Below are 72,089 nucleotides of genomic sequence, written 5' to 3'. Positions count from 1 at the left end.
CATAGATATATAGGGTAGAGTGTTTCAGAGATTATCTGTAGCATGTCTCTGTCTAAATGTGGCTATAGTATAATATTTATTTATTTGTTTGTTTATTTATATTGTACTACTGTGCAAAATGTCCTCCATGCTTTCTAAACATAAAGGAGGACCATTCCCCACCCCAAAGGGCCTACAATGGAAAATAGACAAAACAACAAACAAAAGGTGAAGGGAAAAAATGTAGCCTACAGGCAAGTGGTTATGGTGATACATAGCAGACCTCTTGGAAGCCCCTGGACTTCCTTCTCTCCCTCCATTAAAATTATGTTTTAAGTGGTGACTTTGAGTGTTTCTCTTTTTTGCAGCGAGGAAGGTGTTTGCTTGGCGGTAAAGAGAGAATGAGATTGATAGAAAAGATAGTAAGGAAGGTAGGAGAGAGAGGAGTTTAGTGGGAAGGTCAGACATGTGATTGGAGAAGAGGTCATAGGACAAAAAACTTCAAGTGCAATGTCATTGATGAAGTCTGGAGGCCAAGTATTTGTCCCATGCTATTTTGGCAAGGCAGAAGCCTTTCACAGATGACTTATGATGAGGACCACTTGGGCTTTCAGGTTCCTCTTCACCTTTTGATCTCAGTGGTGGAGAGCATCTGCTTCAGATCTGCCCTTATGCAAAGAGTGCTATGGTATTCCACAGTAATGGTTCAAAATACTGCAACTTATGCTAGTGATACTACTGCAGTGACCTAAAGTAGTAATTGGGGTAGAAGAGTTCAGCATTTTTAAAGGTGTTAAGACTGGTCTTTTCCGCCTCTCTATTTCTCTTGGGGTGTAATTTAAAGTCCTAACTGTGCAATTCTTCACTTCAGAATCTCTGATCTTTCACCCCCTTTCTCTCTGACTCACTGGACCATCACTGAAATTAGCAATGGCTACATTTCTTTTTCTTTGTTTCACTCTGCACTTCCCCTTGATTGTCTCACTCTTAAAACAAAATGCTAAAAATAGCAAATTCTAAAACCTCTTGTGAGAGGTGTTTTTGATAGCCATAATTACGGGGCTAAAATAAGTGCTGCTAACAAAATGGTTAAACTGTCAAATGGCAAATTCAATTATAGCAAAACTGACTAGATAAATGCCCTTTTTCCTCAGAGTATTTTTAGTGTTCCTAAGAGAGAGTACTTACATGAATTTTCTTTGTGTTACTTTTATAATTCATGTGAAAACTAATATAAGGCATGGAGAAAATGGCCTTTATCTCACACTCAAATGCCTATCACATAGACATTGTAGAAAATAGAGAATATTTTGAATAGAATTTCCCTTGAAAGGAAAAAGTGGTTTGGTTTTTTGTGCTTTTCAAGCATATTTTCACAAGTGAAATTGCCAACTGGAAATGGATTTCACAAGCAAATGTGTGAAAAATTCCATGTCATCTCTGGTGCAGTCTCCACCAGTGATGGCAGCTTAGCCATCCTGTTTGTATGCTCCTTTCACCCCATTTTCACCAGCACTGATTCTAGTTTTTTTGTTATTTTCCCTCCAAAACACAGATATATTGTAGAAATGAAAAAGTTTGCAGAAAATGTCTATCTTCCTCTAAATGTTTGGGTATTTTATCTAAATATAAAAAAAAAAAAAAAAAAAAAAAAAAAAATTGGCTGAAATCCAAACTATTATGAGGAAAAATTCAATGAAACAAAAATAATTTTTTGAGGAAAAATGTTGACAAAACCAAAAAAGTTTCATTTTAGTCAAAATTCTTTTCCGGGGAAAAAAATCAACCAGCTCTAATTTCCATGCATATTTCTATGCTGCTCTTCCAATGTCTCCCTCAATGTAAATGCCTCTTTAGACTCCCTTTTCCATGATGCCCACAAACACTAATCTGAGTCAAATGCCTTCTTCACTCTAGCTGTTTTAAAAAAGGACAGTAATAAAATGGGAAGACAAGCATAGTCCTAATTTAACACCTGCTTATACTTCTCTCAGGCTGTTGAGTCCTGGATAATTTCCTGAGTTTCTTTGACTGGTTTGGTTCAAATGGAAATATTGAGTTTAGGTTTTGTCTGCAAACTGAAGAGCCTGATAGACGTTTCAATACAGGGCAAATGCAGGGAAAACACGGTGTATAAAACTTCTCTCTACGTTTTCACTAATAAAATCCCACACGTGCCTCCCACTCTCTGTGAAAATGATGACTATGCAGGGGAAAGTAGATGTGCAGAGAGAGGTACGAGAGGGCACTCTGCATTCGAGGGAAATTGGATTAGTCACCTCATCAATGACAGTGGTGAAATTCAGGCTGAAACAGATAAAAGCATAACGAGAATAAAGAGAAGCAGGGTTCTATAGTATGCTGAAGGAAGAAATGCTCTCAGTAGGCGGACCACTTCAAAAAGTGGGAGAGAGAGTTTGAACTCTAAAGATAAAATTAGCAATTAAAAGTATTCTCATCTAAAAAGAACTCAGTAAATAACATAAAATAGATGCTACCAAAAAGCCATGAGGGCATTTGGGAATTGAAATCCAAGGACAGTAGGTCAAATAAATACATGATCAAAATCAGTTACAATGGAACATAAATGTCCATGAGTTGTGCCTTTGCTTTAAAGTACAGATCTTAGGCTGTACTCATCCATTCCATGAAAAGCCTGGTTCAGAAGGTAGAGAATGTACTTGTTTTACTTGCAATGGTTAGAAAAATCTTATCATGGATTGATATTCAGCATGTCTACTGTGTAGCACCACCAAGAGCACTGTGACAAACTGCCTGAAGGCCATATTTTTAGGGAATGGCACAAAAATGATTGATGTGGTGATAGTACTCTGATTTAGCTATGCTGAGGGGACACCATTTGCAAGGGAATAAAGCAGGGCAAAACTTCTGTCATTTCCTTTTTGAGTATGTGTGTCCAACTGGCGGGGGCGGGGCTGCAGATCACAACACATCTTCCTAGCTTCATAGAGTTCAAGGCCAGAAGGGACCATTGTGATCAATCTTCTTGTACCAAATATTTTCCAGGTGCCTACATTTTCACAAATGTGTCATTATCCTGAAACCTGAAGCCGAATTGTAATGAAATTTCAAAGCTTTAGGACATTTTGGCTTAGTGTGAAAATTCCACAGAACTATACATGTAAAAAGAATTTCCCCCCACTGTCTATATACTAGCTAATTTATATGTGCAGTATTTCATCTTACCTGTGTTAGCTCTAAAAACAACTCCTCCTATGCAATGCATTATCTGCATCATATATATAATGAAATGATTTATTGGCTAAAACTTGACTCATTGTACAGCACTTAGGACTCTGGGCCAGATTCTCAACTGGTGTAAATCTATGGAGCTATGCCGATTTACACTAGCTGAAGATCTGGCCCTTTACTGTTTACCTAGAGCTAATCAATTTATTGTTAACTAGAGTTTCATAAAGCTTAACATCCTTAACACAACGTGGTTCAGTGACCTTTTCCTTTAGCTTTGATTTGTGTTAATTCCCACCTGCTACGTTTCACTTTCAGTGTCAGGTTAGAATGAACACAAACACTTGGTATGAAACTCAGTTAAAACTATTGCGTTTAACCCAATTTAGGGCTGGCCCAAGGACAGCCATGATTTCAACATAAACCATTACTGAGTCTTTCAAAAACATTTTGAGTTTGTAACAAAAAACAGGGAGGAAGCATTGTCTTGTGGTTAGGGCACAAGACTGAGAATCAGTAAATCTGGGTTCTGTTTCCCGTGCTGCCACAGATTTTCTGTCCTGTGTGACCTTAGGCAAGTCATTGAATCTTTCTGGCCTAAGGGACTATGTTATTTTGAAATGGCGTGATATGAGATGTTGTTATTAGATAAGTGTTGTTAACCAAAATTGTATGATGGGGCGTGTTGTTGGCTGAAGACCAAAATAACATATACTGTTGAATACACAGAGACACGGGGTGCATCTATACAGCAAAAAAAATCCCTGTGGCAATGAGTCTCAGAGGCTTAATCTACAGACTTTGGCTTGCACGGTCCACAACACCACTAAAAACAGAAATGTAGACATCCCACTTGGGCTGGAGCTCAGGCTGTGAGGCCTGGGGAGAGGGGTGGATTTCAGCGCTTGAGCTCCAGCCCAAGGAGGAACATCTACATGGCTATCTCAGAGCGATAGCGATAGCCCATGTCCGTAGCTCTGATACTCACTGTCTTGAGTGTTTTTCTGAAGTGTAGACATACCCCCAGAGGCTTGGATTTCTGGAAGGAAGCTCCACCCAGACTACTTGTTCAGAACTTTAGGGGGATTGACTTTGAATGAGTTGGCATCTGGCTGCAGAGGAGAGAGGGAGTAAGATCACAAAGGGAGTTAGGGAGCTAGACTGTGCTCAGGAAGGGAAGCACAGCTGGGCTCTTATAAAACTAGAGTTTCCATCTGTGAACGAGAAGTCGAAGGGTTACTGGACACTACTGTTTGGTTTACTCTGGTTAAATAAAAGTTTAGTGGTTTTTGAGACCCAGAAGTTGGCAGTGTAGTTGATCAGTGGTTCTCCCGCCCCCCCAAGAGATCTGCAGTGCCCTTGAAATAGAATGAACAGCAGCCAAGATCATCTGATATTCACAGAAAAGCACCAGAGAGGGAGATTAGAGGGGGAAAAGGGCTGTGCTAATGCCCCAGAGACACTGGTATTAAACTGGTGTGCCCAGGAAGGGCAGGTCATTACAACTGTAAAATAGAGATAATGGGTAAAAGTTTTCAAAAATGCCTAAGTGTTTTAGGACCCCAAGTCCCATTTTCAAGTGACTTTTGTCTAATTGAAGAAATTAGTTTTTTAAAGGTATTTAGGTGCCTAAATAGTAGGCATTAGTAGGAGCATTGCCAGCAGATTGAGGGAAGTGATTATTCCCCTCTGTTCAGCACTGGTGAGGCCACATCTGGAGTACTGCATCCAGTTTTGGGCCCCCCACTACAGAAAGCATGTGGACAAATTGGAGAGAGTCCCACAGAGGGCAACAAAAATGATCAGGGGGCTGGGGCACATAACTTACGAGGAGAGGCTGAGGGAACTGAACTTGTTTAGTCTGCAGAAGAGAAGAATGAGGGGGGATTTGATAGCAGCCTTCAACTACTTTAAGGGGGGTTCCAAAGAAGATGGAGCTTGGCTGTTCTCAGTGGTGGCAGATGATAGGACAAGGAGCAATGGTCTCAAGTTGCAGTGGGGGAGGTCTAGGTTGGATATTAAGAAAAACTATTTCACTAGGAGGGTGGTGAAGCACTGGAATGGGTTACTTAGGGAGATGGTGGAATCTCCATCCTTAGAGGTTTTTAAGGCCCGGTTTGACAAAGCCCTAGCTGGGATGATTTAGTTGGTGTTGGTCCCGCTTTGATCAGGGGGTTGGACTAGATGACCTCCTGAGGTCTCTTCCAACCCTAATCTTCTATGACTCTATGATTCTAAGGAAGCAAATAGGCACGATCATGAGAGTTAGGCACCTAGGTGCTTTTAAAAATCTTGTGAGGTACATATCTGTAGGCATGTAAATATCTTACAAGCTTGGCTCTCAGTGACTAAGTCATTTTTTAAAATGGGACTTAGGTGTGCCCTATGTTTCCCTGTACCCCTGCCTTTTGTGTGGGCACTCTAGCACCCCTCCCCCTATTGGTGGTTTGCCTCCAGCCCTTCTGATGTGGGGGCTGGCAGTTAACAGGCATTAGGCATGCGCTGAGCATACCTCCTGGATTGGGCCTCACTGGTGAGACAGGTGTTCCCCCATCTAGTTTGACAGTTCTGCTTTGTGACTTCCAAGGCTTCAGTTTGAGCTTGGGTCCAAGCAGGTTCTTAGATGTGGGGACACATCAGTGCTTAGGTAGCTTTGCAAATGCCAGCCTTAGGTGCCTAGATGAAATTTAGGTGCCTAGGGTACTTAGAATCCTACCTGATTAGGTGGTAGCTTCGAACATGTCAGTGGTCACTAAATGGTGGGCTTAGACACCTAAAGATGCATATGGGACCTAGGAATCTTTAGGGATCTGGGCCTAGGCTTCTATATCAGTTAGGCATTTTTGAATACTTACCTGGCTCACAAGAGTTTTCTGAGGATATATCTATTATTGTTTGTGAGAAGTTGAGATATTATGCCATAGAGATGAATGCAAGCAAATAAACCAAAATGAATTTTGAAAAGAGATGAGTTTCATGTAGCTTCAGGTTTTATAATGAAAGATTCTCATTGCTTCTTTTATTAAAGGGAACATCCAGGAGTGATGATTAAGTACCTCATTGTTTGTCTTCAGCACTCTGCAAACAATTTTTTTAATAATACAGAAGTGATTTTAGTCCATAGATCTCACAGCACTTGTGTAAAGTTTGGTATAATTATCTCTGCTCTTCAAATGGGGCAGTGAAGCCAAGACAGGTGTAGTGACTTGGTCAAGGGCACATAGGAAGTCAGTGGCAGAGTTGATAATAAAACCTGACCTCCAGACTCATTCCCTTTATGCTGTACCACACAGCTCTAGTCCACAATCAGCCTGATATGATATTAAGAAGACTTACTATGGTTTGGGAAACTTTCTTCAAAACTTCCCCAGGACCTAAGGATCATCACAAACCTCACCACATTCCACTCCAAGAGCCAGGCCCATTACATTGACCTTGTCTTCGCTAATATAAACAAATAGCAAAAGGCATATTGAGTTAATAAAACAAACAAACAAACAAACAAAGAAAACCCCTCCAAAATCAAGCAAAGAAACAAAGTTATCAAAACAAGACACACCAGTACACATACTTCGCCCTCTGGGGAGAAGATGAGAGACATATGACAGATGTGTGTCATGTTCATTACTGCCCTACTGGAAGGCTCGCCGATACTACGGTGAACCGTGAAGTATAAAAGCTTATGCAGAACAGAATAGAAAACAAAACTGAAGAACACATATAGACCACTCTCTCAATTACAATATCACATACAATTTACACACTGTCAGAGTATGTTCTGGAAAGTCTGAGGGTTAAGTTGGCCAAAAAATAAAACCACCTACTAATTAGAAGATGCCAAGTCATGATAGATAAGATCATTTGTCAGGCAAGTAAGAGTTCAGTGTCTCTCACTGGAAATGACTACATTTCCTCTGGCCTAGAGCTAAATATTCTCAGTTGTAAATACACAAATGTTTACAGGAGAGAAAGATACAGAAAAAGTTCTCTTTTCATCTCTAATACGTACAGCATAAAGCATAACAAATCTAATTATCAACAGCATTTAGAGTTAATGTGTCAGATTCTGACCTCAGTCACAACAATGTAAATCTGGCATATCTTCAGTGGATTGACTCCAGCGTAAATTCATAATCAGTCCCATAACGTTATTGTCAATGAATTCACTTAAGGGCTAATGAGGACATTATAGAAATTTACCCCCACCCTCTTTAGTTTTTTCTTGGCAGTGCACCTACTGGTGTAAATTTCTCTGTGAGCTGCATGAAAGCAAGTAATTGTCAATTGCTATTGGGTACAAGTCTTTAAAATGGGAAGTTACTAGAGTATAAAAAAATGTTGCATTCCATATTTTGTCTTTGTATTGATAAGCAGCTGATCTAGTCTTAGGAATCAGTTCTTGTGACTTAATTTTTAAAGGTTTTACTATTAATCTACAAAGTAATTTTCTAGACTGAGTCAGGACAACCTTTATTAGATGGAGAATATGCTGCTATCTGGAGGGAAAGTCAATGTAGATGTCTGTAGAGGTAATCAAATGCTATAAACAAGGAACTGTCCAAGACTATATAAGAAAGGCAAGGTGGGAGAGGCAATGTCTTTTACTGGACCAAGTTCTATTGGTGGAAGAGACAAGTTTTTGAGCTGCATGGAGCTCTTCTTCAGGGCTATTAGAGAATACTATATAGTAATTCAACAAAGGGGTAAAGGATTACATAGAAGTATTTGTGTTATGATTTTACAACATGTTTATATGTTACTAGTGAATTTTCCCAAACAGTAATAGTTTGCCCCACTCCCCATTTTTCAGAAAATCCAACTGCAAATAGTATAACAATACACATAGGGTCAATGTGTAAAAAGAAATCATACCTACAAAAATAGCATAGAATGATCCACCTGAGAGACTCTCTGGGACATGCTGCTGGTGCTGAAACCAGTTGTGGGGGAGGGGGAAGGGGCACTCAAGCTGGACCCTGATTTGTATAAAAGTGAGGTGGGGCTACTGGCAGAGGGTAATCTGTGAGGCCCAGCATCATCATCACACGTGTAGTCTATTGAGGACCATTGTGCCAGCCAAAGTGACCACAGTTAATGGTGTTGCACTAAGCATCTTATAGTGAAGTTCCTCCATGTGTCTCAATCCTGTGAATCCTCAAGTCTCTGGGGCAACCCTTCACTTGACGCCAGGTCGAGTCCAGACATACACCCCTTCCTGCATCAATGGAGACTTTGAGAGGCTGGTGTGTTTTTGTCCATTCTGGAGACGTGGCTGAAGAGCAGGCAACACTGCTTTTGAATATAATGAATGTTTGGAGGAAGGTCAGTTCTCTGAGAGATTATGACATTTTGCACAAAGTCAAACTGCTTTATGCTCAGGACTTGGCACTGACAGAGCATATGGAATGCCTCTAGCTGCTGCAGGTCTGCCTGCAAAACGATCCTGTTTCTGACCCATATAGCAATTCAGATCATAGATAGGTTTGATAGATCCTGAAACAGATGGTTTTGCAACCACAAGTGAGATAGGAACTTCCTGCAGATGGCAGTGAGACCGATTTGTTGAAGAATATCTGGTTTGGTTCACACATTCAAATTCCACGTGCAACCTAGGTAGATGAACTCATCAACACTCTCCATGATATTCAAGCTGACCTGCACCAGGGGTTCTGGTGGCCCAGCTTCGAGCTTCTGTGCCTTTGCCTTCTGCCCTGAGATGTTCCACATCATTCTTTAGCTTGTTCTTTCCCTTCTTCCCCTCACAGTTCAAAAGAGCCTGAATCTGTTGATCATTTGAACATCTTCAAAACCCACCTGTTTGATTAGGCATTGATGGAGGAGTAAGGCAGCTGTGGGTGGTATTTCTAACTGGTGAAACAATGTGGTGGGGAGTGGCAATTTTAAGCATATTGATCCGCTGATTAGCAGTTAGATGAGATATTGTTGGGTTGGGGAGGAAGATGTATTGCAACTTTACACTATTTTTGCTTTGTCATTCCAATGACATTGTGTTTTCCATTTTGCCTTTTGATGTAGAGTGGGGTTCTGTTCCTTTGATTTGTTTTTTAAGACAGAAATCCAATTAAATAAACTAAGAACTCAGCCTTTTTACATAGTTATGCCACTAACAAATGCACACATATATTGTTGTGTATGTACATACAATGCCAGGCATTATAATAAGCAGTTCTACAACATAATGTACTCATTTACAAAGACTACAAATTAGGCTCAGCATATTGATTCAAAAATATTTTCTTTATGGTTATACTTTTTATAACCAATGTCTATAAAACAATTGAACATAAATAGCACTTTATATTTTCAAAATGCTGCACAAAATGTTAACACAGTATACAGAATTTACCAATGTCATATCAGTAAAAGCAAATAAGCAGTTTTTCAGAGTTATACACAAATAAATAACCACACAATCAATACCAGTGTCAGAAATAATTTACACTAATGGCATCTTACAGACATACCCATTGTGTGTCCTCTGTTCGGAAGCAGAAGTAAATACGTATCAATTAAAAAATAATGCAAATATGAGATGAAGACACTAGGTGGGGAAAATGCTGTCCCCAGCACACAGGCTGGATAACTGGACTTTATTTTTGGGAAGATTCACAGAGGGCGTGACAGAAAAAAATTCTCTCTCCCAAGGGATAGAGTTTCAGTGTAGCCACTCCACAACTGGTACTGCAGCCTCCTCAGCCAGGGTTGCTGTGTGAGACAATGTTTGGTGGAGCCCTGTGGTAATCATTGCACCCTGACCTCACATGCCTCCCCATTCTTTCATACAGATGAAGATCTCACTAATCTCAATGGGCTTCACCAGTTATGCTGAGCCCAGCAACCTCCACGACCCAAGTGGAAGGTGAATCTGTCACTGAATAAACAGCTTCATCCACGGGATTCTTTCTCACCTATTCAAGGCAACACACACTATGGCATCACTCAGAGGGGAATCATTAGATTAAAAGAACTGGTGTATGTAAATAGAAATGAATGACCTTCACGTAATTATAGCAAGTTGAAAAGTAAGAGCATGTATTTTTGAGTTCAATAGTATCACACATAGTCACTTAATTAAATAGCAGAAATGATTTAACAGACTAATACACTAATGCAGATTCAATTGCTACAACATATTAATAATAATGACGGTATAACAGAGATTCACTAACAATGATAAGCGTATCTATTAGGGAATTCAATAATTGGAGTGTAAGCAGGGAAGAACAATATAGCATATTTTCATGTGGGACAAAGGGGCAAAATAATGTGGTATTAAGTTATAACAAAACCTATTTGTGTCAAAGTGGAATAGGATTTATATAAGAACAAAAGCAACCGTATAACAGTAAAGGCATAGTGGTTAGTAACTAAGCACTGCAGTGGACCCTCCTGTGGTAAAACACACAGGAAGGAAATGGATTGTCCAGGCCATAAGTTTCCTCTTTACTGTCCCCTCATAGCACAGGGGTTTGTGGGCCTGGATGAAGCAGATTATGTAGCCCTCTTTTCATGTAGAAGCAGAAGATGAGCAAGGAAGTATGGATCCAAGACTTCTACACTAGTTTGAGAGTCCCCTTCCCTTCAGGAATCATACTGCCATTGGTTTTATCCCCTGACAAGGCTGTAGAGTGGAAGGCAGAGAAGGGAGCTTACCACTACATAGTGCTCATTTTAAAAGCAGTATTGGCAACTATTGAGATGTTATCATGAATGTTGCAATATTTGGTGTTTTTCATAAAGTCCCAGCTCCTGAAGTCATGTGATTTTGTAAGAATGTGAATTTTTATTATTTCATTATATTTTATTTTTAAAGTAATTTTTCAGCCCTAAAACATGGTGAGGGAGAAAAGCTTGAAAACGTTAACTCTATATTCTCAAAAACATCAGCAAATAAAAAGAACCCATTCTTGTTGTTCCTGTTGTTTTTATTTATTTAAATCTCATCATTTTTAAGCCAATCTCATGATATTTGTAGGCCAGGCCTATAAGTTCTGAATGCTTCAGGTCGGCAATACAAAGAAGCCTGCAGGATCTTGTTGTGAGACCCTGCCATGGACAACAGCTGCTCTCTAACTCCAACCTAATATCCATGGCGCCCTAAGAACATTGAGTTAGCACGGAGGGCCCAAGCACTCCCCTGTAATTTCCTGAGGTTACCTCCTCCATTTTCTGACAAAGACTTCAGAAAAACTAAAGAAGAAAGATTGCCTCCAGGACTTCATCTCAGGTGTTGCATTGAGCAGACTGCATGTAGCAACAGGGTATTGGGGCGATCGAAGGAAGATATGTAGCTTAGTGTGAGTTTTATTGATCAAATCTGCACTATTCAGATAATCAACAAAACTCCAACTAAGTTATATGTCCTTCTTCCATTCAGATCTCCACACTCTCTTTAATGCAGCCCCCTTACACCTGGCTCTCCCCAGCAATCCCAATCTAACATGATTCTGTTCTCAATATATAGATAAGGGTCTGGCTCTGACTCATGGTTGGCTTCATGCACACACAAACCAACAAGCAATGATTTTGGTAGCAATTGGGAGTCAGTTTTCCAGATAGTTGTTTAAAAATGCCCAGCTCCCCAAATAGATTTCCCCTCCAATCTACACATGATCATCTGTGTCTGAATTTTACTTCATGTGTCCAAATTAAACTGTTAGTTCTTGAGGGCTTTCAGTATTCAGATAAATTCCAGCAGTAAACACAACAGTAACAATGAAAATGGTTAAAAAAAATCCTTTTGTTACCAAGAAATTGAAGGGGGAAAAATAGCTTTCTTGAGTCCACAAACATAGTGACTGAGTTAGCCAGCATTTGCTAACAATCCGTCGTTTACAGATGTACTGATAGATGCAAACATAAGGAATTCAAAGAAATGCTTGTGTTAATTTCTGCTTTACAAGAAACATGCAAATCCAAACACAACTGAATATGTGTTAAATGAAAAGGAAGTAGCAAATCAGTAACAACTAAGGAAATTTTATTTTCAAGCTTCTGCCAAAAATGGAGGGTTTTTGGTTTTTTGTGTGTTTAATGACACACTGAAAAGTAGTAGATATTGTCCTTTTAGTTTTGGAAAGTGATATTGGGGGGCCATATCCACAGCTGGTGTCAGTGAGTGTAGCTCTATTGTCTATGAGAATATATACCAGTTGAAGATTTGGTCCACAATTTCCATTACTACTTAAGCTAATCACTTTTAACATTTCAAGAAAAAAAAATGTTTTCAATTATCTGAGATTGATACATTTGAAAATCAACTCCTGAGAGTGCACATTAACTCATTTTTTCTTACTATCTATCATCACAGTTGTTGTTTATTATTTATATTACCAGGTCAACTAAAAATTGAAAGACCTAACTGGTGAGGTGGCTGCAGCCTTATCTTTAGAGGAGTTTACACATAAATAAAGTGAATCAAGTCCTTTAGATCAGAGAAAAATCCAAGATGGTACAGTAAACTGGAAGAGGTGACTTCATAGTCTTTCCATCATTCTGTGCTTATAGGAAATTAGAACAAATTTACATTTGAAAACAGTGGTTGGGTCTGATTTATTCACTCTTGTTACCTACACATTTTCATATTACCTTCTCAGATTTGATTTTTTAACATTCATTTTTCCACTTTAAGCAACAGAAAAATGCTCAAAAATATTTTAAATCCTTAATCAACTACAATTCTCAGCTTCTTGGCAGAGATAATGAAGTGCAATTGAATTTTCTTTGAACCTGCTACATACCAAAATGAAAACACTAAATGATTTCTAAAGTACCAAAAGAATGTTATTTTCTAGAGTTAACCCTCATAGGCAAAGATAAAATTACTTGATTTAAAATAGAAAAATACCATACAAGAATTGACTAGATAGAATATATCTAACAAAGTAACTCATTGAAGAGATTATGAAATAACAATTATTTAAAGCACTAGGTGGTAGGATTTTCAGGCTATACATTTGGAGTTATACACTGCCCACATATAGTAATCTCCAGCTGAACAGATACCTCAAGTAATGACTTCTGTGCATTCTAGTACACATCACTTAACATTAAAAACTGTATATAAAATCTTCCTGACAGGTAAATCAATGCAACCTAAAACCTGAAAGTGAATTGACCCTCAAAGAAGCATCTGTGCTCTAACCTCTTTTGCACCATATGTTTGTGCACTACAGGGAATCCACAATAGAGTTCATGGTTTTCTTGGAAATGAACTGTGAGCAAAGATTGTTCACAATACTGATTGTAATATTGTTACATGATTTTAAAGGATTTCTCATTCCTTGTGTTTAACGGGTCAGTTTGATGGGCTATAGTGTGTTTAGGATAAGTGAAGACACCATATTTCATTGTTCTAGTTGTCAATTTTTTTTTTAATTTAAAAAGCAACATTGAAATAAACCTCTGCAATTTCAAAATGGAATGTATGGGATTTTCAAAAGCATTCAGCATCAGTCAAACTCTCCTCCTGTTGAAGATAATGGTAAAACTCCCATTGAATTCCCTGCAAGATGAGATAGGTCAGCGCTGAGTGGTTTTGAAAACCCTAACCAATAAGCCTCTGTTGAAATGGATTGTCAATAAAACATCCTTCTTGTTGATCAGTTGACTTGTATGTCCCTTGTCACAACAGTATCTGAGCCTGGGCTAGGGTGTGCCTTGGGGAAGGAAGCCAGTGACATGCTTGATTTCCTGTGTTTTGTGCCCCTGTAGTAATAACACACCACAGTTCTTATAAAGAAACAGAGGGAAACAAACAGCATGTTAGCATTAGCTATCACTCCTAAAAGTAGGAGTGTGGGCCAAATTTTGGGCAAACCAGATTAGAGTGTTATTGAGAGCAAAATGTTCCCTGTCTTTAATAATGGCTCATTCTCTATGTAAAACTACTTTAGACCTTGTACGGGGAGATTTTGGCAAACCAGTAAAGTGCCGGAAACTAGTATTGCTTATTGCCAAAAGCAGCCACATCAGCAGGCCGTAAAGTGTCCATCCAGCAGGCTTAACCAAGGGGGGGAGGGGCGGGGTTTCGGGCCACAGAAAGGGCAGCTTGACCCCATGTCCTTCCTGATAAGAATTGTGTTGAAGTTGCTGATAAATGCATTTTAGAAGAGCAGGATGTGCCCTCAGGAATGTGTCTAACAGGGTCTCAAGGCTGCAAACTCTGGGGAAAAAAACACACCTGGTTAATCAATAATCAGAAGAAAACCTCTTGCTTGACCATTGGAGCTGTTTGCTTAACAAGTTTTCTTTAAGGGACATGGCATTGTGTTACTAGTGTATAAAATAAGGGGGAAAAGTTTGAGGTAGGGGGACTCTCTCGGACTGGACTCTCCCTCTGGATACATCTTGTGTTCCCCACCGGCAGCTGCTGTGCCACTCGAGAGCCACGCTCAGCTTCGGTAATTATTGAGAGTTGGGGGTGTTTTACTAACCTGTTGCGGACGTGTGTAAGTGCTTGAGACTAAGTAAAGTTTAGCTTTAAGTGAAAGCACTCTTGTGTTGTCCTGTTTGTGCCAGCCATCTATTGGTCCGACGGCCGTGTCTCCCCTGATTTATTTCCTGACACCACCTTGCACAGAGTAAAAGTTACCAAGAGCTTTGGGTTGAAAGAACCCTGGGTAACAGCATTACATGGAAAACCTGTGTGATAGGTACTTCCTTTGAGTGATTTCTGCAAAGCTGGCAGTCACCAACCCATTTACATTAACAGCCTTAAAGGTACAATTTGTAAGGAATGGTTATTTTTAACTCCTATCTGCTATGCACCACAGAGAGGATTTCTTCTACCAGCTGGTGCTTCTACTGCTCTACCGCTTTGTGGACAACAGTATTTTTCTGGTCAATGGAAAAAAGACTTAGACTTGTTTATGTTTGAAAGCATATGCTGCTGTTCACTGAAGGACAGACTGTGGCTAGCACTAGCGTGGGAGCCTTCTCCCTCTCTTGTATTGCCCACCTCAAGGCCAGCCACAATAGCAATCTTTGCACTGCAGGGAAAGATCCCTCTGGGTATTCTTGAAGAGGAGGAGGAAGGTGCATTGCCTCATCTCTCCCACTCTACACCAGCCTTTGTTGCACTCTCCAAGCATTGGGAAAAGTGGCTGCACCATCTTAAGAAATACCTCCAAATTACAGGCACCTCAACTGGTGTCAAAATCTAGGTTGAAATCCCATCATACACCAAAAGATGGAGAGAAAGGCCCTCCTTTAAATATCACAGCTAGTTCTTCTGAGAAGGATGTCCCATCACCAACTAACCCACTTTCTGTTGCTTTGAACTCATTTTCAGAAATACAGTTCTCATGGTCAGTGTTTCCCCAGGTTATGAGAACGTCCATCTCTTCAGAGAGAAGCCTGAGCATCAGAACTTTGACTCCTCAGTGGCCCTCCAAGTGTCATATGTTCAGATATGCCGCTACATTTCTGGACTGGACTTGACTATCTCCTCACTACATTGTTAGAAAAAGCAAAGATGTCACTTGTCTTAATATATGGTCTGTTGTTCCATTCCTAAAGGTGCTGTTATGGTAAAAATAAAACTATAAGAGACTGTGAGCGGTGCCTGGGATGTAATGTATTCAATATTCATCATGCTACAACCTAAAAGAATATTGCGGCATTTTACGTCAGGGAATTTCTCTCCCGACTTAAACAGTTTCAAAATCCAGCCACAGAAGACACAACTACATCTCCCATTGAATTTGGTCCAATAAGTCAAAGTATATTTTAAAATATGGATCCACTCACTCTTTTAAAAGTGAGAGTAAGGTATGGCCAGTCTTCAATATATATAATGTGTGTGATTAATTTTGGATGTTTAGGCGCATCCCAACTCACAATCTCCTTTGTTCTTTCTTTTTACACCCTGACAAAGTGAGTCCATGTGTCAGCAGGGAACAGGCCAGCTGCAGAAGCAGTAACTATCTTAGAAAGGGACTGCAATTTCTTCTTTGAAGACCAGCAGCTGCAAGAAATCTGGAAGGGGAGAGCTCATGTCCCTGAGTCTTGGGGGCAGGTAAGGGTGAAGGGATCTTGGTGGGGAGGGGAGAGCAAAAAAGCAGCCTTTTTAAATCCAGAAAAAAATAGATGGCAACAGAGCTGCTGACTTTCTGAGTTCCCTGGGGGGTACTTGACCCTACTTATCCCCAAGCCCTGCCTCCACTCCACCGCTTCCCCAACCCTCACTCTTGCCATGCCTCTTCCCACCCCATTCCGCTCCCTTCCCTGCCTCTTCCTGCCCCTGCTCCTTCCCCTTCCCCCCCCCCCCCCCAGCACACTACTGAACAGCTGATCATGGTGGGAGGGAGGCGCTGGGAGGAGGGGAAGGAGCTGATCCTCAGGGCTGCCAGTGGGTGATGAGCACCTACAACTTTTTTTTCTCTGGGTGTTCCAGCCTCGGAGCACCCACGGAATCGGCACCTATGGGTGGCAACCTGAGAGGCAAAGGTAACCCTCCCCACCCCACACTTATTCCCAAATGGCAGTAAACTCAAGGGGGAGTTTGGGAATGAAATAGCAGACTGGCTACTGTGAAAACCAGACTAGAGCGTACTGTTCCTCTCTCCTTTCACTGCTCAACAGGCAGCCCCTGGCAGGTCTGTTTCTATTTCCCGTCTAACATCATTTTGATCTGCTTTTGGGAGGGAGTGAAGAACACCTGGGACTTCTATGTCCCCTCCCTCAAGACCCGGTCTCAGAGTAGGGTTATTCCTCCTGCCCCCAGCCTAATGTGGGAGGGAGAAAAGGGATGGGAAAGTCGCAGAGCTGCTTTCAATATTTTTTCTTTTATATTAATCATATTGTTGTATTGCAATGGTGCCCAATAGCCCCAGCTGGGATTAGGGCCCCAACGTATTAGGCACTACACACATACACACACACACACACACACAGAATTTCTACTTCACTGAGCTTAGAAGCTAAAGAGAAAAGACAGATAAAAGGTGGGAACAGAGAGGTATTATTGTCCCTATTTATAAATGGAGAACTGAAGCACCGGGCGATTAAGTGACTTGTCCAAGATCACATGGAAAGTCTGTGGCAGAGCTGGGAACTGAACCTGATTCTGAGCCTCGGCATAGTGCCCAAAACACAAGCTCATCCTTCCTCTCATTTCTGAGATTATTTGCCATTATCCTTGCAGAATAAGGGCTGGAAATGACAGAGCAGATAGGGTAAAGACGGAGAGATGGTGAGAAGAAAGAATGCTTCTCCTTCATAAATAGAATGTCCACTTCTCTATTATGATCAGCTTTTTAACATTCTGTCCCAGTCCTTATTCCTGAAGTTGGATTTTCTCCCTCAACATATTAATACCAAGTGACATTTGCATTTCAACAAGAATGGGACGAGACAGCCACTAGGCATCCTTATAACAAATATACAGAATTTAAAATAATGATCTCTGAGTTTATCTTCATCATGCTCCTTGCCCCCGGTGCTACGCTGAGATCTGATTATCTCATTGAAATAGCAATGGGTTATTAAAGAAGAAGAAGAAGAAAAAGCAGAAGAAGAAGAAAAGAAAAGCCCAATCTGTTCCTTCACTGTGCCACCGTGCATACATACATTATTGTTATTATTTTATTGCTGTAGACTGTGGCAAAAAAACCCTTGTTGAGCCACAAAAAATACTCTGTGGAAAATGAGAGATGGAAGGAACATTTGTTGCTGCATGTAAAATCTGTGGTTCTCAGGAATATATATATTTGTCTTGCATGCAGTTAATTTAATTAAGATATTCTTTGTAGACTTATGGGTTCCAATACTTAACTCCCCTTATACCAACCAGTTCCACACCGGTGTGACTCCATACTTTTAAGAATTCAAAGAAGTTTTGTCCTTTAACAGTGGGATTGATTATGGCCACTATGTAGATTTCAGGCCAGATCCTCAGCTAGTATAATTTAGTTGGATGATTTAGTTGGTGTTGGTCCTGCTTTGAGCAGGGGATTGGACTAGGTGACCTCCTGAGGTCTCTTCCAACCCTAATATTCTATGATTCTATAAATCCGCGTAACGCCATTGAAGTCAATGAAGCTATGCCAGTTTATATAGCTGAGAATATGAACATTCATATACTTGGTCAAATTGGTTCTACTCTCATTTAAGTCAATGGTAATTTTGCCATTCATATAAATTGCAGCAGGATCAAGCCAAGAGCACTGTATTATGTACCTGGTTTACTAATAACATGATTATATGAGACTTTTTTGAATGCTATCTTTCTTGGACATCATTTTTCTATTGTTGTCAAGTCTTTCATCTATATTTTAATAGTCTTCACAAAACTGAATATTCCAGTGTAACAGTACACTTTTTGGATCCCTTAACTCAAAAATGTCTGACATACTGAGCTCCTTTTAAAAGACAATGTTTGCAGAAGAATATGAAAATAAGTTTACATAATTACAAAATCATGCAGACCTTTTAAAAATAAATATTGATAAAGACTAGGAAACGGAACAGTTAGAACATAAATCAGTCATGCAGAATAATAAACATCTTGGAGTAGTAATAAAATGAGTATATCCACTGATGCAGATTGAGAACTGAGTGTATAATGATGTAGTGATGTCCATGTGAGTCTCCAGGCAACCTGAATCAATAGCTTTGATAGGTGTGAAATGTCCCCATTCATCTCCAAGGGATGAAGATTCTGAAGCCTAATCATGATGGTTTAAATGTCAGCACTGTTAACTACTTCACTGTTGACAAAAGAAGGCAAGGAAGAAGAGGGACAATGCTATAATAAAAATCTGTAAATCTTGTGTGAGTGGCATCTCAAGTAGGTGAGGCTTATGTGACCCAGGGACTTCTTGATGCCAACCGGCATAGGGCATAGAGGGTGCATAGGACTTTAGTGGGATCCCCTAGGTTGGATATAAGCATAATAATTCACTAAAAGGTGGCATGTGAACAGGGGCAGCTCTATGTTTTTTGCCGCTCCCAAGCACGGCAGTCAGGCGGGCTTCGGCGGCATGCATGCGGGCGGTCCGTGGTCACGCAGATTCGGCGGCGTTTTTGTGGGTGGTCTGCCGGTCCCGCGGCTTCGGCGTACTTGCCGCCGAATTGCCGCCGAAACTGCAGGACTGGCCGCCGGCAGACCTACCGCAGGCATGCCGCTGAAGCCCGCCTGACTGCCGCCCTCACAGCGACCGACACGCCGCCTCCTGCGGCTTGCCGGCCTAGGCATGCGCTTACTGCGCTGGTGCCTGGAGCCGCCCCTGCATGTGAAGCCTCTATCGAGAGGAAGTAGCCCACTTCTCATGATAATATTGCTAAATGTGAGGATGGATTTAAGGAATTATGTGTCTATACTGAAAATTATGTTCTTAAGGCAGGTAACTAGGAGGTGACGTGTATGATACAGGCTTTTTTCAGGCTGTGAGTAAGAGACATTTATCCCTCTGTCTGGCCAATCTGTATTGTGTGCTTATTTGAATACTGAGCCAGATGCTGATTAAGAGATTGAAAAATCTACAAGAAAGGAGTATACAGGGGAAAACAATCAGCAGGGGGTGTCCTGCTTATGTAGAAGGACAATGCACTGTTCTGGTATGTCTGGGGGTGCAAAGAGACACCGCGAATCTTTCAGTAAGGAGGCATGCTGACAGTGTGGCTTGTTTCATGAATAGAAGATCACAACCAAGCTTGGCTGAAAAATGTTAGAAGGGCTTTGGGCGAGCATTGCTGTATAAGAGATGACAGTATCTAGTTAAGTAAGTCTAGGTTCTAGAATGTGTGCTATGGTTTTATTTTATATGTAACGATTTTTTTCCAATACGTCGACTTCCTATCACTTGAATCTCTATACTTTCTTTAAAAGACTTTTACTTGTTTTCACTATAAATGTATTGAAGTGCTGTGTGCCAAGCAGAGTGGCAATCTGAGGAGAAATTGGTAAGCCGAGTGTCCTGCTTCTTTGGAAGCAGAGAAACTGTGAGTGAGGGTCTAGAGAACAGGGGCTGGACGCGCCAGTGAGTCATTTGGTGGGCTCAGGAGTTGTAGTGTGCCTATCGCTAATCTAGAGAGAGAGAGAGCAGACCTAGTGTGGAATGCTTGTGTTGCCTGTGACTAGTGGAATTTGGGGAGCTGACCCCTGGAAGGCACAGCCAAGACTTCTTCATGCTAAGGGCAGGTGTAGCACAATGCCTCATAACCCTGGGTATGCCTGGGAACAGTCACAGCTTGATTTGTGGGTGGAGCTTTGGAGAGGATCCGTACATTTTTTTGCCCACTAATCTGATCCCTGACTGGAACTGAGCTTCCAGAGCTCACGAGGGAGAGGGAAGGCAGTGTTTACACCGCATATATTGAGTGTCTTCATGCATTCCAGGGTGTGTTGAATATGGGGGTAGGCTGAGGACAAGGGCAGGGATGATGGATCTGTGACCATGCAGGCCATGCAATAGGTGGAGGACTTGGTCCAGAATTAAAGCAGAGATAATAACAGAATGTAATTATTTTAATTGTTTGTTTCCTCGGCAACCTGGATTCCAGTATATCAGTCTTTTAAAATGCTTAATATGTGGCTATTTGTCATTGACACAGCTGCTGTTAATCATTCATTTAATGGCAAGATCTTTATTACTGAAATACTAAAATTCTAGATTATACCTAGAGTCTATTAGATCAAATATGACCTGGTTTCATTTTAATTTTATTTTAAAATGCTACCTCAGGCTACATTCTACATTATCTTGTGTACATTCTTCAGGTCAAATACAGCTGCTGATTCATGCATGATATAATTAATTTAATCATCATTTGAGGTTGCTATAATTAATATAATTACATCATAAATATATGACAAATAGACCAATTGCTTTCAAACCTTTAAAAGTCAATGCAAATTTAGGGGTTGACTTTGTTAGGAGAAGGATTGGGAGCTTAACATAGACAATCCAAATAAACAGCAGAAAAGAAGATGCAAATTGTTTGGTTAATGGACTATAAACATCAGAAATAGGCATGCTAATTTTCACATTTGGAGATGCACATTGAGTGAAAACTTCAGTTAACAGACAGTCCTCTGAAAATTGGAAGATAGTCACACATTTCTCATGATATATAACTTTCTATTTTTCCTTTTCGAATGCCACAGCTTAGAAGTATGTTGATGCCCAATATCTTGCTTTCTTGTAGCACTTCAAACATGTCTTTTTTTTTTTTCCTGGTTCAAAGTCAGCAGCGTGTATTGCTTAACAATAAAGGATCTCCTAAAGAAAAGCTGCTTACTCACTGGTTCATGAGAATAAGTACTGTTAGTTTTAGTAATTGCCTCTCTTTTAAAGAAAGGAATTATGATGCTGACATATTTATCAATCACAAACAGTAATAATGGAACATTTTACCTGTGTTGCAGCTCAGGAGTGGCAGCAGAATGACTAGTTTCCATAGCAACATCATCTCCACTTTCCAAGGTCAAAAATCCCTCCCATCCAATCAGCAGAGAATAAAATATATCTTCCTGGAACTGTCTTTATAGTCTGTAAAAAAAAAAAAAAAAAAAAAAAAAAAAGTAAAAGATGTTGAATCGTTAAAATGTAAATATAAACCAAATACCCAGAGCCAGGATTTCCCTTGTGGGGTTGCCATTTCCAGCTGCACTGTTGGACAGCCTGTCTCTAAATGGGGCATAACTAGTGCAGGGAAGCTCACTGCAGTGTAAAGGTGATTCTCAGATGCCATAGACCTGAAATATAGGCTTCTTGTAATGCCATGCCTCCTCCCAGCTGTAGTAGGAAGAAGGGTATGGCCAGAGGAAAGGTGTCATGGCTGGGATTCCCCAATGGCATGGAAATCCTTAACAGCAGTTTCCATCCCTTGAGGCCATTTGCTGCTGCTATATGTTAGAGCAGACCTCAGGCACAGAAGCATGAGCCTCATGTTTATGCATGTATGGTCTCACTCATATAGCAATAGGTTCTATCAACAGGTCCCTACAGATTCTTTCTACCACTTAATAGCTGAAAATCAGCCCTGGGGAAACAGCCCATGTAAGTCCTACGTTCATCTTATGTTCCATTAATCTCTCAAAATGTCACTCTAGAGCAGGGGGTTCTCAAACTGGGGGTCGGGACCCCTCAGGGGGTCGCGAGGTTAATACATAGGGGGCTGTGAGCTGTCAACCTCCAACCCAAACCCCACTTTGCCTCCAGCATTTAGAATGGTGGTAAACATATAAAAGAGTGTTTTTAATTTGTAAGGGAGGTCTCACTCAGAAGTTTGCTGTGTGAAAGGGGTCACCAGTACAAAAGTTTGAGAACCACTGCTCTAGAGGGACTTAAATCGGGCATAGGCCTTTCATGGACCCTTGGCACAGGAATGAATTTCCCCAGCTAAGAAGGCGGAACAATCTTTATGGATCTCTTCAGAGAGCCACTAGCTGGATGGGGAACAGCGCATGTGCATAAATAGGCTAATCACACCCCCAAATGCTGCCTACACTCTAATGCTCCTAGATGGTTCTTGTCTTGGAATTGGCTGGAATACAAATGGAGTTCCTACAACCCACGCAACTTCTGCTTGTCATGCACGTATACACAAAAGCCAGAATTTGGCCCATATTCCAAATGCATATGGCCCCGTTGTCCCACTGCAATAGGTAAATGTCCCACTGAAATTAGGAGCTTTTCAGGGTGAGAATCCAGTGTATGTTCTTTAATATAAGGGGGATGGATAAAAGTTAATAAGTCAGATAAGAATTCTGAAAACAAGTGTTCATATTTGTGTGGGTTTTCAAATTACAGATTACTAGACTCTTTAATTCTTCACTTACTCATACTAGCAATAGGATTTCATAGAAGCTCAGTTCTGTGATCTTCTTTAAATACCTTAAATCAGCTGTATTAGTCACCAAAAAAACAAAACAAAAAACCCCACAAACCTTGACAAATGTTGTAGTATGCCACATTATTCCACATGCTAAATACACTCCGGGGAAGGAAATGCCACAAATACCACCTTAATGTTAATTTTACTGGCAAATGGTGATTGGCCAGTTTTAATGAGGACCTTCTTGGTTACCTCCCTTAAATTTTTATCAGTATATTTGAAAATGCAACTATAAAAGAAATAACATCTGCAAGGCCTGGTCTACACTGTAGGGGGTCGATCTAAGTTACGCAACTTCACCTACGTGAATAACGTAGCTGAAATCAACGTACTTAGATCTACTCACCGCGGTGTCTTCACTGCGGTGAGTTGACTGCTGACGCTCTCTTGTCGACTCTGCCTGTGCCTCTTGCCCTGGTGGAGTACCGGAGATGATGGAGAGCCCTGGGGGGTCGATTTATCGTATCTAGACCCCCGCTGGATCGATCGCTGCCCGCCAATCCGGCGGGTAGTATAGACATACCCTTCATAACTAAAGACGGGGCTTATGGGAAAAAATATCTATACATTCCATATGGGGTTTTGCTGGGGGACTGTGAGCATCTCACCCAAGCTATGAGCAAACCCAGAGTTCCCCCTACACTTGAATGAATCCAGGACCCAGCAGAGAACCCTCCATAATGCCCTAGGAGCTGGGGACATGGTGCTGAAAGGCAGTGGCTCTTCCATCTTCACCATGGGGCAGAGGAGATGCATTGGCAGATCTAGGGGAATGAACATGAATTGTAACTTTCACAATTAAGGTAAAAGCAATATAATATCATACACTATAACAATCTTTTTTTTTTTTTGAAGGGTTATTCTTCAGAAATAAAACATGTTTCCCCAAGGGTTTAAATAACAATTTGCTCTAATTTCCTCTGACATTTCAGTCATTGTATGATGAATTAAATCAAGAAAAAAGGATCAGTTTGGCCTTTACTCCCAAAAGGCAAATTAGTAATTTATTGTTGGGAATCAGTTCATTAAAAAGTCAAAACCGGAAAGCACTCGATAAAGTGGGTCTATCAAATTAGAAAATCATTCTGGACCTTTTAAGTGCTGAAAATTGTCCAGTGACAAATTAGATTTATGGTCCACATTTAGGGCCCAATTCTCCTTTCCTTTGTATCACTTTACAGCAGTGTGGATCCATTTATTTCAGTGGAGTTAATTTACACTGATGTAAGCAAGAAGTAAGATTTAAGAGAATGAGAGATGCTGGGTGCTCGACACTTTTGAAAATGAGCCAACTTATTCAAGTGCCTAAATATGGATTTAGGAATCTAACTTTCAAAGCTTGGCCTTAATGGATTGCAGGTGGCCTCATAATAGACAAACAATCTGATTCTGCACGGTTTCTGCATTAGGTGCTGTTTGCAGGAGCGTCGCCAGCTTTTCTGCCGCCCTAGGCGGCGGAAGGTCCCACCCCAAAATGCCGCCCAGCACAGAGGCAGCGGAAGGTCCCGCCGCCGAAATACCACCGTGGTCGCCGCCCCCCAAATTGTAGTGCCCTAGGCGACCGCCTAGGTCGCCTAATGGGTTGCGCCGGCCCTGGTTGTTTGCACCTGCACAAAGTGATTGTAAAATGCTACCAAATCAGAATTCACAGTATACGTACCCTACTAATAGGCACCTATCTTCCAAATGATTTCACCTAAAATGTATCTCAAAAGGTGAATTTTTAGACAGTTGGGAATATGTGAAAACAAGGGATTATCAAGGATCTAGAAGTGGGTAAGAATATCTTGCCCAATCTGAAACTACAGTGGTAATTTTGTATAGGTATGTCCTAAACCTTAAGGATTAGGCCTGGACCGTTGTGCAGGTGTGCATTGGGTGGGGGAGGGAATAAAGGACATAGCCTGTGTCAGGGCTTAGCAGAATTGCAGTCCCTCTGCTTACCGGGAGTATAGTGACTGCTCTTTCCCATCTCCCCTGAGGATGTACAACACACTGAACAGGGTGGGGAGGGGTGGAAAATGAGTTGTATCTCAACTTCACCTCCAGACACGTCAGACAGGAGTTCAGTGGCCAACTTGGGGAGAGTATGTCGCACACATGCCTTCTTAAAGGTTTCTTCAACTGCCAATGTATCAGGGAGCGGGAAGCATTGTATCTCTTCAAATGACATTGGTGCCCCCACCCTCATCTGAGGTGATGCAGCTCCATACTACCCCAACAACAGGGCTGTGTCTGATGCACAGTTGAGTCTTGCTTTACTATTTTTAGCTTTCAGAGAGCGGCAGTTAAATATTAATCTATGAGTATATAAATGGCTTGTGGTTTCTGGAAAAAAGAAACCTAGTACAGGTAGTCAGGTTGTTCTGCTGAAGCATGTAATAATGCCCATTTAAACTGCATCTAAACATGAGTCTCTTGTAACACAGATGCACATGCTGCTGCCAATAGCAAGAATACATATCCAGTAATCATGGTATTCATATAAGCTAAAGATATTTACCAATCTTCTGATTTGTAACTGCTGTCCCACTTCTAACCTCAAACCCCCAAGTTATTGCACATGATAATAAAAAAAATAAATAAAAATCTATTTTCTTTAGGTAGCCCAACTATTTTACGTATTTAAATTCTGCCAGAAACAAAGACCTTACGGGCAAACAAGTACTTAATAATTTTTACAACAGCTTTCCAACAACAGCTTCCATGGGATTATTTACTGGAAAACTAAATCAAGAATAAATGAAAAAACCCTGAAATATTTATAGTCGGAGAAAATCTGGTTCAGACTAGAACCCCAGTCTGGCATTAAATCAGGCAAAGTAACAAGATAAATTGTGCCGTCATACTCTTTGTTTTCTGGATGTAACGTTATCACTTATTATAATTGTTACGCCATACTTTAAACACACAATCTACTTAGATAAAAAACAAGGCATGCTAAATATGATCATGGGGGAGACATTTTTCCCAAAGAAGTACTGGTTGCATGTCCATTTATTAACAGCATGTAATGTATACAAATATGTTTGTTACAAATGTAGTCAGTACCAGTGTTTTTCTGCTTTCCCATTAGAGCAAACAAATCAATGGAAAAGAACTCACTCATCAGATATTATATTCGAGTTGTCACTTACTTCCTCTCCTTTTGACATTGGAGGGGGGAAATTACTAATAAGTCATATGTGGGAGTTACATGGTTATGGGTTGGTATATATAGTTGCACGCTTGAGATGAATATATCTATATAGCCTGATGGATAAAAAGACAGCTGAAGTGGGTATAAAGGAATTACACGCAGACAATCGCTAAAGGCCCAATTCTGCCGCCCCTAGTCAGATTGTGTAGCGTGTTACTGTGTGACTGTTACTTTTGAGATTTTTTTTCACAGACAATAATCTGCCCGGCTCTGTTGGAAAGGATGGATACAGTGTAATATACTCATGAATTACTTCTGTCTCAGCATCTAGAATATTGATTATTTGGGCCAAATTCAGGCCTGGTGTAAACAAATGTATTGACTCCTGTGACATTGTGTTCAGTGTGATGCTGTAGATAAAGGGAAAATTATTTTGTGCCTTAAGGCCAAAGTTTGAAATGTGATTGCTCTTCTCTTAGACAGGAAGAATTTAGAAGCATATAAGATATAGATTTATTTCATCACTAGGATGAGCTGACATGTATATAATGAAATAGCATAACAATACTCAGTAGATTTGTGTTTTGGGTTGTTTTCTAAAACTTTATTTTGTTCCTAACTTTTCTTTTTGAATAACCCATTTGCTAGTTTTAGGCTTGGTCTACACTGGCACTTTTGCTGTTAAAACTTTTGTCGCTGAAGGGTGTGAAGCCCCCCACCCCGAACGGCAAAAGTTTTAGCAACGAAAGGTGCAGGTGTGGACAGAACTTTGTCGGCGGGAGCTGCTCTCCTGTCATTGAAGCTACTGCCCCTCATTGGGGGTGGTTTTATTTTGTCGCCGGGAGAGCTTTCTCCCAGTGACAAAGAGCAACTATACTGCTTACCTTACAATGGCGCAGCTGCAGTGGCACAGCCGAGCCATTGTAAGGTACACAGTATAGACATAGTCTTAGTCTGGGCCAGGGTCATTTCTGGTGACGTAACAGATTTCTATGAAAATGTGCGACCTTTCTCATGTCTGCTGTGATTGTCTATTAGTTTTCTAAAAGTGAAAGACAGTCACTTCAGGTGGAAAATTGACATTTTACAGAGGAGAACATTGTTGGGCAATGAAAATTACAAGATTTTACTCTTAGGGCTTGGCTACACTTGCGAGTTACAGCGCAATAAAGGAGCCCCAGGCGCACTAGCTCACTCCCCATCCACACTGGCAAGGCACGTACAGCGCTCTGACTCCGCGGCTACAGCGCGGCTGGTACTCCACCTCGGCAAGAGGAATAGCATTTGCTGCACCTTGGCTACAATGCCCGGGCGTCAGTGTGAACGAGGTGTTGCATTACTGCGCTCTGATCGGCCTCCGGAAACATCCAATAATCCCCTTAAGTCAAGTGGCCACTCTTGTCATTGTTTGGATCTCCTGTAGGAATGCGGAAATGCCCTTTCAAAGCTCCGTTTCTGACCGCCGGCATGCAAGCCGTTACTGTGGAATGCTGTGTGTGAGAGAGAGAGGTGGGGGGAAGGGGGAGGTCTGAACTTACAAGACAGCATGCTGACATGCTCTCAGCCCCCCAAAACCCACTCTCTCTCCCCCCCACATACACACAACACACTCCTTGTCACACTCCACCCCACCTCTCCCATTTGAAAAGCACGTTGCAGTCACTTGCATGCTGGGATAGCTACCCATAATGCACCACTCCCAATACCACTGCAAGTGCCGCAAATGTGGCCACCCCAGTGCGCTTGAAGCTGTCAGTGTGGACAGACTGCAGAACTTTCCCTACTGCGCTCTACGAAGGCTGGTTTAACTCAAAGCGCTCTACATCTGCAAGTGTAGCCATGCCCTTAGTTAAATACAAGCGCATTGACAGTTATACCTACGACAAAATGTTGTGCCATGACTGCAGAAATAGTAACACTTTGATCTGAAGAGGAAAAATAGAGTGTTTAACAGTAGAGGACGTAGGCCAAATTCAGTAGTGATGTTAACGATGGGACCAAAATATACATCAGTGAGAGTGCATTGGCATAATTCACATGGCAAGGAGATGAAGTGTGGAAGCGTAGCAGGAAGAGAGAAAGAAGGATATGATACAGTGTGTGTCTAAAACTAGGAGGAGATAAGTTAGGAGTGTGCTTATCTTACTCTTCTTGATAGCCTGTGTTGGAGGATTTTATTCTGCAATCCCGACCTTCCCTCCCATCCACTTACACAAATATCTATGTCATGATATCTAACTATGAATTTGGCTTATAATAGCTATTTCTCTCTTTCATGTACTCAGCTACCAGGAAAGAAGCTGAAGTCTGTCCCAGCCAGGCTTATACTCTTTATTCCTGATCTCTATATTGTCTCTTGAGCACTTGATTTATGGCATCTAATGCGAATTTTCTCATGAATGCCAATGATATACAGATACATTTTTCTTTTCAAACTCTTCATCCCTCAGACACTCTGCATTCAGACTCCTTCCCAGGTAGCCATAACAGAATGAATAGGAAATGCTTGAAACTATATGGAGCAAAGACAAAGGTGAGTAGTTCTATTGATTCTGAGAAGATTTACCTACATTGCTATGGCATTTATTGCTTATTTCCAAATTACTGAATCATATCTTGGTGGGGGGGGGGGGAATTACTATTTGCCTAAGGTTTCCCTGATGCTGATGGCTCCTGTTTCCTCCCTTGTTGCAAAAGGAACTGGGTCACCATTGGTTTTACCTTCCAGACTACTACCGTAAACTGTTTCTGTGGAGCTGAAAATACTGTGGCTTGTTTCTAATTCAAATTTAGTATACAAAGTCTCTGGGGGGGTTATTTTTGTTAATACGTTTTGCCTTCAATGAACATTCCTAACTCCCAACACCTCAGTGGGATACGCATGTACCTGTTGATAGAATATATGCTGTCATTTCTTTCGACATCCTTTGTTAAACACTAGCGGCCAAGTTCTACCCTTGAATATGTGACTGCAGCTTCTCTTGATTCACTTTTACCACTGACTTCACTCATATTTGCATGTGCGCATCCAAAGGCAAAATCTGTCTCCCAGTGAAAATTCCACCGTATGGCTCTATGGTGCCTGTGGATGACTAAGATAGTTTCAATACTCCTCCTACCTCTAAAATGCTATAGGCTTCACTTTAGAAATTCCTTCTAAAGGACTGGCAGGTCTCTTCCTCAGCTGAACCCATTTCTCCATTGATAGTGAAGATGCACCCCCAGCATTTTACCAGGCTGATCTATGGATGCAAGATGCTGTGTAAATGCAAAATTACTATTGGATAAAAGAAGGAAAAACAAATTTTGTTATGACATAATGTTTTTGGCCTTGCTTTTTCCAGGGGCAGTGCAACTTAAAATGGGCTATGTGCAACCCTCCAGTATTTAATGGTCTAGAGCTTGGATTGTGTATGTCTCATAGCCAAACAAGAAAAGCAATATAGGTATAAATTAGCTAGTTGTGCTTTACAATTCAGTCTCTAGAGTTTCTAATCACACACTGAAGAATGTGTGTATACTTTGCATGCACAGTTATGGGACTGCACACATCATATTTAAGATATATGTGCAAATTACCAGTGGGCAATCTAGATGATCATATGCACCTGTAGCTATTACAAGTGCAAATACAAACAATAATATTGTTCTCCCAAATTATGCATGAATGCCCACAATTATGAATAGATGAACCTCTGTATAAAAGAACAAAAGTTAACAGTTTGTAATCATTTGCTGCATTTAACACAATTATTCAGAATAAGAGCTATAAACTCCAGCACGTTGCATTGCTCACAAATAGCATAAAAATATCTTTTAAGAGTAAACTGCTTCAGCAATAAGTCATAATGAAAATAGCTGTTGTAAGACCATCACAACCCTTGGGCTTAACCCAAGCCTTTGGAAAAGCATAGTGAAGGTACAGTTATCTCATAAATACCATGCTCTTTGAAGCTGATTTACTAGTGCTTTGAATTTTCTTCAGTTGATACACAGTATGCAATGGCAGTAATCATTCTAAAAGGGTTGTCTCCTGGGCACAAAAAAGAAAAGAAAAGAAATTGCTTCACATACTCAGATTTCAGTATCACTGGCAGTTTTCCCCTATAACATAGACGATCTAGACATATTAGCTTTCTCTCTTTTTTTGAAGAATGTACCGACAAAGGTATAATTTAGGTCAATCATCCCAACTCCAGAAACTTTTGGGACTGTAAAGTTATCATGTCTATCGTTTTCACTCTAGTTTGTGCGACGTTTGATAAATAAAGGCTGAGATTCTCCCTTGTGCTGTGCTGGTGCAAAGTTGGCCCTAAAGTTGGTGTAGTGGCTCCGAGGCCGCTGCTCCCTTATGTCAGTGCAGGGACAAGACTGAGAGAATGGATTGGGCTTCCCTGTACCCCACTGATCCCTTATTGGCCTTTTTTGGGTTGGCAGCTGGCATAATTTATAGCAGCCGTCAGGCTGCTCTAAGTTACACAAATGAGATTGGCTTGATATCTGGCCAGCTTTGCAACCCTTCCCTTCTAGAGATGCACTGCATGCTCACTGGCTTCAGCAAAGGATCAGCTCCCATCCATTTACATTTCAAAGCTTCCCCTATGAACATCCTTCACATTTAGGAAATTTCCTACTTAAAATATTTTATTTTTTCAAAGTGATCAATATGAAAAAGAAATCTATTGATATCAGTGAATGACAGTGTAGTGCTAAGATACCCAGATCATTCAAATCTTCTCAAAGCTGGGCTGTTACATTTCTGTTTTAAACATTACTGCTTTTAAATTAAATCTCGGTTTTTCCCCCCAAAAATTGTGCAAAGCTGCCCATCTAAATCCCATTGAATTCAGTGGAAAGACATTGATTTCAATGGGTTTTGTATTAGGCGTTATACTGTGTGCTTCTTGCTGCAGACTTTGTGGCCACTTATTTATTTTTCAGTACCTACAAAAGACAGTTTATGAGATCTAGCTTTTATATTAACACATAAGGCCTGACCCAAACCCCACTGAAGACAATGGACAGGCCCGAAGTCAAGAAGGTACTTGGCAGTAGTTTCTATTCTGAACTGTCTCTAGCTCATGGCAGCTTCATTACCATTACAGTACCTGCTGAGCAGATATCACTCACTGAAGAGTTTGCTTAAATGAGAGATGGTCAAATAATATTTGTCAATTAATGTATCTGATTTTCATGGATTTTTTCTATTAAAATATTCACTAACTGATTATTTCCCCATTAATTACCCAGCTTTACCCTAAGCAGTGGCAAAAGTAATGCTTCCTATTATAACTGTGCTCCCAAAATACCCAGTTAGGAATGGGAGGCTGGGGCTTGCCTGTGCTCCACTGATCCCTGGCTGACTTACCAGCCCTTTTGCACTGCTACAGGGTTCCAGTTCCAGAACCATTATCATTGTTTATTACCTACATCCTCTTGAACCTGACAATGGCCAATGCCCATTTACAAGAAGCAGCAGCATTTTAATCCCCCAATACCCAGGAAGAGCAAAGTCCTCGTATAACCCAGTTGTGATTGTGCCCCAGTTCCAAACCCAGCTCCATTTGCATCTCACTGGTCTTCAAATAGGTCCCAAGCTTCAGAAGCAACAGCTACTACTAAGTATATCAGTGAAACATGTTCCCTAACAAAAATTCAAAACAGGAGTAAGTGTGGCAGACCTAGACAATAGGTTGCTAGCCTGTAACTCTTTTTAGAAACGAAATCAAACTGAAGTGAGACAAAGTGCAGTAATTATATGTCTTATGTTGCTTGATAGAAAAACAGAGGCCACGCAAATGCTTCCGGAGGCAATATGGATAATGTACAGAAACAATTGCAGCAGTGATAGCAGTGTTTAGTGATGTCTGCCATGCTTCCTCCAACCAAGGAACAGCTACTCTAATTTAAACCCTAATGTTTCTGTAGGTGACATATACAGTGGTTCACCAACAGATTGGCTGCTGTTGACCTTCTGTCTCGCTGCAGTTTCAAACACACAGATCTTAGAGGCCTGCTGGAAGATGAAAACCTCACATACAGTTTTCTGACTGTCTTCTCTTTTTGTTTCCAGTATATCATTCCCGGTATGTATGATCTGAGGCACATATAAGTAAGGGGGACAGAAACTCCTAAGATCAAACTCCAGCTCTGACACTGATTAAATCCCAGTTCTGAGATATCACTTAAATAAATTGCCTCATTTTCTCTACTTTACAGAAGGGTTCCAGAGTATTCACTGACAGGCTCAATTCACTCCTTGGATTGCGCTGGTGGAAACCAAGCTAGGGCCCTTGAAGTGTAATGCCTTCCCATGGTGGGGACATAGCAGGCTATGCCCTCTACAACCCTTGCTATTCTGGGGGCCAGGAGCACAGCACATAAAATGGATGGAGCTGGCCAGGAAGGGAAGGGGACCAGAGTATTTGCAATACAGACGCTTTCAGGGACCCTCTGCCACCAGGCTACATGTAGTGCTCTGGAGAGAGTTTAAAGCAGCCCTCTCCTGGTACAGGGCAAAAATACCCCAACTTGCCCAGCCTCAAAGAAGCTTTTCTGAGCCACAATTCCTTCCCTTCCCTCTTCCCATCCCCTGCCCGTGATCCCAGGGAGAAGTTCAGACTTCTTACTTCCCTGGTCCCCTGTCAGATCTGCTGGCTGGAATTTGGGTTTGTGGGGGCTGATTCCTGGTCCCGCAAAGTCCATGTCCAGACCTATTCATGGGGGGAATAGCAGCACCAAGTTGCCTGGTCCTCAGTACCATGACCAGAATGCTAATATGGCAAGCAGCTCATAGAGCTGTGGGTGAGAGGTCAGGCCTATTCTAACCCTAAATAATTTAGCACTGAAAGCTGACTTGCAGTGTGATGTGTGTACTGAGGATGACAGTGTAGCTGAAATCGAAAGAGGGGTTATTAGAAAGGGTATTAGTGTGTTGTTGTGGCTGTGTGTCCTAGGAGCAGTTGACTACTATCAGGACATTGCTTCTATGTTCGGTGTTGACGTGGCCTTAACTTATGATTGCCATGGTTTTAGGGTTTTGTTGTAGTGAGCAACCTTAACTCCAAGTTCTCTGCTTTGATTATTATTTTATTTTGAAGTTTTGATAAGCACCAGCAGCATGCATGCAAAAGAAGACATGGACCTATCTCAACAGAAATGCACTGGGAGAAACAGAGAAAGTTACAAGCCTGGAGAAAGTTTGGCTGGTTGGTTTTTCCTTTAATAACAATAATTAATTAGAACATTGTACTGCTGTAGACTAATGTGTTGGTGCTTCCTAAATGAGTGAATTGTGAGGAGGAATTTGAAAGTGAGGGGGTGCATTCTTGGAGCATTGTGACTGAAAGGGCTATTCATTTATAGGATGCACCATAGAAGAAGGCATACAGAGGAGAGTGAGAGAAGGAGGTAAAATGAGTGTATTTAGAGGTGGGATGACAGGGGAGTACAGTATATCATAACAAACCTATCTAGTCCCACTGCTAACTGGGTTATTATACTTTGCCATCACCCCATACTAACAGTAGGAGCAACGTCCTCCAACAGAAAGAATGACAGGAACCAGACCCATGCTATTTATTATTTTATTGTTAAGCGTTTAAATAATGCAGTAAATACCGAAGTTTTATTACAGATTGAAACTGTCTGAAAGTCCAACTTATTGCGCAGAAGCTTTGAATCAGAATGGTAGCAATATGCCAGTGGCAATAACTAATGGCAACCTCACCCATATACTAGACCTAACTTGCATAAACACTTGATCTGATGGTGAGCTAAAGCCTCAGAGCACCTGAGGTCATTTGAGGTATCCTCTCAATGTGTCATCACAAAACACTTTCAGTAGTCAATACCATGTGTAGTAAGAGGAGGCCCTGAGATATAAACCTTGGTATCAGAGGCCCGGTATGAGGCCTAAGGCCTGAACTAAAGTAATGGTCAAGACTTTGCTAACATAAAGCAAAGTTAAGCTGTGAGCCAGAGGCAGGCTCTGCTCACAGAAGCTGGAAAGGAAAGGGCTGATGCTGCAAAAAGATACATACCTAAAAGGTACTGGACACTAGATATCAGAACATTCGGATACTTGCACATTCCACACAGATAACAAGGAACAGGCTGACCCATCCCAATGACAGGGCCAAAAGGGTAATATGATGGATAGAGTTGTTTTGTTCAAACCAACATGTACAAAGTGAAAGGCGGCATCTTATTACGTAAAGGGGTTGTACCTTGCTGCGTAGAGGGGTTGCACCTCAATACGTCAGGAGGGATGTGTAACTTGTTTGTATCTGTGTATAAGAATGCATCCCTGAGTGGATATCTTTGTCCAGCCTAGGGGGCAGTGGAAAGTCCCGCCACTGACTGAGCTGAGTCCATTGCCAGGGGGCACATATTCGTAGTATGTCCTCTAGAGTAAAGTCTAGGGGGAACTATTACTGTGCTTCGTTTGACAATAAACCTGGCCGACGTGCCTTCGTACCTTACTAGAGTCTGTGGTCATTGGGGGTTCTCTTGAGATCTGCTGTGTCAGCTATCTGCGCAGAGCTGGGGCAGCACACAGAGGGAACACACGCACGCAGCCGACTGATATCAACATTGAACAGAGCAGAGCACCACACCGGTAGCATCTGACAACACCATGTAATGAAAAACACTGCCAGATTCAAATGAAAGCCCTGCAAATACATCAGTTAAAACAAGATGTTGCAACCAGATGGAACTCTTTAAGGAAATAACCTGTATGTAATTCATCCTATGTAATTTGATGAGGTAGAAACCTACAGCCTGATTTTCATAGGTTCTGAACATATTTTCAAGGGTTTTTTCCCCCTATAATCATAAGATCTAGAAACATTGTATTTAAATTTAGATCCTGGAGTCTTCATGAAATGACAGACATTTTTGAAGAATAAAAATTTTCTATGACAATCGCTTTAAGGGTGATCTGTATAATAGTGTTGAAAAAATCAAAAACAAGCATATGAATGAACTTAAAAAGCAGTCTGTCTTAAATTTTGCTACAGTGTACAGCTGCATCAATTTAAAAAAAGATTATATATATATTATAATCATTCTAAATGAACGCTTTACAGGAAAACTGTAAAGGGTTCATTTAGAATGATTATAACCCTTATAGTAGTTAACAATTACTTAAAAGTTCTCAGAAATCCCTTCTTTACTCAAATATTAAGAGCTGTAAGTTTAAGGAGCACACACATTTATTCATACATAACAAAGAGACTAAATATGTGCTTTAAGTGAAAACTCAAATCAAGAACTCTGGAAAATAGCCTCCAAAATACTTTCAGCATGATAATGATAAATTGCTTGATCTTATTCCCATTGAAATCAGTGGCAAAACTCCTCTTTATTTTAATAATGCAGGATCAAAATTGAAATGCAGTTAAACAACATGAGAGGATGTCTCTTGCAGGAGAGGGGTTTCATAATGGAACTGCTGATAAACCATTACAATGGTGTCTTGAAGATCTTTTGTCTTGCAAGATCTCATACAGAGGTTGTTACAATGTGAGTCACAGTAACACTTTAATTTATACCATCAAGTCCCTTATTCAGTGTTTAAAAAGCTGACACTGGCTTCATATGAAACATCACAGATTGTTTATTAAAAACTATATTAAAACTATTTTGATACCTTTCCAGTGCATTCCCTTCAAAAGGAACGACATCCTTTACTAACAAAGCACCTGATCCTGCATTCCTTGCACACCTTACGGACTTCAGTGGTAACTTTCAGTATACAAGAATTGCAGTTGCCTGTTCCTAGTGACCAGCGCTGGATATAATCTGTTAGGAAAGGCCCACTTAGTGTTTTTCATAGCAGTAATTCTGCGTCTTTTGGTTTGTATTATATCTCCCATCTCCATTCTAGTACTTGTCTTCTACCATACAGCCATGCATGTAGCTGAGGGGGCTTTTTTTACAATTACATACAAATCTCTCTTTTTTTAAAAATCAATATGTAGCAGGAATGTATCATTTATTGAGATAGTCCCTCTTTTTTTTAATTCTTGGCTTGTAGACACATTACATATTTACCTGCCTAGAATCTCAGTTGCTGTTTATTGCTCCTACATCATAAATGATCCTTCTGTTTCTTATTTCACTGTTGCTCATTTATTATTCCTTCCAAGTATAATTGGCCAGCTTGAAAATCTGGGTTCCATAATATCATACTGGGACCTATTGCTAAGCCTTGTGGTAACTGCCTAGTAATTTTTCTTATTAAAAAAGTATGTCATGGCTAGTTTGTTAAATGACTGTTTTTTCCCCACACTTTCATTTTGTATTCTGGAGGGGGGAGAAAAGGAATAACGCGTTCAGCATACAAAGCATGCCAGGCAAAGCGAATAAGAGTGCACAAAGGAGGTTAGCAGATTGGAGGGAATCCAGTGCAACATGAAGTGGTACTGAACAAGTAGACATTAAAAATAACTATGGGGCTTAAGTGCTGGGTCAAGTGCTCCCTTACACCATACATCCATTAAAGGCACTCTGTAAGAGTTTCCCCCTATACACATACCTCTGCAATAATCCTGAGACTCCCTGAAAAGAAGTGGCAGGTTTTCTGGCCACAGAGGGAGGCTGCAGAAAAAGCTTATGGAAAGCTGTAGTACAAGGATGGGTAGTCCAGTGGTTAGGCACTGACTGAGGACTTGGGAGACCTGGGTTCAAGTCCCTGCTCTACTACAGGCTTCTTTTGTGATCTTGGGCAAGGCACTTAATTTCTCTGTGCCTCAGTTCCCCATATGTACAATGGGGATAGTAGCACTTCATAGGGATTTGTGAAGATAAGTGCATAGAAGCTTGTGAGGCAGTCTGATGCTTTGGTGATGGGGCCATATAAGTACTTAAAATAGATAACTTTTCACCAGCTTTACTAAGGGATTTAAGGAGAATAAGCTGGTCAGCCATGTTCCTTCACAGCTGCAGATCCCACTGAAAGAGTCCCCACTGGGGTCAGTGTGAGTATACATGAGTGGGGACTGAGGGTATACATTGCAATCTGACTGCTGGGGAATGAGTGGACTTAACAATGCAGAACAAAACCTGCTGAAAAGGAGTCCTGATCTGAACACTGCATTGGGTGCCAGCTATTTCTAAATTCTAATCCTAGTTCTGACACTGCATCACTCTATGGCCTTGAGTAAGCCACTTAATCTCTTTGCCTCAGTCTCTTTGTCTGTGAAATGGCAAAAACAGTGTTGACCTGCTTCAGAGAGGGGGTGTAAGAATTAATTAGCATTTCAACAGTGCTTTCAAGATGAAATGCACTAGGTAGGTACTAGGAAGCCACCTTCCACTCAAAAGACAAGGGATCCAATATAGACATGCTGCAGAACTGGGGATCTACATGGCATCATTTCTGGGCATATGGTTATCATTTCCTCTTTCCCTGCTTCTGTTTTAGGATGTTTCAGTCACCTAGTCTAATAGAGGCCATATACAGTACTGAATGCAGAACTCCCCTTGACACAAGTGGGAATTTTACCTGTGGAAGGAGTGAGATATATAGCCCTAATTACATAAATAATCTATCTCCTATGCTCTAAAAGTAACCCTTTTGGCTACTGTGAAAGAAGAATGCTTTTCAGTGAAGGCAAATGAATCAGGCGGTCTTCCACTTGGCATGAGAATTGAGGGAGTTGCCTGTCTGTGGAATCTGAATATTGTAGAACAGTATACTTGCGGCTCACCATAGCTAAAGAGATGAGTGATGACAGATTTAAAGAGAGCTACTACACCTAATTATCTGGGATTTGCCAGCTTCAGGCTTTGTCTTTACTGCCAATAAAAGGGTGTTTGTTTGTTTTTACAGTGAGATAAAGGAGATCTAATGTGCTTTAGTTAAAATGCTAGTGGCCACAAGGTGCTGCATTATTACCATGAGATAAACTAGATGAAGTCTACCATAGATAGGGGGTACAGTGCTGACTTTAACTAGTTAGGGCAGGGATCGGCAACCTTTGGCATGCGGCCCGCCAATGGGGCCAGTTTGTTTACCTGCCGCATCCGCAGGTTCAGCCAATCATGGCTCCCACTGGCTGCGGTTCGCCGTCCCAGGCCATTGGGGGCAGCGGGAAGCAGCGTGGACCGAGGGATGTGCTGGCCACCGCTTCCCACCGCCCCCATTGGCCTGGAGCGGCGAACTGCGGCCAGTGGGAGCCACGATCAGCCAAAACTGTGGACGCGGCAGGTAAACAAACTGGACTGGCCCGTCTGGGTGCTTACCCTGGCAGGCCATGTGCCAAAGGTTGCCGATCCCTGAGTTAGGGTTTGGCTTAATCAGGCATAGGTACCCTGGCCTTACCTTACTCTTCAGGGCCAATTATCCAAAGGTAGAATTTAAAACAAACAAACAAACAAACAAAAATCTTAGGGAAAGGGATCTACAGGCACTTCTGACATTGTACCAAATGGCCTTCCAGTTCACTTGTGTCAGTGAAATTTGTAAATCAGATTCTCCTTTTTAACTCTCTACACAAAGTGGATGGGTGGATCTGCAAAAGTTCAGAAGAGTTTTAGTCACTTTTAGGAGTTGCTGGTGAGATGCTCTTTTGAACCAGGCACTCTGAGGTCTGGTCCACACTAACCCCCCAGTTCGAACTAAGGTACGCAACTTCAGCTCCATGAATAACGTAGCTGAAGTCGAAGTATCTTAGTTCGAACTACAAGGTACTTACCGCGGGTCCACACGCAGCAGGCAGGCTCCCCCGTCGACTCTGCGTACTCCTCTCGTGGAGCAGGAGTACCGGTGTCGACGGCGAGCACTTCCGGGATCGATTTATCGCGTCTAGATAAGACGCGATAAATCGATCCCAGAAGATCGATTGCTTACCGCCAAACCCGGAGGTAAGTATAGACGTACCCTGAGAAATTCCTTTAAAGTGGGGAGGAAAGCAAGGCCACCTATTACTCCTGGCTCATGAATTTATGTATCATAGTTTGTAACAAAATAAAAAGTGAAAACAGGGCTGATGTTACTTCTTAGGCCAGAACCTGGAATTTTGCCAGCTTAATAACAATCAGGTCTTCAGCCTGGCAGAAAGTATTAATGCAGCATGAATACAAATTCTTAGCTTCAGATTTATCCAGAGAGCTGTCAGGAAATATTTAGATTTTGTAATAGCCAGATATTGCTGCAAAGTGATAAATAAGGAGACTAGGTCAATTTCTACACCAAGCAAGGAGACATGAATTTTTATAGGTTAGGTAAATTTGAACCATCCAGAAATGAGGCTAACTGGAATACTAAATAATATAAATACAAACCAGGCAGTTCTATATCTCCTGCTGCTAGTCAGGGTGTCTTATATTAACTGAGCAATACATGTCTGATATACTGTATTTGTTTCCCAAGAATAAATTCATAACCACTATTCACACATAGATGCATAGATTCATAGATTCTAGGACTGGAAGGGACCTCGAGAGGTCATCGAGTCCAGTCCCCTGCCCTCATGGCAGGACCAAATACTGTCTAGACCATCCCTGATAGACATTTATCTAACCTACTCTTAAATATCTCCAGAGAGATGTGTACATGCATGCCAGTAGGTAAAATTTGAGCTCAGGGTTTATTAACAAGTAAGTGACTCAAGTTAAAATGCTGATCTTTGTAATTGCATTCTTCTTTAGCAGATGGAAATTGTTTCTGTTTATTAGTACAATTTAGAATCTCTTTTGATAATACCGAGAAAACTGGAAGCAGCAAGTGGTTTTAGCTCAAGTCTGAATTGGGTTTAGCGAAAGTAATTTCTTAACATATAGAAAAGGAAATGTGTGAGTGGGATAATCCATTTCAGCATTTTAAAGAGATTGATTAAATTAGATGTTCTATACAGGATTCTCCCTAATCCAGTGGCAACAGAAGCTCCCAAACATAATAACCAAGTTTGCAGAACAGTGGGATTAGATGTAGATGGGATCCAGAAAAAGAGAAGGATGGTATTTGAGCAAGAGTCAGGGAAAAAAGAATGAGACTCAGTGGTCCACAAAGGGCTCCACTAATGACAGTCCATTTGGTGTGGAAGGCTTTCTGATATTATGGTGATGGGCAGCAGGACAACCCTAAGGTAGAGCAACATTGAAGTAATTAACAAAAAACTAGAATGTCTCATTTCTCCAGATTCTGTGGGACTCTGCATTTGGTAGACACATTTTTTTTACACATTTCTCCAATGGTAGATGTCTATTTGCAGACCCTCACACAGCTGAGGAACCATTCCTACCCCACCTACTTCTATGCACTGCTGCAGAGGGAGTTTGCACAGTGAAGTGTTCTGTGATGCGCAGCACATGCCCTGTGTATCACTCCCACCTCCATTTACCCATCTTCCATGCAGAATAGAAGCCCACCAGTGTCACTGCCAAAAGGCCCTCTGCAGCCAAGGAAGGAAGGTGCTGGATTTGCATAACAAAAACCAACAAAAAAGACAGACATGCTATATGGATACAAAATCTTACTGCACGCCGAAGCCTGTTGAACTAAAGCCCCTTTATACTGCTCTGGCAGTGCCTTGGTACAAATGAGAAACAGGCACAGTATGACCCAGTCTCCACATTGCCAATGACACAATACTCAAGGACAGCAAGGGGACAGAATGGATGCAAATTTGCAAACTGTCACAACTTTTCGTTTCTCCTGTTTTTCAGAGGCCATGAATTTCAGGCATATCTACATTCTGAATATTCCCAAATGGTAAAGGCCAGACTGTGATTGGCCTTTGTACTGGTGTGCAGGAAGGAGTGGGTGTCCTGTACCAGGATCTTTCCACCCACCCCTTGTGTAATCCATCCAAGGGCCAATCACAATAACAAGCTGTGTCACTAGGATCTGCCCAGTACTTGCTCCATCTAGGGAGTGGGTGAAGAACAAAGGTGGGGAGGAAGTCAGCCCCTGGCCCTGCCCTCCTGTGCATCAGCCTGTGAAGCAGTGTCAGTGCACAGCAGGGAACACATTGTTCCTTACGGTTGATGCAAAGGCCAAGCAGCCCGTCTCACTTGGAGCACCATTCTACCCCTATACCGAGCTGTGTGTAACGCATACCACCCAGTACAACATTGTATAATTGTGTGTATAATGCACACACCAATACAGATTATACAGACAGATGAGTGAGGTTTGAGGGTTTGAATTGTGCAGGTGCTTATCAGAATTTGCAAACCCTGTCTGACTTCAGTATCTCAAACTGGGCTAAGATAGAGTCCTCAGAAGGGTTGATATTTTCCACCAAAGTTCTAATGATAAATGATTTATTAGTGATTAATAAAGGATACATAGCCATGTTTTACTTTAATAACTTGTTACAAAGAAGGCATTACATGCAGTTTTGATTTCTTAACAGGCACGGTATAGCAAGTTGCATGCTCATACATATTACAACATGTAGATTATAAAATATTGCAATTCCCTTTTAAATGGATGATTATAAAATAAAGCATATGTTACCATAAGCCATATTATTGAACCTATACAGAAAAATGTGTTAATGTGACCGGAAGAAAGCAGAAGGTTAGAGAATACAGAGCACTGGCAGAATTTTAGGCAATACTAACATCTAATTTCTTTCCCTCTATGAGAAAATATGCTTTTTTTAAACGTAGAACTTTAAAGTCACATTCTAGTTCCTTCAAGTCAGTTCACACACCAGGCCACTATTTCTTCCTACTGCTCAGAAATTATGATGTAATTCTATTACTAAGATTAATTGATGTCTGTTTATTAATGAATTTCTTCCCAAATCCATTCTGTTTCCTTGAAACTACGTGTGAGCTGTTCGTGCATGCTAAAGGCAGACCATATCAACTGTCACCAAACAAGTGAGAAAAGGCGATAGAGAGAAACATGAATACATTTTATTACATTCATTACTACTGGACTCCCATTTCGCACATGACAGATTATTTGTTTTAATTGATTCTCTTTCCTGATAATTATACTGCACTCAGTCCAAGTCACGGATGTGCGTATTAATACATTTGCATCTGCTGTGTATGCAGCAGACAATTTCTATAGATTCTAAATATGTTAGACAGAATTTTCGCTTGAATAATAATAAGTATTTGTGAATGTTTTTTTTCTTCCTGGCTACATTAAAGGGATGTGTTCTTGAGCTTATTGTTCTGAAGGTGTTTTACTTTTTTGGACAACACATGCAATGGGAGAGATCCTCTGCTGGTGAAAATTGGCATAGCTTCCTTGAATTTGATGGAGCCATGCTTATTTATGCCAGATAAGAAACGGGTACACATATATTTGGGAAAAAAGCTTTTATATCTAGCCAAGGCAAGAACAATAAGGATGGTATTACTTAGGATTTATTAATATGTAGAGATTAATTTATTAATATGTAATATTTTGGTCTAACCTTCTGTATTGAAAACAAAACAAAACAGAAGGCCATCCATAAGCTGACCTACGTGGGGATTGAGCTAGACAAACTGGCCAGTATACCTTGCCTCCCAGTAATCTTCTCGGGGAAGGGGGAGGCACCTTAAAGGGGCAATGACTCCCTTCCTACCAGCCTGCCAACAAATCCTATCCCTACAGTTAAATGGAATCACTTTTTCCATCCACCAGGACAAAGGGCCCCATGGCTTAATAAGCTGTGAGGACACTTTAAGACAGTGAATCTGCTTTTCATTTCTGCTTTCTTTTCTCATCTTTTAAACTGCACATTCAAAAGGTAATAGAACTTGAACCTGCTTTCTTGTTCCATCACTTCTCTGAGAAGCCTTTTTTATACCCATCTAATCAGCACTTTAATTTAGACTCTTTATACACTAAAATATGTAGTCTGAATCATAGTGATTAATGGAAGAGGGAATAGCAGAACACTAAATTACCTGTTAAAGTATAAAAAAATAACAGTAAAAGATTAAACATCAACCTATCTCGCTCAGGCCATTTTCTGCAAGCGTTACTTATGTTCGATAGCACTTATTCACATGTGTAGTCCTACTGTCTAAATGCTCGTCAGCAGATTTTTTAAACTGAATCTTCAAATTTAACAGAGTTCTGGGAAATTTATAAGACGCCATCACAACAGTTTTGTACTAAAAGTGAAACAAATCGAAATTGACAAGACTCAGGGGTCCATATTAACTTAAGGGGAAATTAAACTGTTACCTGAAGCTTTGGCTATTTGAAAGACTCTTAAACCGAGTGTTTTGATCAAAATCCAGTCTAGGTAAGTCCCTTCTACCTCGCTAAATTCTCCCTGCGTTTACAATGTTCTATATTTTCTATCCTAAACAGTTGTGTGGTGTGTCTGTACATTGTTTAAACATCTGCCACTTTTTAAGACCATATATGGCAGCATTTCAGGGGTGGGTGGAATGAAATCAATGTTCAAGGCAAAGTTTTCTTCCGAGATCCACAGCTCTAACATTATGACAGGTTTCAGAGTAGCAGCCGTGTTAGTCTGTATCCGCAAAAAAAACCCAGGAGTACTCTGTTTTTAAAGAGGAAGGGAAATCTCAGTGATGTTGGTCATGGGATTCAACTCTGACGTACTGTTTTTCCTTCATCAGGAAAGGAGAGTGGAGTATTGGGATCAAAATCCTCCAAGTGGATTTAAGAGTAAAATTTTATTTAGAGTTTGCAAAGAGCATAAGGATCCTTTAGAACCATAAAATAGATACAAATGTAGTCTTGAATTAATTTGTTATTAAATAATCAAAATAAAATCAGTTTCTCATGCTTGCCTAGTTCATTGTATTGCTCCTATGTGGATGCATCTTCTTATTCTCTTTGTGTTATCAAAATGTTTTAAACATACCAGAACTCAGATCCATTGTCCCTACATTCCCAAGTGCTTTCCAAGGCTACTGCTTTATGGTTGTATGCCCACAAAGATCTGAATATACCTCTGTAAATTCAATACAGCTTCATGCATGCTCTGTAATATTTATACATGAGTCAAGGCCATATCACTTGCCAAGTGGAAACATCTTTCCCAGAAGTACCTATAAATTTCCTATATCTAAAAAGCATTACTTAAACCCTTAATATATTGTCATCTTTTAGTATTCTCCAGCAATAGGAAGCTTTTCAAAGGACTCCAGTGCTCATACAGATGTAGTAGCAGCAGAGGCTAAAGAGATGTTTCAAAATCCTTCCATCGATGTCACAATTACCCACCATGCATATAACAATGGTTTTATAGATTTCTTCAAGCGACTCACAACTGTGTACAGTTTTATAGGACCCTAAATCAAGAAGCAATTTTTGTCTTTTGACAATGATGTAGAAAATACCTACTTTCTCCAGTATAGCATACCCGCTGGAAAATGTTTGATCATTTAAAAAATGTCCCTGCTATTGTTTAGCAGAGTTTGATATGGTTAAAGTCAATCTTATTATAAGACAGGGAATATTTACATGTCCTAAATCAAATGGCAGTTTTTGACATTACTGTGACAGTGTGTTATTTCTCCATATCTCCTTATGTTACCCCATTTTTTTTAAACCTCTGCAAATGCAAATATGGATAGAGCATAATAAAGCAAACATCCTGACTCAGTAAATCTTATCATATATATTTGCTTTTTTTTTTTATTATTATTTATTTATGGAGATATCCTATCTCTTAGAACTGGAAGGGACCTTGAAAGGTCATTGAGTCCAGCCCCCTGCCTTCACTAGCAGGACCAAGTACTGATTTTGCTCCAGATCCCTAAGTGGCCCCCTCAAGGACTGAACTCACAACCCTGGGTTTAGCAGGCCAATGCTCAAACCACTGAGCTATCCCTCCCCCCCCATCTTTGATTAGAAGAGTTTAAATGTATTGCAGCATATAAATAAAATAAAACAAACCAACCAGCAAAAGTTGACCTGGATTTTGTATCAAGAGAAGCAAATTACCTACAACAGTGTGGTTTGGCTGTTCATTATTGATCATTTCCTGATGAGTGCACAGCCAGAGAAGCAGGATCATGGCCTTGATCCAGCAAATCACTTAACGATGTGTTTATCTGTTTAGCTTGTAATCTCTTTGGGACAGGGACTGTCTCCTACTGCATATTTTTACAGTGTCTAGCATAATCAGGCCCCACTCTTGGTTGGTCCCTAGGCACTACAGTAATAAATGTGGCTATTAATATTATAGTAATTCATAATACTGTGTTTAACGTTAGTCATGTGACTTCTCCCATAAAAACAGTAAGACTACTCACATGCTAATCACTAAGCACATACTGCTAGATAGGGCACCTATATGCTAAGACGGTTCTGCAGAGGTCAGGAAAGGAACAGAATCGTTGCCTTCAGGCCATTGTGTAATATAGTTACGGCTGCTGCTATTTTTCGTACTGCCTGGAGGAGAGGTGGTTTGCCTGGGGGATCCAAGTAGCTGCAGTTTCCCTGGGCATAGCCCCTGCAAAACCTCACCCATTGTAAGGTATTAGGAGTCTCCATGAAACAGTGACGCGTGGCACGCAAGAAACAATGAACCGATACGCAATCTCCCTGCATCCTGCCCCCTATGCACAATGGGGGACCATAATGATTGTGCTGTTTAGGGACAGTCCATGACAGGTTTTGATTGCATGTGAACTAATGACATGTCAATAACTACCTCCGTTTGAGCCACTTATTCCTTTATTTTGAGCTATTTTAAAACACGCCTGTTCAAAGCTCTTGGCAAACATACAGAACAATTATACTATAATATACCCAGAGCAGGACTAGTGCCCAAATCCATCAAACTAGGACTCATCCCAGCACCCAATCAGCCCAATATAGTGCCTTCCTGTCATTTAACTGTATTTGAATAGGAATAAGGGTGGAAATATAGATTCATAGATTCGTAGATTCTAGGACTGGAAGGGACCTCGAGAGGTCATCGAGTCCAGTCCCCTGTCCAGTCCAGGACCAAATACTGTCTAGACCATCCCGGATAGACATTTATCTAACCTACTCTTAAATATCTCCAGAGATGGAGATTCCACAACCTCCCTAGGCAATTTATTCCAGTGTTTAACCACCCTGACAGTTAGGAACTTTTTCCTAATGTCCAACCTAGACCTCCCTTGCTGCAGTTTAAGCCCATTGCTTCTTGTTCTATCCTCTATATGAAAAGGAAAAGAAAGGAAAGGAACATACAGCAATGAGAAGGGGTGAGGATGGAATTCAAATTATGGCATGGGCATTTCCTTGATGAAATTCTTATCCTATGGAAAGCTATGGACACCTAGCACACTCTACACGCATATACAGCATGCACATACAGTGTTTATGTCTCAACACTGTTCATCTAGCTATCTGTCATATTTTTATGGGGCACCTCTCACAATTGCAACAGAAAAAGAGAACATGTAATACCTGAACCTTTGTCCATCGGCCTTCAAACACTTTCTCAGACATACAGGCTACAGGGTGAATGTCATGGGTGTATTGACACATACAATTTTAAATAGTTGTAAAGCCCTCCTATCAATAAACCTTAATATGTTTATTTTAAATCCAATGTTTTTAATCTTAAAATAAAGTTCAGTCTCTAATGACCCTACACTAAATTCCTGTTTGAAGAGCAGGAGCTGAGGAGGATCTCAACATTAGAAGAGTCTGCATTTTCTAATACTAATATTATTTTCATCAGAGTTATGTTTTCAATAATATGATTGGTTTCTGGGATTTTACTGCTTTTTGGTTTCTTGTCATCCACATGTTTAATTGCATTCATAGAATATCAGGGTTGGAAGGGACTTTAGGAGGTCATCTAGTCCAATCCCCTGCTTAAAGCAGGACCAATCCTCAGACAGATTTTTGCCCCAGATCCCTAAATGGCCCCCTCAAGGATTGAACTCACAATCCTGGGTTTAGCAGGCCAATGCTCAAACCACTCAGTTATCCCTCCCCCCTCCATATGTGGAATGGAGGCACTAGTAATTTCTGATGATGTTACAATGGGTGTCTGCTGTTGTTGTATCAGTCCATCTTGTCTAGTAATGTGTGCATATTTTGCTTCATCAGACTGACTTGTTTTGGAAAGAGTTTAGGAGAAGGAATAGGAATGGGAGAAAGAATGAGAAGCCTGTGGTATATTCATGAAAACGTCCATCTAGTGATCTTGGTCTAAATTACAGCGTTGTCATTTCTTGCCTTCACGTCTGAAGCAATGTTATCACAACATGACTTTGAATGTAAAAGGTTTTACCAATCCAGGACTGAGACAAAAAAAAAATGGATTCCTTATCTGATTTCCTACCCCATGGAAAGACTTTATTCCGTTTAGGAAGACATACTGCATGTTATTAGGACTTAGGGAATCCACATTCCTTAGCTCTTATAGGTCATTAGCAGGCTTCTTAAGAATGTCAGTAAACTTCACTGGCATTAAAAAAAGACTCTCTCTATATATCAGAATCAGAAGCCATGAACTTATTGAAAAAATTCCATCAAAAGTGTTTTTGACAGAAGAAGATTGGGTTTTAGACTGATTGATTGATTGATTAACTGATTTTGAAAAAAGTTCTGCTTCCTGTGGAAAAATGTAACCATTCATTGAAAAACATGGAAAACCAATACATTTGTGGAGTTTGGGTTTTTTGATTAAAATCAAAATTTTCTGCAGAAAAATTAGATGAAAACTTTTTTCATCAACATTTTCTGTGAATTTTGGGGAAAAAATCCACCATTTTCTGACCAGCTCTAGATAATACATAAAAATAAGCCCCTTAGACCACATAGCTCAAAATATCTCAAGCTTAATAAGGTTATGTGGGTCATAAGTCATAGAACAATTAATGACTAATGTTTGCTATATGAAGCCTGATTCAAAGCTCATGCAAGTGAGCAGAAAGACTTCCATTGATTTGAGTGGTTTCAGAGTAGCAGCCGTGTTAGTCTGTATCCGCAAAAAGAACAGGAGTACTTGTGGCACCTTAGAGACTAACAAATTTATTAGAGCATAAGCTTTCGTGGGCTACAACCCACTTCTTCGGATGCATATAGAGTGAAACATTGAGGAGATATATATACACACATACAGAGAGCATGAACAGGTGGGAGTTGTCTTACCAACTCTGAGAGGCCAATTAAGTAAGAGAAAAAAAACTTTTGAAGTGATAATCAAGATAGCCCAGTACAGACAGTTTGATAAGAAGCAAGTGTGAGAGTACTTACAAGTGGAGATAGAGTCAATGTTTGTAATGGCTCAGCCATTTTATTGATTTGAGTGGGATTTGGATCAGGCCTTTAATGATTAGGATTATCAGTCAGTTTAATCTTGATATTAAACAGCATTCCACTTACTGTTTGCCTGTATCTCTAGTTGTGTATCTCTACAGAGACTTAGCCCAGACCTAAAGAAAAGTTATGTGTATCTCAAAAGCTTGTTTCTTTCACCAACAGAAGATGGTCAAATAAAAGACATTACCTCACCTACCTGGCCTTCTATAGATCTTTAATTGCAATTTAAAGACAGTCCTACACAGTGCAGCCACTGCTGATGAAAGTTTATTTTGAATCGAGCTGGTCAGAAATTTTTCAATAAAAGAACTTTTCTTTACCAGTGTGACAGTCCTCGGAGTACCCAGGACTGGAGTCTCCTTGTTATCCTCCTGCCTCTAGTGAACAGGAGACTTTCTTGTGGCAGCTGGGTAGCAGCTCCCTGACACCACTAGCTCTTAAACCACTCAAACACTCTCCTCTGGGCTATGTTAGGCCTAACTTCACTTTGCAGGTTAACTTGTAGGCACACTCCAATTCCCAACCCCCTTTGAATCATTCCTTTGTGATATCTAGCCCCTGACACTGGCTAGTCAGAGAAAGTCCAGATCCTCTGCACGCAAAGGTGACGTGTCCTCCGATTTACCAGTTTTACCTTAAACCACTGCTCCTGTGAATCACGCAGCATTTGTGAGCATATGTCTTGTTATAACACAAAAATAGATTTGTATATAAAGAGTTAACTAGGAATAAGAGACCGTGGTGGAAACACATGGTTACAACACAAAACAAAATAATGTGTGAATCTGTGGCCACACTTATTAATAATTACCTTTCCTATATAATAAAGTAGATTTCCCACCCAAAATTCTGTCTTTTGCAAAGCTGACTGGTTTCAGACAAACCAGGATCCAAGCATTCAAAAATTTCTCCCCCCATACCCTATTCCTCAAAGGTTTTCCTCAATGAATAGGTGCAGTGTCCTTCCACACACTCTGTTATGCTGAAGACAGTCTTTTGTTTCTATTCAGAGATAATTTAAATCCTTGTCTTGTTGTAATGTTTCTTCTTTTTACCTTTAAGTGGTTACAACTATTTGTCCTTGCCTTTGATGGTTTCCCATTCAAAGTCTTAGCATTATGCAAGTTTAAACAAGTGAGCCTTGCATTGACAGGGTGCATTGACAGAAACTCCCCCTTGCTGAATAGGCCATTATTGAAACATCCTGGTGACTAATCTTTACTGTTTACTCCAAGTCCATAAAGCAGACTTTCAATATAAATGCATTATTCCTTAAATATTACCTGTACATACATATCACAATGATATTGAATCTTGACACATTACCAGCTTTCTGTAGATACCTTACATGTTACCCTTTATGTATAATTATCCTACAAGATATGTATTTGGTGTTATGAGTTTGTCATAAGTTTCTCAGGTCTGAGGTGAGAGCTGTTTCCAAAGAACAGGAGACCCTTTGCTAAGGGGTTTCTGTGTCACAATCAGAAGATGGAGATTCCTCAAAAACAAAGCTATTTAAAAGTTCCTTTTTTCAGCTTGGAATGACTTTTTTGTTTCAAAATTTAACTATAGTTAAAAATGGGGGGGGAAAAGTTAAAGAAAAGTAAAAATGGAAACAAAACATTTCTATTGACCCAATCAATTTACTTATTTATCTATTTATTTGTTTATTTTGGATTATTGGCTAATGAAAAATTTTGAGATTTTGATTTTTTGCCCCATTTCATCATGGGAAAATTTTTGTAAATCTCAAAATATTCTTACTAGACTGGAGAAATCATTTCCCTCTCATCTCTTCTTATGATCCCTGTATCAGGAGGGCCAAAAAAGAGAGAAAAGCTGCATCTCTCTAATAATTGAAGAAGAGTTATTCATTTGGTTTTTGTTTCCAATTTGGAAAGTGTATTTGGTTTCAAAAGTTTACACTATACTGTGAAAAAAAATCATAATCTTGCAGTGTCTCAGTCATTTATAAATGAGTCATGACAGATGTTTATATATGGTATAAATAAGAAGTAAATAACTTGTTTGATTTATAGTTACATGTTTCATGCAGTGATGAAAAATATCTCTCTTTCCTAAACGGTTGGAAACTGATTCAGATCATTGGTTGAGATGAACCATATGTGTCACAAACATATCTTTAAGAAAACACATGAGAAATGAACAGAACATCTCCAAATGAACACAAAATCTGTTTTGCTGGTTTAGTCAGTTCTATTTAGGGATGCATAGAACTCAATTGGGAAGTCTGAAGAAACTCAGGAGAGACATACAGTCCATTCCTCCAGTGCATCTGAATGGCTATGCACAGGTCTAGAAATGCAACACATTCCAAAATCCAACAAATTTAGCCTATAGAAAATTCTTCCTCCCGAGCATAACCCTCATATGAAGGGCCCCACCAAATTCATGGTCCATTTTGGTCAATTTCACGGTCATAGGATTTTAAAAATCGTTAATTTCATGATTTCAGATATTTAAATCTGAAATTTCCTGGTGTTGTAACTGTAGGTGTCCTGACCCAAAAGAGAGTTGTGGGGGAGTCACAAGGTTATTGTATGGGGGTCACGGTATTGCCACCTATACTTCTGCACTGCTGCTGGCACTGCCTTCATAGCTGAGTGGCCAGAGAGTGGTGTCTGCTGGCCGGAAGCCCAGCTCTGAAGGCAGCAATGCTGCCAGCAGGACAGAAGTAACGATAGCATGGTATGGTATTGCCACCCTTACTTCTGCACCGCAGCCTTCAGAGCTGGGCCCTTGGCCAGCAGCTGGCACTCTCTGGCCACCCAGCTCTGAAGGCAGCGCAGAAGTAAGGGTGGCAATACCGCGACAGCCTTACAATAACCTTGCGACCCATCTGTGACCTTTTGGATCAGGACCCCCAGTTTGAGAAATGCTGGTCTGCCCTGTGAAGTCTGTTTAATATAGCATAAAAGTACAGAAAAGACCAGATTTCATGGGGGAGACCAGATTTCACAGTTTTTCAGGGCCGTGAATTGGTAGGGCCCAACTCATGTGGTGTAAATCCTGTGCTAGTCACTTCCTGGCAGTGAGCATAGGGGGTTGACTATGGGTAGGGTTGCCAACCCTCCAGGATTGGCCTGGAGTCTCCAGGAATAAAAGATTAATCTTTAATTAAAGAGTATTGCAATGGGTTCCCCCCCCACCTTCGGGGTACCACCTGGGACTGGGGTACCACTGAGCCTGCCTGACCCACCAGCATGGGCTCCCTTTACACTGTATTGCTGAGGCAAGCCAGCCAAGCCCTCCCTCAGACTTCAGACTGCACTTTACCAAAACACATACAGGTAGGGACACATCCTGCTGCAGCTTTAAACACAGAGGCTGAGATCAGATCTGCATGGGAAGGCTCAGCTAAGGAATTGCCCAATACTCAAGGGCGCGCCCCCCTCTCAAGGGGAAACCCAAAATTGTACTGTCTTGCGCTGCACAGAGAATTGTACAGTGTAAGCTCATGAAATCCCCCCCCCCCAACGTGGAGAGAGATATACACAGCTTTCTGCCCCAAGTTATGAATTCCACTCACTGAGTTTTAGACAAAACAAAACAAGTTTATTAACTACACCAGATAGATTGTAAGTGATTATAAGGGATAGCAAACAGATCAAAGCAGATTACCTAGCAAATGAAACAAACACACAATCTAAGCTTAATATACTAAAAAAACCTGGTTATAAGTAGCAAACTCTCACCCTAAATGTTGTTTTAGGTAGATTGCAGAGATTCTTGAAGTCAAAATGCACTTGCTTGCCAATGAAAATTCCAGATATTCCTTTCACAGGCCAGACACCCTCTAGCATGGGCTCAGCTCTTCTACCCTAGTCCAGTCTTTTTGTTCTCAGATGTTTCCAGCAGTCCTCTTTCTTGGGCGGGGAGTCAATAAAGAGTGAACCGTGATGATGTCACTCCCCTGCCTTAAATAGTTTTTGCATATGGCGGGAATCCTTTGTCTCCCAGTGTGATTCCCGCCCCCAGTTAGTGGAAAAATACTAGTATTATAATGGAGTCCAGTACCAGGTGACTTGGTCACATGTCCCTGCAAACATAATTCAGAGGCTGTTTGTAGGGTCCCCAGGAAGACTTCCTGGTGAGAGATTAGCATCTTCAAAGATGCTTTCCCTAATGGCCCTTCCCAACCAGACTGATTGTATTCTGTCTAGTGGGCGTTCCAAAGATGTAAACACATTTGTAATAGTTGCATAGACAATATTCCTAGCTTCAGATACAAAAATGATACATGCGTACGAAGAGGATAAACATATTCAGTAAATCATAACCTTTCCAATGATATCTCACGTAACCCATCTTTCATAAAATACATCTTAGTTATGCCATAATCATATCATAACCCTATCTCTATGAAGAATATGGGGCGTAGTGTCACAATTATGTCATGTGATTAAATCTCCAGGAATACGTCCAACCAAAATTGGCAACCCTAGCTTTGGGGCATGACTCAGACAAGTCTGACCCTCAGCAATCCCCAGCTTCTGGAACAGCCAATGTAAGAAAGAACAGCCCTGGGGCTGCTCTACTTCATGGTTGCGACCACCTAGCCTCTGAACAGCCTCAGGATCAGTGTACGTAGAAGGGGGGAAATGTATATTAGAAAAGAAAAATACCTGAGTGCTAAGTATAGCAAACTTAAATTTACTTCACAGCCATGTACACAATCCTAACAGCAAGTATTAAATATTCGATCTGGAGGTACAATAGATACAAGTTACTATGGGCTATATTTGACCCTTCTGCGTAGAAGAGTATGGGGGATGAAGGATGCCCACCCTCTCTTGCATTGCCATGTTACCAGAATGTTCACTCCAGGTGATGAGGGAATGGTGGGGGGATGGAGCTAATGGGCCAGATATTCTCCCAAGAAGCAAATGCACAGATGTTAAGCATAGAGTAAACAAAACCACACCTGTGCCTTTCCCCCAGCATCTTTGCGGATGGCCATGGGGGAAATAAACAGCACCCGTCTGAAATACCTACCAGATCACCTCCTGGGTCAGTGCAATTATTCACTACCCACTACTCAAGGCATAGTGTATTATCCCTCTTCTAGCCTTATATTTCCACAGTCAGCTGTAGTTTATGGCACAAAGAAAAACACTTATTCTTTAAATACCAACACACCATTTTGTAGCTTTGGGAAAAAAATGTGTGGGAGCCACCCAACCAATCTATAAAACTATATGGAAAATGCTGTGATACTATAAATACAAAGCTGTCCCTTGAAGAAAGATTTCAAGCTTTTCTTGTCTATTTTGGTCTCATTAGGCTGCAGCTACTTGATTAATGACTTAGTTTAAGGGTAATTTAATTTATAGCATGGTATGTATGAAAGGTTATTCCTTGTTATGCCCTACTCACATTATGTCTACCTTACAAAAACAAACTTTTAATGACTCAATAAATAGAAGCCGTAGATAGACTGTGTAACAAATTATATATTGGATAACAATCTATAACCTGTTATTAGGTTATGAGGGTTGCATTGATTTGAATTTTACCCAAAAGCAAACATTACGTTTCTGACATTGTAAAATAAAAGAACAGCAAAAGTCTCCATTGTGACTCCATTTAACATGTGGCCAATTCTTCATTTTCCCATTTTAAAAAAACCACAACAACTCTCACCAATGGAGACAAATACATCTATCCTTGCCGGAACATTTTCTGGTTCTCATGCATGATCAAAGAAAAACATACAAATCGATTAAAGAATGGGATCAAAGAATGAGGAGGGACAGCATTATCTCAAGAAGAGTTATCTTGGTGACATCCATTCCAGACTTTGACTGGAAAAGAAAGCTGTAAGACTCAATTGTGACACTTTCATTTTGGGATGCTATTTAATCAATGCAGCTGGGAGAAATTGAATAAGAAAAACATTAAAACGTCCATACTGTTCATTTTGCACAATTGTCTATTTCCAAAATTCAGGGGTTCTTCACAATTTTGAGGGACAGAAATTCATAGTGAATAATATTAAGACTAGACAGACATCTTCACTTGAAAGTTTGCATTTATGAATTCTGGGGGTCTAGAAAGCCTGATCCAAAGCCCATTGATTTTGGTGAAAAGACTCCCATTGATTCCAGTGTGCTTTGGTTCAAGTCTTAAATGAACAAGGAAGCCATGGATTCTGTCTGGATCTTGTTATTGACTTTAATAATACTTTGTTCTTATTTTACAGACATTAGTTACAAAGAAAGTCAGAGTTAGACTTAGAAGTGTTCAGAGATTTCTCAAAGTCAATGAACAAGTCAACATCAGATCCATATTAGAACCCAGATCTCTTGACCTCTACCTAATCTAATACAAATCATTTTAATCCTGGTAAATAATATTATCTTTCTTAGCCTTGCTTTCCCTATCTGTAAAATTAGGGCAACAATACTCACCACAGGCAAAATCTGAATATATATCAATACAGGGCCCAAATATGCAACTGGTGGGATCATAGGAACTTCTACTGATTTATAGGAAGATGGGAATTTCCAGACTGGATCAGACCTAGAGTCACTGTAATCCACTTTCCTGCCTCCGACAGTGTCAGGAATCGGAACTAGCAGAACAGCCAGTCTCCAGGATACCTAATGAGTAGGTTGTAGCAGGGTGCCTGATTGGCTACACTACCGGATTGGTGGGAAGAGTCAGCAGATCAGCTGTTAAACCCAGCAGTTTGGTAGCTTCTCAAAGCATTTCCTTATGGGTGTGACAGCTCCTGCGCCTGCTTGTTCCCCGCAGCTGCCCCGTCTTGCCCCCAGCCCTGCCACTACCTTGCCTCACTCCTGGTAACCCAGTTCTGACCGTCGGTTCCTATTCCTGGCTACTGATGCCTCTTCTAACCCCTAGGTCTGACTCCTTTGACCATTAGGCCTGACTGCCCACTAAGAGTGGCCAGTTCCAAAGGAAGGTGCAAAAACCTCCACAGTAGGCAGATGAAGAATAATCTGCCCCAGTAAAGACCCTGCCCCTAATTCCTAATTGTCAGAGGTAGGTTTAAACCCTGAATCATGAAGTTTTATCTCTCTCCCCAAAATTTCTGTTAGCATTACCTATTCAATATCCTTGTTATCTATATACCAGAGTTAGAAGAGTTAATGCTTAAAAAAATGTGGAAGGGATGTAACCTTGCTCTTCAGGGATTAAGCCAATTCTCAGAAGTAGTTGTCTTGATTTCATGCCTTTTATTCAACAATGTGCCTTTCCCCACTGACATTGTCACATGAATCAGAGTCCTCTGGAAAATGGGAATGACTTTGTCTAGCAGAGTACAGTCCCCTTCCTGTCCCCACCGGATTGCCCTGTAGATTTGCAATGCCTCTGGGCCTGCCATATGCAGCAGTGAGGAGCACCTTACCCTTTCTGATGTCTCTTCAATACCACTTGCTGCCAAGGAAAGTTTAGAAGTGCTAGTTCTTTGCCTGGTTCCCTTTTCCTGGTGAGAGATTCAGCTGGCTTCATATTTGCCAAATATTTCATTTACTTCTGATGCCATGTAGTAAAGGCAAAACACACAGGAGTGCTGGTAATAGACTATTTTTTTTCTTCATTTTTCTGCACTGGTTGCCTGATATGCATCAGATAAATAGAAGGCTTATAACCCTATCATATGGCAGGAGCGAATATCTACTGACTCTGTTACATTGCTGTGACACAATTCTGTAGCAAGCGTCATCAAGATGTCTTATTAGGAGGTTACATCTTTTTCTGTTGGGTACCCTCCTCCTTGGGCATTTCCAGGAGCGTGTTCTGCAGGCGTCTACTCTGTAAATCAACTCAGAAACTGAAGCTGGTGCTCCATTCGTTCAGCAGAATATCTCAGCCAGCGCACCAGTGCCCTGGAATTTGCTGGATCTCCCTGTTGGTTTTCAGGCGGAGTTAAGATATTGGGTTTGCTTTATAGACCCATAAGTCACTTAAGTGGCTTGGGACCTGTCTTTTTGAGAGACCCATGTCTCTCCGCTGAGGTCAGTGGAAATGCTTGAGCTGGAGTGCTCAGGGTATATAATGGCTCTGTCTTCCAAGATGCACTGCTAAGTATTCTGCGCTCCAACCCAAGTAAACACTTAATCATGTGCCTAGCTTTAAGGATGTGAGTAGACAAATTGACTTCAGTGGGACTTTTCCCACGCTTAACAAACACATGCATAAGTGCTTTTCTGGACTGGGCCAGTATACTTAAAGGCCTCTCTGTTTTGGAATTTCCCCCTTTCCTGGGTCTATGATATAATCCGAAAATATTCACTGTAAGAAACATCGAGAATCCTATCTATTGGATAGGCATTTGGGGGCCTGGGCACAAGTGTGACTTTTGCTGTGGGGGCGGAGGATGCAGATGGGGAGAGCAGAGTTCTACAGGGGGTGGAAGAAAGTCTTAGTGCAGAGAAAGGCCATTGGTTTAGTAGCGGTGTGTGTGTGTAAATGTGCTTCTATCTTTAATTATCTGGAAGGGGCTGGAGAGCCCATGATCAGGGCCGGCTTTATGCCGATTCCCCCAATTCCCCTGAATCGGGCCCCGCATCTAAGAGGGCCCCGTGCCTAAGAGGGCCCCACGCCCTAAAGAAGAGCCTTCTTAGGTGCCTTTTTAATTTTTTTACTCACCCAGCAGCGGTCCGGGTCTTCGGCGGCACTTCGGCGGCGGGTCCTTCACTCGCTCTGGGTCCTCGGCGACATTTCGATGGCAGGTCCTTCAGTGCCGCAGAAGACCCGGAGCGAGTGAAGGACCCGTGCCGAAGTGCCGCCGAAGACCTGGACCACCGCCGGGTATTCGAATCGGGCCCCGCACTTTCTAAAGCCGGCCCTGCCCATGATAACTGCTTTTTACGTATATATGTTAATCTAAACAACTACTAATATTAACCATTATGATTCTAGCCAGTGGAAGGCAATGGTGCCTATATACACAAGCCAGTTAATTACTTTACACAGAGAAACGTTTATCTATAAAAGCTAATGCACAAATATTTTACAAATTTTTAAACTATTTACAATGGATCGGAGAATGCAACACGTCAATAACAATTGCAAAGGCATTAATTGTACTTAGGGCTGGTCTACACTTACCCCCCAAATCGAAGTAAGGTACGCAAATTCAGCTACGTGAATAACGTAGCTGAATTCGACATACCTTACTTCGACCTTACCGCGGTTCAGACGCGGTCCACACGCGGCAGGCAGGCTCCCCGTCGACTTCGCGGTACTCCTCTCGCTGAGCTGGAGTACCGCAGTCGACGGGGATCACTTCCTGGTTCGATTTATCGCGTCCAGACCAGACGCGATAAATCGAACTCGGAACTTCGATCCGCAGCCGTCGACCTAACCGGTAAGTGTAGACTAGCCCTTAGTGTTGTCCATTTTCTTATAAACGGCTTAAATTCGATCAGTAGGCCAGATACTGTAAAATGATCAAATCGCCTTAAAATCAATATATCTGCATAGTTGCTGACCCCTTATGTAATTGGTTAGTAAACCATTCATAATGATGCAAAGATATAAATTCCGTAACAGACCATAAGACATTAAATTATGCAACCACTAAAGTTAATGCAAAATAACTAAACATGAAAAATGTGTGTTAAAAACCACTGAAATTGGGTTAAGACAGTAAAATAAAGTTAATGCAGTGGTTATCAGTGAGCTAGGAGAGGACTTTGAAAAAAGGTGTTTGTGCTGCTGAAATGCATGTGGGTTTCATGCTGGACCCTTTTTTTGGTGGGTCTTTTCACTAGTTCGAAATTTTAGGTTCCAGATCTTCCCCCTCTCTTTGTAATAGATGGTACAGCAACAGTAATTCTATGCTGTTGGCATCTCTGCCAATAACTGTAGCCCTGCTTCTGGAGGGGTTTGGCTGGGAGGAATGGCACTTTTGGAATCTTCGCACAAGTCTGGAGGAGCTATTGAAGGCTCAGTTCCCAAATTAAGATCTGTGGATAGATTTGGGCAAGGCCGCGGCATCCTTTCAACAGTGCTCTTGCTATAGCATAGGAGTGGCTGGAAGGCAGCAAATACAGCTCTTTGCTTGACAGCTTTTAGATCAATGACTGTTGTCACTACTTTATCTATTATTATTATTACTACTACTACACACTTTGAGGAAACTGCAGTAGGGCTCTGTGGTTGGACTTGGGCAAGTTCAAGTCCATGATTCACCCAAGATGTCCTCTGCTGGTATGCGAGATAGGGAGTTCTGTTACTGTTTCCCAGTGGTGTAAGATGCAGTGCTACTAGTTCTGTCTGGAATTATTAACTCTTACAGAGAAATAGAAAGCTACCTTGATGCCCCTAAGCTGGATCCAGTCTATTACTACTGCCACTGTCAGACCCTGGGACTCTAGATTTACCTTCTGCTGCCCTCTGTATTGCCTCTTGTTAATTTCTTGTTAGGTCCAATACCGCACTCTTTTGAAATATCACATTTCACTATGTGAACAGGAAAAATTCTTACACTCCCCTGCTGAAAACAAGAATTCAACTTGAGAAAGGACACTCACCAGCTATTAAAGTTAAAACAAGCATAACATACAAAATCTAAATAAATAAGGATTAGATTGTGGCATTTAGGCACTCCCCTGTATAGGGCAAGATGCCAATGGGAAGAACACAGTCTTAGGGAGGAGAGTTCCCAAGTGCACAGCCTCTGCATCCAGATTACTATACCCTGTTGTGAGGTGAAGCTCATTTTCCTATGCATGAGGACTGGACGTAGAGTAGGGGGAGGAAAAAAGAAATCACCTTGTCTCCTCCCCATCTTTTTGTGACTCTCTGTGATTCTTGAGGAGTAAGAATGGAGCAAAATGGATGAATCCCTAAGAACACATGCAATATTTCTGCTTGTCCTTATGTGGTACAGAGAATGGGGTACTTGACGCCCTACCACTTTACACACACACACACTTTCTGGGCGGGGCAGAATCTGGCCTTAAATAAACAAATACATATAAAGAAAAGATGTCTCTTGAAGGACTAGGTGGGAAAGGCTGTAAGTGGCGATAAACTTATTTTAGAGGAGTTTCTCTCCTGACAGAGCTGAATTTTCATTTTTTAAATCAATTTTTGACAAAAATTCTAATGAAAAAGGAGTGGTGTGTGTGTGTAAATTCTCATGAAAAAAATTCCCACTTTTTAACCTATTCTTCTGACAATGAACAATGGTGTCATGATCCCAACAAGGGCAGTCAGGACCAAGGGTCAGAGCAGGGGCAAACCTGAGGCTGGGGACCAGTTCATAGCCAGGTTCCAGGCCAGGGTCAATACCATAGGTCAAGTTTGAGTCAGGAGTCCAGGTCCAAGGTCAGAATCAGAAGTTCAGGAGCAGGGAGCACAAATGATCATGGCAACAACAGAAGGTCCACACTGTTGCCTGGACACTTCCTGGAATCCACCTTGGGTTTATATAGAGTAGGGATCTAATCAGGAGCCTTGAGCCTGCTGTCTGTCAAACCCCTAGAGAGAGGACTGTCTGTCAAACCTTCAGCAGGCCATGTGCAAGTGTGGTACAACTGCTACTGGGTGACATTATAGAGCTGTCAGCAGCCTGGCAGACCTGAGTTCTAAACCCCTCAGGTCTTATAAAGGGATTTAGTATCTTGTTCCAGGAGGCCTGTATCTAATGGGGATCCTGAGTCTGCCAATGTTTTTATTTGTGTCACTTCTATTTAAATTTCTTTTAGCATCTTGATCAGTTCTGAGGTCACAGACAGTACTTAGACCTCAGTCATTACCTCAAATGACTCCGGTTTATGCTTATTTGATATACGAAAGCTCTTCTAAATTTTGAAAAGTATTCTTTTTTTCTTACTTTGAAATGATGTATTATGTACTTTTTTTGTAGTTTTGCTTTGTCATCTTGTAAATGTGGGCTTTTCCTTCTGACTGTGATTGAATTAACAGTCTTTGGAATGTCACTGTGGAGGACAGCAGTTTTGTGACCTGTGGGACTCTCATGGTCCTGGGAGCACGTGTTGATGGTCTGCTGAGAACAGTTAGGTCACATAGTGCTAGTTGTTTCTCCTTGTTCCCAGCTGCTCTTATGGGCTTTTCAGCTCTTCCTCATCTAGTTTACGTACATGTAATCCCTTACCCATATTATAGTCCCCAGAGTATTCTTATTGTTGAAGCTTCAACATCATACTTTGGATTCTAGGTGGCACTGAAGACACTTGCTTAAAAATAAACTTTTGAGCAGCTTGTGTGTGGGTCTTTTCTCTTACATTGTGTTTTTGTGGCTCTTAAGACAATCAAACACAATTGACAGCAACTCCCTTTATTATCAGGGTGACATTTCTCTGTTGCTTAAGTACTTTTCTACAGATGCACTGATTGCTCTGCTGTATTCAAACAACTGCATATGACTACCAAACAGCCCTTTTAGGGATTACTTGACCAGAGATAGCATTAGAATGAACTTTGCTAACTAGTTTAATATGCCTCTATTCCCTGTAAATCCATTGCACACTGTAGAATGCCGGAGACTACAGCTGGTAGGACAAGAAGCAGTGAAAGCAGGGGTGGCTGCACTGAAGGGAAGGGATATGATTGATAGTGACCAGCTGGGGTCTCTGCTCCCGAACCCAGTCTCCTGAACCCAGAACTGTGCAGGGTAGATTCCCCACACATACTCTGGGGTACTAAGACCCAGAGGGTGCCTCCTCTTCCCATTACCATGTGGTGTTGTGGCAAAACTGCAGAGAACAATCAGTAGGGTGACCAGACGTCCCGATTTTATAGGGTATTTGGGGCTTTGTCTTATATAGGCACCTATTACCCCCTACCTCCGTCCCAATTTTTCACACTTGCTGTCTGGTCACCCTAACAGCCAGACAGAGACTTGAGCTGGTAGAGGCAGAAGCAGCCAAAATAGGGACCCCTGGACATTCCAGTCAAAACTGTAGAAAGTTCTCTGACTTTCTCTGCCATCCACTGATTGGCTGTTTGATCCAATCTCCTCACAGTCTCTTCAAACTAAGCTTCACTCCAAACATGTCCCTTCTACTCTCTCCTCCCCTGCACTCCACCTCCCTTCTCTTTTGGGCATAAGCTTTCATGGGCTAAAACCCACTTCATCGGATGCATGCAGTGGAAAATACAGTAGGAAGATATATATACACAGAGAACATGAAAAACTTGGTGCTGCCTTACCAACTCTAATGAGACTAATCAATTAAGGTGGGCATGCATCCAATGAAGTGGGTTTTAGCCCACGAAAGCTTATGCCCAAATAAATTTGTTAATCTCTAAGGTGCCACAAGTACTCCTCATTCTTTATATAGGAAGTGGATGGTGTCCCTTTAAATAGTTTGGAAACCTTGTACTGGGTCTTCTTCCTATCTTCTATTGCTGTAGCCATCAGAACCCTGCCAGAACACCAGATCTTGCATATATATATATATATATGGAGATATACCTATCTCATAGAACTGGAAGGGACCCCAAAAGGTTATTGAGTCCAGCCCTCTGCCTTCACTAGCAGGACCAATTTTGCCCCAGATCCTTAAGTAGCCCCCTCAGGGATTGAACTCTTTACTCTTGGTTTAGTAGGCCAATGCTCAAACCACTGAGCTATCCCTCCCCCTTGTTTGTGTATAGTTAATAAACTCAGTTATTTGGAACCGAACTGTGTCTGTGTGGCTTCCCTGTATTATTAATGGTGTGTAAAGGAAAAGGACATAACACTGTTTCTCTCATCTTTTTGCCATTTTCCATCTCTCTTAACAAGAACTTTACAGCGGATGCTGCCAAGAATTTTAATAACACGGACTGTGTTTCTGACCATCTTCCTTCATTTTTTCTCGTCTTTAGAGACTAGAACCATATTATAGGATCTAAGTGAGGGAAATGACTCTCTCTCTCTCTCTCTCTTCCCTGAACACTCCATTTGCAGTATGTACCATGCATGCCTCCCACTTGTATCAACAAAACAAACAAAAAACCCTCCACAGAGACCACAGGGCACACTTTGACAACCTGAAAAGCTATTCCCACAAAAGGCCAGATTGTGCCCATTAGGCCAATGCACCTATGTGAGTTCCAAGAGGCATTGCACGCTGCCTCCCAGAACTACCTGCCTGCTACACCATCACTGAAGGGGATCTCTCTGCCACAATAAGCCAGCTATTTAGGCTCTGTGTGACAAAGAGCCATGGCTCAGCTTTCTCCCTGCTGTCTCGGAGGCAGCTAGCACCTCAGGTGTGCTAGCAGGGAACTGTCCTTGTACTTAAGAGAATTGATGTAACCATGGGTGGCCCCTTTGTGTGAGAGTTAAAAACGTTTGTGCCCTCGTCAGCACATCCATTCAGGGACCAGCTACAATCTGGCTCAAAGCTTGGACAGACCAAAGACACTTAGACTACCCTATTGCATTGGAGTTTCTGAGGGGGAATGAAACGCAACAGGTTAATTCCTTCGAATTCCCAAGCCCTGCCCAGTATTCTGCGTGATTCCGGTAGGCTAGGAACCCATCTTATATCACCGTTTTAAAATTTTTTGACAGTGAATTCCTCTCAGAGCTAAAGAAGGCATGTGCACATCTCCAAAGCTGTCTTATCTCAGGACAGGCAATTGTTGGGTGAGTCCTGCCACCACTGATTCACATGCATGTTTGGGTGTCTGCTTACACTTGTTCATATGACTGGCACTAAGCACCTGCTCTTTGACAGGGGCAGTAGCAAAGGTCCGTTTTAGATGGATCGTCAGAAAAACCCAGCAAATACAATCTCCCCTGAAAGCCCACAGGCGCTGTGTGGCAAGAGTAGGAGCAGCAGTGGGTTAGAGTGGGGTACTGCTCCCAGAACTTCTGTCCTCCGCAATGTGATATTCTACAGACCAGGGCCTCTCCGCCCCTGTATCAAGACTCCATTGGAAGAATCTTCAGCCAGAGCTGAGATCTGTAATGGGGCACAGCAGTGAGGGCATGCTAGGACAGCAGGGGACAGGAGTCAGGCCCTACCAAGACCTGCTCCAGGACAGCAGTGAGCAATTAACAAGCTACCCATCTCTATGGTCACCCTGATACCTCTGCATGGATTTGTTATTTATGTCTCGATACTTCCCCTCCACACACACCACCACACATACCTCTCCCCTTGCCCCCATTCTCTGTCTTTGTTTGGTTAGACTAAACTCTTCTGGCCAGCGACTACCGCTTCCTGTATGTACAGCACCTAGCACATGTCGATCACTACCATATTAATAGTATAGCCTTGCTTCTGTGCCATCCCTAAAAAAGAATGGAAGTGCACATACCTTGCTAAAGTTGATGTAACACATATTGCTGTGTATGTGACAAAAAGTTAGACATGGGAATTGGGTGATACTATATTCCTGGCCACAGGTAAGAGGCTACACCACATCTAAAACCTAAAGGGTGCAGACGGTGATGCCAGAATGCCTGCAACCTGATTGCACACCATGCATATCTTTGCACAGGGTGGACAAATGGAACTATTGCATATACACAGAAGAGAACTCAAGAGTCATAGGCCTACACTAGGAATTTTCCCACCCACTGTTGCTGTCACGGGTTCAGCTCCACCAGCGTTAGTAATTTTGTGGGCCCCAGCATGGATGGATCACTGGCAATTTTAATACTGTGCCAAGTAACCCACCTCACAGCAGGGTATTAAAAACATTGGTGTCAGCCATAAACAGTAGAGATTCCAGCACTGCTAATGCCAGTGGAGCTGAACGGGTGTTAGCATCAGTGGGAAATGTAGACAGAGCCATGTTGTAAACTTGCCCTGAAAAGAGGACAACCAGTTTATGCCAAATCCCAAGTAGACAACAGGAGATTTGCAGCACCCATGCAACTGGGGCAAAAGCAAACAAACCAGGGATTTTACCAGTGAGCAGTAACCCTGATTGAATGGCGCACAGCTGGTGCTAGCTAGAAAAGAGGTCATCTTTTCTTCTGTCCGCACTGAAGTTGCAACATTCAAGAGAATGCAGACCGTGAGTGTATTAACAGAAAAGCAGGGGAGATATGTTTATTTTTTTGCTGGTGACCCACAATTTTGCCCTTTTCATTCTTATGAGAGAGAAACAGACATTTGGGACTAGAAGATAAAGGGATCTTGGGAAATCATTATCTGCTGCAATGGCATCAAAGAAGCAGTTTTGTAAAGCAAAGTACTAAAAATGAAGTGAGGTGTTGAATCTTTAATTATCATGTGACTATTGTGGGGCAATTAATTTTACAGTCCCTGAACAAATGGGTGAAAACACTTTTAGTCCTCAGGAGAAGCAGAGAAACTGCTTTTTAATCTAATTAACTGTATCTAATCCACAGGGCAGGAATCCATTGTGCTAAAATACTGTAAATGAGATGATAGCCTGGCAGAGGTATGTCCACTTACCTGGCTGGAGCTTCACAGGAAGAGGAGATGGAGTTGGAGCATGAAGGTATAACACAAAGAAAATGGGCACCTTATTCTCTCCCAACACCTCAAGGGAGAGATTCTGAATCCTCTTTTTGCATATCTAAGTTTCACTGCTCCCTTTTCTAAAAAAGTGTCTTGCCAGCATTCTATTCTATTCTAATCTATTCTATTCTATTCTATATAGGTGCTTATACCACTCACATCCCCACAGTATCTGAGCACTTTCCAATAGTACATTTAGCAACTTTACTAACACCTATTACATGTGGCTTGTCCTCCCTCTCAAGCTCAACTTGGGGGAGAACCGTGTGTGCAGTGAAGTGTTTTGTTTTGGTAGGGTTTTGATTTTTACAGTGTGAAGCAGTCTCACATTGTTTTTGGAAAAAAAATGCATTTTCTGTAAATCCCATTTTTGTATTAAGAGTTTAAATAATGTGAATAAATCGCAGAGATTATCAAATGCTGGTCTGCCATTTTGCAAATGCAAAAGTCACCTGGACATCTACATAACTGGTTATACACACAAATCAGATACTTTGGTGACCAAGGGATAGTAACTGTAAATGTAACTGTAAGTGCAAAATTGTACCTGGAATTATTTAGGCCTACAACCAGTAATGGAAGGCCCATTGAAAAATGGGCTAGAATTTTGGCCAAATGTCTCCATATAATCCTCTTGGACTACAACCTTGATAGCAAAAGGGGGAATTTTTGAGTCAATCTTTTTCTGAATTTATCCTCTTTAAGAGAGTTCACTTGAAATTCATCTCTCAATGGCATGTCACAAAGGAACATATCACTAAGAAGGGTCTGTCTGCACCCATTGAGTTGGGAAAGAAAGGAAAGCATTTGGAGCCCTGACTCAGAGCTAGGGAAATCCTAATTATAATTCCCTTGTGTGTTCTTTGCATTAGAAGAGTAAACTGCATTCATCTGACCGCACTGTGAGGGCAATTGGGAGAGCATCTGTGATGAGTATCTTTTATAAACTCAATCCATAAATATAGAGTTGCTGCAAAATCTTAGAAAGAATTTTAGCAACATTGGTGTATAGATAGATACACATGCTTTTAATGAATAATTTCTGTTGAAATACAAAACAAAATATATGGTACTGCTTCAGAGACACACAAAACAAACACACTATCTGAACTCTGCCCTATTTCTGATGCCAGGGCCTTGTTACATTCTTCTTTTGGGAGTGGAAAATATTGTAATACTCGCTTATAGAAATCAATGGATTTCTTGGAACACTGCAAGTAACAACTCCAGCACACAGAGGCAGGACTAAATTTCCTACAACCTCTACCCTCCCAATCAGACGTAACATAAAATCAAAACAAGACAACAATTTAGCACTAAGATATAGTTGGTGGTGGTACTGACTACAGTGATCATTACAATATTTGCCTAAACTGCAAGAAACTGGTTTTAGGAAATCCCATAATTCACTGTTAGCCTCCTTAATTATGGTTGCAAAGCTGGAAAGAAAAAAGAAAAAGTATATCTCTAATTTGATTTAAAGTGCCAAAGTTGTTTTGCATTATTTACAGATTTATTCTTGAGTTGAAAGACAGTACTAGTTACTAAAAATAAAACTCAAAAATACTAGTATCTCACTAGCATTTTAAGAAGATTGTTATATGTATGGGTGTATTTTATTATTCTTTTTTGTACAATCTGATATATAGTAGTCACCAGCATCACATAGATAGGAATTTTGAGACTTTTTGTGTGATCGTACCTTTGAAGCAGAGACACAAGAAACACAAAACACTGACTCAATACCCCTGAAGCCCCAAGGCAAAGGCTTGCTGATGAAGATACATTATTTGTGTTGCTGTGGTGCTCAGAATTGCAAGCATTGTAAGGTTTAATTTTCTTTTCCCACATAAGACTTACAGGACTTTCAAGATATTTGAAGAGGAAGCAAGTTTGATTTCTGCCTTCAGAAAAAAATAAAGGTGATTTAGAAGAAGTAACTATTCTGCATTCATCTTATAATATGTACCTATAAATTACTGCAAAAAATACAAAGGAATGAATAGACTATTATCTAAACAGTCCTATTATTTTACAAGTGTAGTTATTCTATGAATGCTGTAAGAAATTCCTAGCATGCAGGCTCATTATATCAGTAATATAAGAAAAGTCCCGTTAAAAATGCAACAAATGTCTGCAACAAAACAGTTCTCCAAAAAGCACAATGGAAATATACCATGACATAAAACACAACTGAATGATCATCATACAGTTCCTATTGTTTGTCTCTGGACCCACAAACTTCCAAAACTTTTAATAAAGTATTGCAGTTCCTTTAAAGCTGCAACATACCATATAAATAACTGATGGAATCAAACTTGCAACTAATTCATAAATCTTTGGATGAAAACATCAAGTTCAGTATATGTTATCACCTCGTTTGTTTGGATTTTTTGGTTTGTTTTGTTTGTTTTGTTCCCCCCATTTAAATAAACAAAAGAGGAAACTTTCATCTAAAGACTTACTTAAATCATCTGAAGACATATGTTTATTGCTTTTAAACCTTCAGCTTTTAGAAAATGAGATGAGTATCCTGTTACCTTGCCCACCTTTTAATATGCAGTATCAAGTCACATGAAAGTGCCAAAATTAGCACTGTCATTCTCTGTGTTGCCCATTAGTTTTACTGCAACACACAGCTAGTGAAACACTCAAAAATATACCTGTAGTGTCTTTATAGCAGCACAATCTCCTATTATGTTTTATCCTAACCTCACTTGAATACAAATTCAATATATATTTTTCCTTAGCAAAGAATAAATACATTTTGAGGATCAGTTATTCATCGAAACACAGCATAAATAAAGCAGTGATTTGTTGTTTTCTACATTCTCTACCTCTTATGCTAATGAAAATCACCAAAAGAAAGAGAAAATGCACCTTCCCCAGCATTATTCACATTGCAGTAGACACCACAATTTTGTACTTACAGATCTTAACAGTGAAATGTCTCAGGATCTCTACAATTTTCTGCAGAACTGTTTCAAGCTCTCAGCAAGCCACACTGTTCATCCAGGCAGAACCAAGCCGTATGGAATGTCTATGCAGCTGGGAGATAATGGAACTATTTTCCCAGCTGGGACTACAAGCCTTTTATCCACTGAGCATTGCGTGTCTCTTCACTGGTACTACCCATGAAATACACTGCTTTCTTGCTGTATTCGTGACAGGACCCACACGATTTGTGTTTGAATCACATGCACACATAGCCACTGTGGCTTTTGAATATTCTTATCTGGAAATCTTGTACATATAAAAATCAGCTCTCTACTAATCGTTGTTCATGCAAGCTGAGAAAGCAAAAGCACAGCTTTCACACCAGTAGCATTTGTTTGCAGTGTTGTAGCTGTGCATGAAAGATTAAATTCTTTTCATACAGATATGAGTGCCTGTCAGGTAATCAGAAAACCTCTCTTCTCGAAAACTAGTCACTAACCACTAGTAGATTTAGAACAGGAGTGGAAATAATTATGTTTGTTTCCTGGTCCCACAACTGCTCCATGCACTACATAAGATTAAGCTTGTCGGAAGTCTGTCTGGACTTAGATTACATTCTATCACAAGCTCTCTTCATGAAACATTTAAATAACCCTTCTGTGCTTTCCATATTTAAAAAAAAATAGACTTGCTTGTCTAAAGTAATGCATAACCAAATTCTATTTATTAATAAACGTCAAAAGTGCCCTGATTTCCACTACTCTTTTTGGGATTGCTCCAGTGGAGAGGCCAAGAGCTGCGGATGCTTCTACTTTAGTTAGTAAATTATTTGTATTCACAGGAGAGGGACATGTAAATGGCAGGTTACAGAACATTTCTGCCAAGAGAAGTGCATTGTTTCACAGCTATTGCTTCACCAAAACAGTTTAATGTAATCCCCATGTAAATCCATTAGTTTGTAATGGGATTAATTGCACGCCTGCCTGAGCAATAAGATGCCGAAAGGAAGTGAAAGTCAGACGACAACAGACATGCACGTACCAAAAAGACCAAAGTGACATGCTGGTAAATAAAAAATTAAAAAAAAATATAGATATATATAATGGAGATATCCCATCTCCTAGAACTGGAAGGGACCTTGACAGGTCATTGAGTCCAGCCCCCTGCCTTCACTAGCAGGACCAAGTAGTGATTTTGCCCCAGATCCCCAAGTGGCCCCCTCAAAGATTGAACTCACAACCCTGGGTTTAGCAGGCCAATGCTCAAACCACTGAGCTATCCCTCCCCCCAACAGAGGGAATGTTTTATTTTGTTTAGATAATTTGGATTGACTCCAGTAATAAACATAAAACATACATGTAATAGACCAACTTAAGTTTCTAGCATAACTCTACTGACTTTGGTAAATTTACACCAAATTTAATTTGTCCTTTTTTAGTGTAGTCAACTAGATGGTGCCATATAGGTGAACTTATGATCACTTTGACAGCAGTCATCTCGCAATTGTGTGCCATGCACATTGAAATGTACATAATAGCTGGTGTTGCTGTGTTCCATTGCCCTCTACAGGATGGAATGCCACAGCAGGCAGTGACAAGCCCTTAGTCTACATAAACCTTTATATGACAGTACTGTAGCTACTGGCCATATCATGGGGTTTTGAAGTTGTTCCTCAGTAAAGACTGAAGTAAGGGGGATCACATTGGTGGGGGAGGGTGATGGAAGCAGCACCCCCAAAAGAAGAAGAGAGTTCACCTACTCTTTCTGGTTTGAAGAAGTCCTCTGCCACAAATGCAGGGAGGAAGACTGGTTCTGTGGTTAGTGTCTTAGCCTGCTACTCTGGTGACCCAAGTTCCATTCTTTTCTCTACCACAGACTTCTTGTGTGACCTTGTGCAAGTCCTGTAGTCTCTGTGCCTGTAAAATGTGGATAACTGTACTCTCTTAGCTCATTGGTAGTACTGTGAGACTACAATCACTAAATATAGTTAAGTACTCAAGTACCATGGGCTTGTATAAATACCATAGACAGACAGTAGGGTGTGTCCATCATTGACCAATGTGGTGATAACTCCCCCTCCTGTTTCAATCTACTTTTAACCACTCTTCCTAATTTCTAACACAATATTTTGCAGTTCTAACATACCTTCCATTTGAGGATCTCAAAGTGCTTTTCACACAGTTAATTAAGCCTTTCAATACTCTGTGAAGTAGGTAAATATTATTATTAATAGCGCTATATTTAATTAGGGAGGAAATTCTTATGGATTTTTGTTATCATTAAAATTCTTCTTCTAAAGAATGTGGGTGTCTTTTCTAAGTTATATAAAAAAGAAAAGTCTAAATGCAGAAGCAAATATTCACAACATAATAAATTGGTCGTCTTGCCACAAAACAAAAATTAAAAATTAAACCATTTCTGTGTTTTGAGAAAAATCCCCTCAAAACAAATGGGGTTGCCTAGTAAGTTGTCTATATTTCTGGGCAGGAACAGGATATTTCATTTAATGGGAAAATTGGAGATTTCTATTTTTTTAAGCATTTTCCAGCAGAAAAGAACTTCCTTCAGAAAATTTCCAACCAGATCTAATTGTGTGTTAAAAATGTCGATAGAGAAAACAATAAAAATCCATGATATTCTCCTATCCAGGCTGTACTTTCAGAAATCTAAAAACCTTGAAAGAAGTTTCTCCAGAAATGAAAATGAAATCACACCTGTTATATTTATAAACTACTTTTCACTTCTGTGAACATGTTGTAAAATAATCACTGCATTACAAAATAACCAAGAAAAGTACTAGAGTGAACTCAAAAAAGGATTTCAATGGGATTTCTCCAGTAGACAGCAAATCACAGGGAAGAGTTTTATCAGCTTAAATCTAGCAGAATGCCGATATGACTAAAAATGTCACAGTGGAATCTAGTGTATGAACTGAAAGATAGGAATTAGAAGGTTTTAGTCTGATGAGTTTGTTGAGAAAACTTCTGAATGTCTGGAACATATTCTCTCATGCCCCATTTTCTTTGTAAAAAGAGGAGATTTCCCAGCCTCAGATTGCTAGAACATATGAAATGGTCGATACAAACCCATGTAACTAATCCAGCCTATCTATATTGGTTAGGGGATCTTTAACCAATGAGGTTTATTGAAATTAACTGCAAATGACTCCAGTGTTTTTATCACAAAATAAAGAAATGGATAAAGAGAAAGAAGGAGAGAGTGTTGTCCAGTACCAAGAATCTGAGTTAGGAACCAGAGGCAGAACTGAGAACAAAACTCAGAATTCCCCTTGGGCAGCATCATGGCTTTTCCATAATTGATGTTTTCCCCTCACTAAAAAGTGAATTATAGAAATGCTGTGATGCTGCCAAAAGTATACATATCACAGCCGATACACCTGCAAAAAGGAGTAACTTTTTCATTCTTACCTCTGATTTTTTTTGTGTGTAAGGGTTGCGCTTTCATTTTTTTCCATCTCCCCTTCAATATGTCAGATAGAACCATATAATATGTGTATCTTAAAATAATGTACTAAGTCACTCAAAATGTGAGATGCAGACTGTGATATCAAATCTAAGATGTTTCAGGCAAGTTCATAAAGTGTATTAGATCAAGGATTTTATATCAGCTGTATTTATTTCTGATGGAATCCTGCAATGTAGTATGAGTTCCTTGGCTTGAAACTAGTGGTTTGACTGCCAAGCGGCAGTGAATAATATAGGGTCAGATTCTTTTTGCTGTACTTACTTTGAATAATACCATTCATTTCAAAGGCACAACTCATATAGACAATTTCTGGTCCATGTGAGCAAAAGCATCAGAATCTGGGCCAGGATGTGTTTTTTTGTTTTGTTTTGTTTTTGTTTTGGCAGTGCCATCTCCTGGTTGGAAGCTGAATTATTAGGAGTTATACTGTCTGTACGGTTTTTGTTATTATGAGGTCCTTGTTGATCCCTCTGTATCCTAAGCTAGTTACTTGGGCAACACTGAAAGTGGGTTCTATAGGTCCTGTCCTGTACTCCTTACACAGGTAAAACTCAGTTCAAGCATAGCTTTTAGTAAAGTTATACTCCATCGCTGCCAGTTGGCATGACTGTGTTTACAGAAAGCATATCTTAAATCAATGTTTTTTTAAAAAGTTTCCTAACACATGGGAAGCATAAGTGCAGAATGAGCCACAGGGTCTATGAATGGGAAATTGGATTTCTTGCAATCATAGTACCTTTCCTAGACTCTAAAATGGGAACCATTTTCACAGAATTAACAGCTCTGTGTAAACTAGATTTGTGGT

The sequence above is a fragment of the Terrapene carolina genome, unplaced genomic scaffold (assembly GCF_002925995.2).
Source record: "Terrapene carolina triunguis isolate 2854851 unplaced genomic scaffold, T_m_triunguis-2.0 Scaffold89, whole genome shotgun sequence".
NCBI lineage: Eukaryota > Metazoa > Chordata > Testudines > Emydidae > Terrapene > Terrapene triunguis.
The sequence above is the reverse complement of the archived record's forward strand: the minus strand, read 5'-3'. Positions refer to the sequence as shown.